Below are 70,734 nucleotides of genomic sequence, written 5' to 3'. Positions count from 1 at the left end.
CCTCTCCTGCATCCCGTGGCAGGATTAAGCTCCAATTCCCTCCCCTGCACTGAGTTTTCCATGGCCCCAGGCCAGATCTGCACGGAAGCCCCCAGCATCTCACCTTCTGTTTCTCCAAGATCTTCATGGCATAGTGATTCCCAGTTGTGAGGAACTGGGACTGTTCTTAATGTGGTCTGTGAATGCTGAGTGAGGAGTGTTGGGGGCGGGGGAGGATACGCTGAGGAGTGAGAGAGTTTCAGGAGCTGGCTGGGGAAGGAGGGGAGCCCAGACAGAGCTCTGACCCCCGCAATGGGGCTGTCGTGCCCCTGGGGCCCCAAGATGGACCTAACTGGGAGGGATCCTGTTGTCTGTGCCTGCAAGACCTGTCTTGGACTGTGTTCCTGTCCGCTAAATAGACCTGCTTTACTGGCTGGCTGAGAGTCCTGGTGAATCGCAGGAAGCCAGGGGTGTAGGGCCTTGTTTCCCCCACACTCCGCGACACCAGTCTCTTTGTGTTTCACCAGCATCACCCTCCCAAATGAACCTGTGCCCAGGGTCTTGATTCGATCAAACTGATCCAAACTGGCCGTGTTCGGGTGGGGGGGGGGGGGAAACAAACCTGATGTTGGGCCAGACTGGTCCTAGGGGCATCAGGAAGGAACCTGCATAATAAACCTCTAGTTTTGGACACTAAAGGACTGGCTGGCGGCGCGGGATTTGGGTAAGATCCAAACGTGGAATGCACTGAAGGGGGCTGTGTGATTTCTTTTTTTGCTTACTGATAGCCAGTGTGGGGGATCAGAAGCACAGTTTGTGACTGGTTGGGGAGTTTAAACTTCAGTGTTACCCACCAGTTTTGGGAAGATCTGCTCTTCCTTTTGCAGCCTGCCCTGACCTTGGCATTTCCAGTGATGGCTGACCCAGGCATACCGGGTCACACCTTGTACAAAAGTTTATTGCAACAGTGTGCAGGGTGTGACTACAGAGGTGTATTATTACAGTAGAGTGTAAGATGTGAATACGGGGTGTATTTTGCAATAGTGTGTAGGGTGTGAATACAGGGGTGTATTACAGTAGGGTGTGAACACAGGCTATATTATTACAGTAACATGCAGGAGTGTGAACACGTGTGTTTTATTACAGTAGTGTGCAGGGTGTGAATATAGGGCTGTATTATTACATTAGTGTGTAAGGTGTGAATAGAGGGATGTATTACAGTAATGAGCAGGGTGTGAATACAAGGGTGTATTTTACAATAGTGTGTCGGGTGTGAAAACAAAGGTGTATTATTACAGTAGTGTGCAGGGTGTGAATAAAGGGGTGTATTATTGCAGTAGTGTTTACAGTGTGACTACAGGTCATATTATTACAGTAACATGCAGGGTGTGAATACAGGGGTGTATTATTACAGTGACATGCAGGGTGTGAATACAGGGGTGTATTGTTACAGTAGTGTGTAGGGTGTGAATACAGGGGCGTATGCTGTCACAGTTTTCCCAGCTGTGAAAGGGGATAGTAGCTTTGCCTCACACAGGTATTGGGAGGGATTGTGATGTGCTGAAGTACTACAGGAATGGGGGTCAGACACATCCCATTGTGAGAAAGTGTGTGGGGGGGTAAATATAGACCAAACCAAGGTAAATACCAAGCCCCCTGAGAGAGAGCATGGTGTGTTGGGCCCTCCAGAAGGCCCAGACAGGCCAGCATGAGCGGCGCCTCCCCAGGACTGGTGCCTGGCAGAAGGATGGTTTCAGGCTGTGCGCTGAAGAGAACAGGGTTCAGTGCCTGCTGCTGCCACCACAGAATCTGTAGCTGACATTTTCCAAAGTGTTCGGCGCCCCTGGCTCTCGGAGGGGGCAGAGGCATCTCTATTGCTCCTAGCAGGAGGGGTGAGTTGAATGCTGCCTGAGACGGCTCAAGAGCATGGTACAAATCTCAGGGCAGGCTGTTAGGAAGCAGGGCACAACCCCAAACTGGCTGTGAGGGCTACAATGAGATTTCTCCAACCAGCCGTTAAGTGTAAACTCCTCAGGCGCTGTACCAGCCTTAACCTGGAGTCACAGCCAGTCTCCCTGGTACTCCCATCTATTTCAACACCCAGGGGAGCATCTCTTTGTGACAGATGGTCCCTTACACCAGGGATCACAGCAATCGTCAGGTTACTTCCAGTCCCAAAGGACCAGCCACTTACCCCAGGTCAGTTGTACCTCAGATTTCACACCCACGACAACGCTTGTAGCCAGTCCTATAATAAACTATATACAGATGTATTAACCAGGGAAAGGAAACCAGCGAGTTATTTACAAGGGTGAAGCAGGTAAACACACACACGCGCACACACACACATTCCAGTCAGAAGGGAATAGAAGCATCTCTAATCAGCAAGCTCTGTGTGCCCTTCGGGCTAAGCCAGGCTAAGCAGCTGGGGATCACTCACTCACGCTTAGAAACACCTGGTCCCCCCAGAGGCTACGCACCAGAGACAGGCCAAGTTCCTTTTGTTTGGGGTTTTCATCTCCCTTCTGCCATGTGCTCTGAACTGCTGGTCTTGGAGACAGTGCAATACCAGGTCAATGCGTGGGGTGAACAGAGCAGCTCCTGTTCCATCCCCTTGTTTCAAAAATCAATTTAACATACAATCCTCAGATAAAGAAACGATCAGATATTAAACTGATAAGAACAGACGCTGCACTTTGATCTTAGCTCCAAGGAGTGGAATCCACTTGCAGGACTCATCTTCACAATAGTCCATCTGGTAGGGATGGTCTTGCCTTTTGGGAAGGGTGTGACACCTTCTGCTGAAGCTTGGCCCTTCCCACTAGTTAATGTCTCTCTCCTGGCTGGTGATTTACGCAGAGACTCACAATGCCAGTGCACAAATATTACCTTGCGACATGGGATCCAGAGTGAGATGGATGTGAGATTAATGCTATGTGAGATTAATGCTGCAGCAGCTCACAAGCATTCAATAAAGTCTAAACACTAAACACCTTCTTATCACACTAATATCTGTCGTAACAACACTAGTACATGGGAGAATTCCAGCTAGGGGGTTGTCAGTGTTCAACTCAGCCCCGGGACTCTGGCATGAGCTGGCACCTGGTCTGTCCCCATCACACTGAGCACTTTGGGAAATCTGTCCGCTATGCTCTGTGCCTCAGTTTGCCCTTCAGTAAATGGGGACTAGCATGATCCTGTCCCGGGGGGCGCCTATGCAGAAGACGCTATTGCTGTGTGACAGGCTCAGGTACTTGGTGGCGCAGCTGGAGTTAATCTGGGCTGGGCTGCAGATCAGGAATTGTTTTTATCGAATGGGTTTGTGCCAGAGCTGAGTGCTCAGCGGGGCCAAGCGACTATGGGAGAAACAAACACGTTAATTAATTAAAGCCAATAAATCTTGGAAGCGCTTGCCTGCCTCCCCATCACCACGCTCGGCACCACCTGCCAGACAACAAACCAGGCTTTAATGAGCAAAGCAGCGCTACGCTCCCCATGGGACATCAGCCTTACACAGCTGTAAGCCCAGCCCGACTGCGGATGGGGAAGTGAGGAGATAGCAGCACCGTGACCCCAGGATTAAGTCTGATGGTGTCATTGCTGGGCACTGCTCGGTGTGTGTCATACAGACTGGGGTTCCTTTGTGTCAGCTCTGGCTCCACGACTCAGCACCAGGGGATGGTGGGGGCAGGGGGTGAGGAAATACCCCTCTTTAATGGCCCATTCTTGCACCCGTGCGGTTCCCAATGCTCAGTGGCCCAGGAGGAGCTGCCCCATTAGCTGCACCCTGTCCAGGGGGACGGTCACACCCAGGCTGGTGCATCGGCAGCGTTGCTGGGAGGTCTGGCCTGGCTCGAGGGGCCAGGCTGTCTATGGAGCTGAGGGCTGGCTATGCTGGCCAGGCTATCACCCCTCCCCCAGGCAGGCCAGGGAGCCTGTGGGTAAAACGTTGAATCCCAGGTGCCCCAACACAGCACCTGGTCTCAGAGTCTGGGACCTTCTGTCCAGCGAGTGGGATGCTCTGAAATCCAAACTATTGACTGGAGAGGCAGTGCGTAGAGTTGGGGGCTGGGAGCCAGGATGCCTGGGTTCTCTCCCCAGCTCTGGGTAGGGAAGTGAAGTTTAACGTATTAGTGCAGAGGGGGCCGGGGCACCAGGACTGGGTTCTGTTCCTAGCTTGGGACAAGTCACTTCACTTCTCTGCCCATATGTAACGTGGGGTAATTCCTGGCTGAAGCAGTAACACCAAGAATTGTATAGTGAGCGCACGACCCCTCCGCACAACTGGCAGGAGTTGTGGCTCCCCCTCTCCTCCCGTACCACCAGTGTCCTGGCCAGAGTCCTTCCCTCAAGCCCCCTGCAGTTTCCCCTGGATGTGGGGCTCTTCTTCACTTCCTGTCCTAAACCAGCTAGCTGGGTTGTTGTGCTCATTTAAACAGCTGCTGCACCCCACCCCAGAGGTGGCTGCATGTCAGTGGTGGGAAGGAGTTTACTGTGAAAGGCACAGGGCAGTGTTTGGTCAAACAGTGCTGGGAAAACTGTTAGTGCATGAGCGACGGGCCAGCTCCTTTGCCCTTGGGCCCTGATCTAACACCCAGCCACTGCTGCAGGGGAGGCTGCCAGAGCAGGGAAAGGATGAAATGAGCCAGTACTAATGGCAAGCCCCAGCCGGGAGTGGAGTTGGGCAGCTCCCTGAGCCTGTGCCGAGGAGGAGGCTGTGGGTGGCTCTGGGTCAGTGGGGATCCTGGGCCCGGCTGCCTGCAGAAGCATGTTTGTCAATTCCAGAACCACCCGAGTGCCGGATTGTGACTCATTAGGGCCCGACTCCCCCCCTCCCCTGCCGCTTGGGGCCTGCTTGGCCTCCCTCCTCCCAAGGAGAGGTGGCTTGGACCCCCACGCTGATGGGCCCTGCCAGCTGCAGCCTCAGCCCGACGAGCTGGGGAGAGCTTGGGGGGATAGTGACTGGGGAGGTTGGCGATGGGTGGGAGGGGACAGGGGGAGGAGGGGGCAGAGTGGCAGGCAGTGCCCTGCAGCAGAGGTGGGGGTGGCGGAACCAGGGGACGCTCGCTAGGACCCATTAAGTCAGATCAGTGGTGTGGCACCAATGCCCAGAGGCCCCATGCTCTGTGGCTACTCCCAGGAGGGAGACTGCCCAGATCCAGCACTTTGGCTTCAAGATGGAGACAAGCGCTGAGAGAGGGACACTGAACAACACAGGTGCTGGGCAGGGCCAGCGCCTGGGCTCACTCCCCCATCCAGCTATGGGGTGTGCATCAGAGGCAGCAGGCAGTTAACCTGCAGGACTCGCTGCTGCAGGGGATTCCAGAGGCAGAGTCCCCAAAAAGGACTGAGGCATCCCAGGAATGAGGCTATTCCTATTACTGTTTGATCCTTACTGGGTGGCCAGCTGTCACTGAGAGTCTCCTGTTTGGTTGGTGCTTTTCCTAAAGCCTCAGCTCCTGGAGTCATGTGAAGACATGAGACTTGACACTTTCCTTTAAAAAAACATAGCAGCGTCTAGCCCTGGTGCCTGCCTGGGAAAAAAGATGGAAAATGTGACCAAGTGCGACAGGCTGGAAACCAGGAGGCAATGAAGGAGCCCCGAAGCCATGCTTGTGATTTTGTGGGGTCAGACTCCTCATTAGGAACATTTCGGGCTGGTGGGACTGTCTATAGATCAGGCATTATTGCCATTTTTAGGGGTGTTATAGGAACACCTAGAGACCCCTAATTGAGTAGGAGTTCATGGACGGGTCAATTGCAACACAGCTCTGCCACGTCCAGCCTCATCTCTTGCTTGCTGTGTGATGGCATAGTGCGTCGTGAATGTGTGTGCAGGAGATCGTCGCTGACGTCCAAAGCCCCTGAGGCCGACCTATGTCACTGTGAGGGCTGTGGGAACCCCCAGGGATTCCAGAGGTGCCAGGGGACAGGCCAGTGGCCCTGAGGCCACGCTGCTGCAGGAGGTGCCACTGGGAATGTCGGCCCTCTGGCAGGGACTCCTCCTCGCTAATGGAGCCTGAGTAGGAGGGGCCGCATGCTAGGGACCAGGACGGTGCCGAGGCCATCTGTTTACCCTGGTCATGTCACTGGCCCCAAGGCTCCACTGAGGATCTGCAGGAGGGCAATGACTCTCTGTGCCTCGATGCCAGCGACATGAACCTGGCAATTTACACCTAACACTCAGCGAGCAGTGCCGGTCCATTGAGTGGGAGTGAGAGTGAGTAGGCCACCACACCGGGGAACGTCGGCGTGCCCGCAGTGATCCGTACTGGTGCTCCGGTGACCGGGCTCTCTGGACCGGTGGTTCGAACCGCCAAAGCAGTGCCATACACTGGGAGAGTGGGTAGGGTGCTCTGGGCAGCGGGGCTGCAGGGATGGGTGCTGCACCTCTGCGGGTCTGCACTGTTCCACTGGCGATCGCCGCTTCAAGCTGACCCATGTCGGAGGCGTGGTGAGCACTGGCAGGGCACTGCTTGTAGTGAGGAGCAGTGCCGCACGGATGGGGACCATTGGAAGGGTCCCAAGGCAGGTTTACGCCTAGAACGGGGCACCGCCGTAACTGGTGTGGGCAGCACCAGTAGGGACAAGACGTCCTTTGTGGCCTGCAGGGCCTCCGGTGCAGTTGGCACCACCAGATGCCGAATGCCCGTGCCAGGGTGGCGAGCGTGTCCTGGAGTGGTTTAGCCTGCTCAGTGGGAGCTGGGGCCCGACCTCCAGCTGGAGGTGAAAAGCCGCCCCTCACGGGTCTTTGCTCTCCTCCAGGCCTCTCCTTCCCTTTACAGGATGCAAGAGAACGTCCTCTCCTGGTCTTTCTTTGCCTTCTAGCTGGTACGGGGAGGGGGATCGACACCGGGCTGCAGACGGCACCGACGGCGTGCTCCGCACCGAGGCCATGGTGCTAGGAGTGGAGTCTGATCTGGACAGCTCTGGTGCCGCTGCAAGTGCTGACTCCATAAGGAGCGCCCGGAGATGAACGTCCCGCTCCTTTTTGGTCCGAGGTTTAAAACGTTCACAATGTAATACTTGTCGCTGACGGGGGGTTTCCCCCAAGCACTTGAGACAGCGCCTGTGGGGGTCGCTGACTGGCCTAGGCTTTCTGCAATGGTCGAAGGGTTTGGAGCCCGGGGACTGGGCCATGCCCTAGGGTGACCAGATGAGATGAAGGGGCGGAGCAGCTGAGTGCTGCCGGCGGAGCAAAATATTGGGACAAATTGCATCCCGACCAAAGATCGGTCAGGACACGGGACAACCACCCTAATATCAGGACGGTCCCGATTTTATCGGGACGTCTGGTCACCCTACCATACCCCCTCCCTAGGACGACAAATAGGGCGACCAGACGTCCCAAAAAAATCAAGACCATCCTGATATTTTTTGCTCCGCCGGCAGCACTTGGCTTTTTTTTTTCTCGCTCTGCCGTTGGACCCCCCCCCGTCCCCCCGCCAATGTGTCCTGATATTTTCTTCATCTCATCTGGTCACCCTAACTACAAACTAACACTAAACTACACTAATGAACTAAATTAACAACTTTTAACAACTATATACAGTAAAAAAGTTGACAGCAAGCTTATCGAGGCAAGGAGCTGTTCCAGCGCCCTCACTGGTGGTAAGAAGGAGCTGACAGTGGGGGAGCCGGCAGTGCCCCTTATACCGTACCATGCCGGTGTCACTGCAGGAGGTGCCAGAGGGGAAAACTGTATCCCCTACAGATACTGCCAAGAGGGAAACTTCCGGCACCAGTTCATGTGGCGAACACACACAGCTGCAATGAAATGGACATGAACAAGCACTCGAAGAAGAACCCAGGTGTCCAGCCTCCCAGTGCAGTGGCCACCCACTAGCCAGCACTGCCTCCCCTAGACCTACAGGTACCATTAACTAGGGCACAAACCTCCCCCGTCTTCCTGCTTCAGGGGGACATCTCATTGCCAGCCGGGGGGCCCTGGGAATCGGTGCCTGTGGGATGCCTATTGCACAGCCAACTGGGCACTGCCCCATACTGTGCCTGGCTCAGTGCCCGGCTCAGGGCAGTGCCGTGGGAGGGCAGTGGGCTCTTCACAATGGGCAGAGGGAGGGACGGGGAAATCTCAGCCCTACCGTCATACACCTAATGAACAGTAATGACAATGATCAAAAAGCAAGAGACTGGATCCGGAAGGGGCTCTGATGGTAGGGGATGACATGGGGGCCCGGCCTGGCATTGTTTCTGCTTCCCCTACCCCAGCAGGACCCGGTCCAGGTGCTGGACAGGGCGAGGGGTCGGGACAGAATGCCCTGGCAAGAGAGATTGAAAGGATCAAGGCTGTTTAGTTTAGGAGGGAGGGGAATAAGGGGGAAACATGACACAGGGATGCAAAGTAATGGCAGGGCCATCACAGGGTTAATCAAGACCTGACAACTTTCTCGATGCCAAGCTCTAGCCCAGCAACAGCTCCTGACTTCTTGGAGGAGTCAGTGGGGCCGTGCCCCATGTGGGTCCTGGGCAGGGATGGTGCCTGGGTCCCTGGTTCTAAATCACCCACTTGAGCTGGAGAATCCACTTGCTGGAGCTCCACAAACTCTGCCTGGGGCTCATCACTGGAGGGGGACACAGCACTAGTGCATTACCCAGGCCTCCAGCCCGGGAACCCTCTGGGCAGCCAGAGCCCTGCCTGGGCCCAGCTCATGACCGAACATCCCCCAGGGAATCACCATCAGGGGCTGGACCCAGGGCCTCAGGATCCACCCACGTGAGCCGCTGCTGCCAGGGCTAAAGCTCCTGAACGTGCCAAGGCCCCACGGGGGCCAAGACTTTTTTGATACTTTCTCTGGAGCGGCGACACCCAGACTCTTCCCCATGCCCCATGGAATCTGTGGGTTGGGCGACACGGAGCTCTTTTGCGGAGCCAGAGCCAGTCTGCCACAGGGTCCGGAGCGCTCTGGTCATGTCTGACCAGACAGCTGGAGATGCCAATTGAAATCCTGATCTTTTGGCCAAAGAGCAGCCTGCCCCACACGAGGCTGTTCCATGGCAGCGCTGGGGAGAGCCTGGGGTCCATCCAAAGTGAGAGACAAACAGGTCAAAATCTCCAAAGTTGTGGTGGGACGGAGGTGTCATCCCACCCCAGCATCCTGTGCAGGCCCTGTCCTGGGGACAGGGGGCAAGTTCCTCACTTCCAGCTCCTGTTCAGGGGCCTCCAGACCCCCTCCGCCCTGGCCACACTCCCAGCCTCAGGGTTCCCAGATGGGGCTCATCCGTGGCCACTAGTTCTACCCGCAGGGTCCCTGGGGACTTTGCCTTCTGCTCCATCATGATTCCCACAGCGAAGGTTCCCAGAAATGGGCTCCTCTCACGTGTCCATCAGTATCAGGTCTCACAAACGCCCAGCGCTCTGTCACCCGGCTGGGGCGTCAGCAGCACAGACTGAACCCACCAGCTCTGGCTCGAAGTGCGCGAGCGGCAGAGCCAGAGCTAAGGAGCCAGGCTCCCTGGTTCAAAGGGTGTAATAGGCTCCCAGGGCTCTGTATGTGGAGTGGCCACTGGAGGGAAACAGAGCACCGATCTGCAAGCGCAGGTGACAAAACTTCGGGGTGCTGAAATGGGGGGGGGCAGAGGGCCATGGCCCCATCACTTTTTACTGTTCGTTAAGTGTGACTGATGGAGGGGAGGGGGAAGAGAGGAGTGGAGACGAGAGAACGGGGGATGGGGCGTGTGATGGTGCCCCCCATAAGTCTTTATGGAATATGCTTATGAGTGTATCTATGACATAACTGGAATATGTTTTAGGCTACATGTGCCATGTAACGTAGCTATGTAAAGGTTATGAGCTACTGAATGTATTCTCCTGTTCGTATGCATGGCTCATTTTTGCATTCAAAGTTATGAATATTGGCTGGGTACTGGCTTGATTTCAACTAGCCTAGCAGAGCATTTGGGCAGCTTCCTGAGAAAAGTGCAAATGAAGTGCCCAGTCAAAAACCTCTTAAGCCAACAATGAACTTGAAGCTGCCAATCCACATCTGAGCCTTCTCAGCAATGTGGCTTCGCTGGTAAAAACTGAGTCATGCATGGCCATGTGGCTTGCCCATGTGACTCCAACACTCCATCTTGGAGCTGGACTTTGCATAGGCGTGAGGAAGGGGGTCTCCACCCACAAAAGAAAGTCTATTTAAACCCCTGGGAGACCCCCCTATTTTGTCTTCAGCTGGCTCAAGAGAGAGCCTCTCCACCCCTAGGGATACCTGAAAGAAACTGGAACAAAGGACGGTAACTACAGGGGGTGTGGGTGACTGCAGGACCCAGACTAGCAGGAGACTAGTTTGTAAAAAGCAGCTTACTGGAACTGGTGAGGTTTTATTTGTATTCAGGTTCTTAGACATAAACTTTCATATTCTATTTTATTTTACTTGGTAATTCACTTTGTTCTGTCTGTTACTACTTGGAACCCCTTAAATCCTACTTTCTGTATTTAATAAAATCACTTTTTACTTATTAATTAACCCAGAGTGTGTATTAATACCTGGGGGGACAAACAGCCGTGCACATCTCTCTATTGGTGTTACAGAGGGCGAACAATTTCTGAGTTTACCCTGCATACGCTTTATACAGGGGAAAACAGATTTATTTGGGGTTTGGACCCCGTTGAGAGTTGGGCATCTGAGTGTTAAAAACGTTCCTGTGAGCTGCTTGCAGTTAAGTCTGCAGCTTTGGGGCATGTGGTTCAGCCCCTGGGTTGGAGCAGACGGGAGTGTCTGGCTCAGCAAGACAGGGTGCTGGGGTCCCAAGCTGGCAGGGAAAGCAGGGGCAGAAGTAGTCTTGGCACATCAGTTGGCAGCTCCCAAGGGGGTTTCTGTGACCCAACCCATCACAGGGGGGTCTTGTGAGGAAGAGGCAGCATGATGGCAGGGGCTGGTGGAGAAGGGGCGGTGTGAGGGTGGGGCCTTTGGGAAAGAGGTGGAGCGAGGGCGGGGCCTTGGGAAAAGGGGTGAGGTGGGGGCAGGGGCTCGTGGAAAAGAGGCAGCATGAGGGCAGGGCCTCAGGGAAAGGGGTGGCGCGAGGGCAGGAGCTCAGGGGAAGGGGCAGCACCAGGGCAGAGACTCAGAGAGGAGTGGGGCCTCAGGGGTGCAGTATGGGGGGCGGGGGTCACAGTTCAGGTGCCTCTGCCCCCCCATCCTGCAAAAGAGCCAGGTGATGCTCAACGAAGATGAAAGCTATGCATTAAATTCTTTGATGCACAGGCCATAATTAACCTGTGGAACTCACCGCCACAAGGATTTGTGCTTAGTAGGGTTGGACCATGTGAACACCCAGTCATGGTACAGGGCATAAAGGACTCCTAGCCAAAGTCAGGCATCAGGACCAGACTCACAAACAAGCTCAGCTCCATTGAGACATCTAAAGGAAACAGGTGGATTCTCTAACATGCTCCAGCCCTGGTAGTTCCTCCTCAACATTGCCACTACAAGGTCTCCCAGGGAGTGGGTCTCTGCTTAGGATCTGGGACAGCTGGGCAGCCCTTGCTCTGAGACAGGGCTAGGTGGACGCGTGATCTGATCTGGATCGGCCAGCCCCATGCGCCTTTGACAAAGCAGAGAGGTTCACTGTGGCAGCTCTTGTTGTGGGGCTGGGCCATGGGCAGTGGTGCTAATGGATCATGTGCATGTGGGCCTAGGGATCCCAGGGAGCACACTGGGAGCTGAGCTCAGGTGACGCCATCCTCGGTGGAGATTCAATGTGCCTGGAGCCAACTGTGGCTGGTTACAGCGCTCCCGTAGTGGGCCCAGCCCCACAGGGCTGAGCACGGGCCGAGGGCCAATGAAGGGATCTCCAGCTCACACTGGAATTCTAGCGGGGCAGGTCTCTGGCCTGTGCTGTACAGCAGCTGAGACTAGACCGTCCCCGTGGTCCCTTCTGCCCTTGAGATCTGTGAATGACTGACCCTTGGTGGCCCTCTCTGCTCTCACTGGGGATGGGGAGGAGGTCACCCTCTCTCCCCCAGGGCAGGATGGGTAAGTCCAGGGCGTCAGTGGGAGGAAAGGTGTGGAGCAGGGCTGCCCTGGGGGGGCCTCCCGAGCGCTGGGGTCCCCACAGACCCTCAGTCTGGCAGAGAATTTTTAATAAATCAAAATCCTTCCTTTTAAATAATCCCCGGAAATGGCCGTGGCCTGGCAGCTCTGGCTCTGGGGCCAGGCCCATTTCCAAAGGGCCTGCTCCTGGCAAGGTGCAAAGCCACAAAGCGAAGGCGTCTGCACCTTGGCCAGGGCTCCATGGGCCCACGTCATAGCCCATCCCAGAGGAGAGGGGCCAGCGCCATCCCATCTCTCTGCGCAGGCCTTGGGGCGTCGCTTTCATTGCTGGCAAGCTCAGCTGAGGAGCAGTTTCCAGCAAGGGAGAGAGAACAGGTGGGAAGGGCAGTTAGCTAGTAGGTGGGTCAGTATCATCGTCTCCCTTTTGGTGGGATAACTCACATGACTGGAGTACTGTCATGGATGGATATAAACTGTTCAGGAAGGATAGGCAGGGCAGAAAAGGTGGGGGAGTTGCATTGTATGTAAGAGAGCAGTATGACTGCTCAGAGCTCTGGTATGAAACTGCAGAAAAACCTGAGAGTCTCTGCATTACGTTTAGAAGTGTGAGCAACAAGGGTTTTGTTCAATATCTTCATTAACGATCTGGAGGATGGTGTGGACTGCACCCTTAGCAAGTTTGCAGATGATACTAAACTGGGAGGAGTGGGTGATACGCTGGAGGGTAGGGATAGGATACAGAGGGACCTAGACAAATTAGAGGATTGGGCCAAAAGAAATATGATGAGGTTCAACAAGGACAAGTGCAGAGTCCTGCACTTAGGACGGAAGAATCCCATGCACTGTTACAGACTAGGGACCGAATGGCTGGGCAGCAGTTCTGCAGAAAAGGACCTAGGGGTTACGGTGGACGAAAAGCTGAATATGAGTCAACAGTGTGCCCTTGTTGCCAAGACGGCTAATGGCATTTTGGGTTGTATAAGTAGGGGCATTTCCAGCAGATCGAGGGATGTGATCATTCCCCTCTATTCAGCACTGGTGAGGCCTCATTTGGAGTACTGTGTCCAGTTTTGGGCCCCACACTACAAGAAGGATGTGGATAAATTGGAGAGAGTCCAGCGGAGGGCAACAAAAATGATTAGGGGGCTGGAGCACATGACTTAGGAGGAGAGGCTGAGGGAACTGGGATTGTTTAGTCTGCAGAAGAGAAGAATGAGGGGGGATTTGATAGCTGTTTTCAACTACCTGAAAGGGGGTTCCAAAGAGGATGGATCTAGACTGTTCTCAGTGGTAGAAGATGACAGAACAAGGAGTAATGGTCTCAAGTTGCAGTGGGGGAGGTTTAGGTTGGACATTAGGAAAAACTTTTTCACTAGTAGGGTGGTGAAGCACTGGAATGGGTTACCTAGGGAGGTGGTGGAATCTCCTTCCTTAGAGGTTTTTAAGGTCAGGCTTGACAAAGCCCTGGCTGGGATGATTTAGTTGGGTTTGGTCTTGCTTTGAGCAGGGGGTTGGACTAGATGCCCTCCTGAGGTCCCTTCCAACCCTGAGATTCTATGATTCTATGAGATGGGCAAACAGGCTCAGAGAGAGGCTGGGACTTACTCAAGTCTGCAGCAGGGCTGCAAATAGAACACAACAAAGAGTCTTGTGGCACCTTATAGACTAACAGACGTTTGGAAGCATGAGCTTTCGTGGGTGACATGACATGCATCCGACGAAGTGGGTATTCACCCACGAAAGCTCATGTTCCCAAACGTCTGTTAGTCTATAAGGTGCCACAAGACTCTTTGCTGCTTTTACAGATCCAGACTAACATGGCTACCCCTCTGATAAATAGAACACAGGAGTCCTGCTTCCCACGCCTCTGTTCCAACCCACTAGACCTCACTCCCCTCCCAGAGCTGGGGGTAGAACCCAGCCTCTGGCTCTAACCACTCCACCATACTACCCCTCCCTTTGGAAAAGGGATGCATGTTGTCATGCTTCCTGGAGCAGCTCACAACCATGAGTGCGGAGTCAGGGCAGACTGTCAGAAGCAGGGCAAATACCCCAAAGCTGGTGGTATGTTCTGTAATTAGATTTCCCCAAGCCAGACGGCAACAAATCGCCGTACCAGTCTTACCATGGAGTCACAGACCATCCCCATAGACTCTCCAGTCTATCTTGCTGCTCAGACAAACTGGACTTTGTGATAAGATGGTTACTTACATGAAAAATCACATCACATTTAGGTTGCTCCCAGTCCCAAGAGACTGGCTGCCCCTTACCCCACATCAGACTCTAGATCTTACAAGAAAACCAGCGCAGGCAGCCTATTCCATACTAAACTAAAGATTTATTGGCTAAGAAAAGGAAATGAGAGCTATAGAGATAGTAAAGCAGGTGATCTACATGCACACATGAGTCACAGGTTGTAATGCCAAATGGTGGCAGTGAGGTCATAAACTCCCAGTTTCCGAAAAGCCTTTTCAGGGTACCCAGATTGTCTCTGGGGATCTCTGCTTTGCATCTGCTACACTTCCCTGTCACAGTCCAAACAGTCCAGAGACGAGAGATCTTTCCTTGAATCCAGACTTCCAGCTTCTCACAGAAAACAAGCTGTCAGGGTCTCAATGCATGAGGGCTTTTCCTCTGATGACAGTGAGTGAGGAACACATTTAATAGAATCAGAGAATCTCAGGGTTGGAAGGGGCCTCAGGAGGTATCTAGTCCAACCCCCTGCTCAAAGCAGAACCAACACCAACTAAATCATCCCAGCCAGGGCTTTGTCAAGCCTGACCTTAAAAACCTCTAAGGAAGGAGATTCCACCACCTCCCTAGGTAACCCATTCCAGTGCTTCACCACCCTCCTAGTGAAAACGTTTTCCCTAGTATCCAACCTAAACCTCCCCCACTGCAACTTGAGACCATTACTCCTTGTTCTGTCATCTTCTACCACTGAGAACAGTCTAGATCCATCCTCTTTGGAACCCCCTTTCAGGTAGTTGAAAGCAGCTATCAAATCCCCCCTCATTCTTCTCTTCTGCAGACTAAACAATCCCAGTTCCCTCAGCCTCTCCTCATAAGTCATGTGCCCAGCCCCCTAATCATTTTTGTTGCCCTCCGCTGGACTCTCTCCAATTTATCCACATCCTTCTTGTAGTGTGGGGCCCAAACATGGACACAGTCCTCCAGATGAGGCCTCACCAATGTCAAATAGAGGGTGATGATCACGTCCCTCGATCTGCTGGCAATGCCCCTACTAATACAGCACAATATGCCATTAGCCTTCTTGGCAACAAGGGCACACTGTTGACTCATATCCAGCTTCTCATCCACTGTAACCCCTAGGTCCTTTTCTCAAGAACTGCTTCCTAGCCATTCGGACCCTAGTCTGTAACAGTGCATGGGATTCTTCCATCCTAATGCAGGACTCTGCACTTGTCCTTGTTGAACCTTATCAGGTTTCTTTTGGCCCAATCCTCTGGAGGCTTTGACCTCTGATCATCACACACAATGACCACTTGGTTTGAAATTAGCACTTTTCTGTTAACATTTTTTATTAGCATTGCACAAGACTTCTTTCTCGTTTGATGGCTCCTTTGCTGGGTTATTTAGTTACAGGGGAATACACAATATAAATGTTTGCTACTCCACTACAATGGGATACAGAGACATGAAAACAATGCAAGAAACATCCAACTAGTTTTCATGAAGTTTGAACAACAGCTACACTCTTATACATTTAACAATCACTCTGATCTACACTGATACACAAGGAAATTGGCCTGGGGCTCTGGCATGAGCTGGCACCTGCTCTGCCAGCGTCACACATCGGTATGCAAATACATAAAGCCCTTAGGCCCTATGCCTATGGCAATATGGGAGCCCGCTCCGGGACCTGGAAGATGCACTCATTTGCAATGCGTCAGGGAAGGGGTGGGTGAAGGGAGGCTGGGACCCCGGGCTGCAGCTGTCAGTGGGCAGGGAGTTTGCTCAGCAGGAAATCCCTGTGCACCTCACGATAGGCATTGCGGAGCAGGACGTAGGGGAAGCAGGTCTCCAGCATGTCGACTGTAAGGAAGGACGACTCCTCCACAATCTGAAAGAGACACACAGAAGAGCAGCATCAGGGCCCGTCCCCACCGCATGTCCCATGGAGCGGTGACTTTCCTGAAGTCAGAGAGCAAGGCAATGGCAGAGCAGGGTGGGCAGGCTGGGAGGTGGGCGTGGGATCATAACTGGCAGCTGCCCCTGCCCCCACAGCACACCTAGCCATCGCTCGTGGCTGGGGGATGGGGACAGGGCATTGAGCCAGGGGCAGAACATCTCCCCAGCAGGGAGAGGCTGGGTGAGAGCGGTGCCTCCGACACCAGCACTGGGTGGGAGGGGAGAGGGGGCCAGTGGGTTTCCTTCTGTATCTAGCGCATGTGGGTCAGGGGAGACGGGCCCAGCACTCTCCATTCACCAGACAAAGGAGCTAGGGACAGGGGTGTAAGAACAATTTGTATTGGTTCCCCAGCACCTCTCGGGCCAGCACCCCAGGCCAGGGATGAGCCCAGGGCCTGCACCCGCTCTGCTGTCCCTGCTCCCCAGACAATGCTGCATGGGGCGGCCCATCCCCCCCAGCCAGCCCGGGGGCGGGGGGTTAAGAGTGGACGTGGCCTGCAGCATCCCCTAATGCGGCTGTGGAATTTGCCTCTCACCCCGCGGCAGCTAGGCACAGAGCCCATGCACTGGGCTCAGCAGCGCTCCCCCCAGAAAGGCACAATGAGCCCATGCAGCCTCATTCACACTCTCTAGATTGAAATATTTGCATTTAAATTGCTTTGCTGCCAACACCCCTGCTCCCCGAATACCAATCCCAGGCAGCGGACGAGGGTGCCCTCGCCTTCCCCAGACACAGCCGTCTCCTCCCATCAGGGCAGGAATCAATATCCTTCCAGTGCTACTGGAGACAGATAGCTGCCCAGCCTACACGGATCTGGTGCCAATAGGGAGCTCCAGGGGTGGCAGCTGCCTTCTTAGAGACCCCCCCTCTCACCGGGCCCCCTGCCCCACACACGACAGGGGAATGACAGATGCATTAAACAGGCAGGGAGGGGTCTCTCCCCAATGGAGAGCAGCTAGGGCGTGGGGGACAGGGGAGGCTGGGTGTGTGCTGTGATCTCAGCCCACTGAAGCAGAGGCTGGACCTGGTGATCAAAACTGGCAGGGACTGAAGTCCGGCCCCCCTGACAGCAGCTCAGCAGCCACCCTGTGGATAAATCCAAGTAAGGGCCAGTGGTACCCACAGTTCAAACCCATCTCCCGGGGCCAGTGGCAGGGACACGCACCACAGCCCTGGCAGTAGCTGTGTGAGCCGTTTGCTGGGCTCTGCCCTGGACGCAGCCTGCCTACCACCTCCTCCCCAAATGCCCAGGGAAGCCCTGGCCCGGCAGGGTGACTGGAACGCACTGACAGAGGGGCGTGGGTACAGCGCCCACTAGTGCTGGCCCCAGGGACTACAGCAGCTTTCCTTGGACAGAGGCTTGTGTGTGGTGCTGGGGGTTCGACCCCCACTGAGTGCTGGAGCGCTCGCCTACACAGGGGGCTGGGGGAGCAAAGAGACGGGGCTCTGTCCCTCTGTGGGGCCATGCTCTCGCCCCAGAGACAGCGGCTCGGTCCCCAGGAGGGGACAGCAATGGCCCATCCCTGGGGCTGGGTGTGAGAACCGTCCTGAAGCAGCTCACCCTGCTCTGCCTCCAGCAGCGCCGGAGCCGCTGGAAAGCCCAGGCTGCAGGGAGACAGCCTGAAACCTACCCCAAGGCTGGCAGGGCCTGGGAAGGGAGCCTGTCTCTGCTCTGCTGACTGCTTTTATCCCCTGCCCAGGGAATGAGAGCAGGGGAGGAGGCAGGTGCGGCTGGAAGCTCTGTGGGAGCCCAGCCTCACCTCCAGTCTGGGAGCAGCTCAGCACCAGACCACCCAAATCCTAGCCAGGCTCCAAAGCACCAGGCCCCGAGTGCATGGCGGGGGTCTCTTAGCCCGAGTGTCTGCCGGGGAGGCTCTGTCCATCGCCCCCAGCACCTGCCCCAGCGCGCAGGAACATAAGAACATAAGAAAGGCCGTACCGGGTCAGACCAAAGGTCCATCTAGCCCAGTATCTGTCTACCGACAGTGGCCAATGCCAGGTGCCCCAGAGGGAGTGAACCTAACAGGCAATGATCAAGTGATCTTCCTCCTGCCATCCATCTCCATCCTCTGACGAACAGAGGCTAGGGACACCATTCTTACCCATCCTGGCTAATAGCCATTTATGGACTTAGCCACCATGAATTTATCCAGTCCCCTTTTAAACATTGTTATAGTCCTAGCCTTCACAACCTCCTCAGGCAAGGAGTTCCACAAGTTGACTGTGCGCTGCGTGAAGAACTTCCTTTTTTTTGTTTTAAACCTGCTGCCTATTAATTTCATTTGGTGACCCCTAGTTCTTGTATTATGGGAATAAGTAAATAACTTTTCCTTATCCACTTTCTCAACATCACTCATGATTTTAAATACCTCTATCATGTCCCCCCTTAGTCTTCTCTTTTCCAAGCTGAAGAGTCCTAGCCTCTTTAATCTTTCCTCATATGGGACCCTCTCCAAACCCCTAATCATATTAGTTGCTCTTTCCTGAACCTTTTCTAGTGCTAGAATATCTTTTTTGAGGTGAGGAGACCAGGTGCATCAGCAGGGAGATGGATTCCCGGTTCTTGGAGCGAAGCTTGTCAGTCTCTTGTCCCAGCTGCAGGAGGCTCACGGACGCCAGCTGTGAGGAAGGAGAGAGAGATGAGCTCTCGGGCTCAGCCTACGGTGCCTCAGCAGGGTCTCCAGTTAATGAAGGAAGCAAACCCACAGAGGCCCCTGGCCTGCTCTGTTGGTTTTTGGGCCTTGCCTGCACCAGGATCAATGGGACCAAAGAGACGACTGGGCTGGGAGCCCGTCTCTGACACCAGCCTCAGCTGGGCGGGAGGAGCAAGGTGAAAATGCTCCTGGGGCACCTGGCCTGCTGCCAACTGTGCATTGGCCAGATCTGCAAAAGGGTTCAGCTCCCATTGTTTGGCGGGAGGGGGTTCTCTACTGTTCCTAATGGGAGGGATTAATTCTCAGCAGAGGGGGATTCTCCATTGCTGGGGGGGGCGGGACTTATCACTGTTTGCAGTGAGGAGAGGTGGTTCTCCATTATTCACAGCAGGGGAGAAGGAATTTCCATTGTTCTCAGTGCAGGGGGGAGGGGAATTCTCCATTGTTCTCAATGAGGGAGGAGATTTTCCATTGTTCTCTGTGCAGGGAACTGGATTCTCCATTGTTCTCAGTGTGGGGGAGGGGGATTCTCCATTGCTTGCAGCAGGGGGAGGGGGAATTCTCCATTGTTCTCAGGGGGAGCTAGGGTGACCAGACAGCAAATGTGAAAAATCAGTACAAGGTGGGGGGTAATAGAAGCCTATATAAGAAAAAGACCCCAAAATCAGGACTGACCCTATAGAACCGGGACATCTGGTCACACTATGGGGAGCTGCTGGGTGCTCAGCACTTTTGACAGTCCCTCCCCACCTCTCCAATCCCATTAGCTGAATCTCAGAACGGGGTCAAGCAGGGCCCAAAGAGCGGGGCAGCCAGAGGCTCCCAGACTCGGGGGATGATGACACACACCTGGCTTTGCTTTCCCTAGTGCTGGGCCCAGACTCACATCTCCACCTCCACCCGCCTCACCAGTCCATGTGCAGGATACAACGGCCCCCCGATCCCAGCCAGCTGTGGGCTGGGGGGCAAGCCACGGCCCGGCCTCCTCGGCCCCTCTCTGCCACTCACACACTGCCACAATTGCTTCTTCCAGAGACCTGGGCCCTCTCCCAGCTCAGCCCCCTGCGACAGCCTGGGAGCTGCGAGGTTAGTGCTGCCGTGTGCTGGGCACGGAAGGAAACACAGGTGCATCGGGCTTGCCACACTTGATCGGAGCAGGGTCCCTCTAGCGCAGGATCCCACCTCTGGCAGGGGCACCTGCTGCTTCAGAGCAAGGTGTAGCAGCCCCCCTAGTGAGCAGTGGTGGAATAACCTTCCTGACCCCGCTCAGCCAGTGAATGGTTTGCCCTGAAGCAGGAGGAGATTACAGTCTGAGCCCATGTCTACACTACCGGCACCACGACGGTGCTGTAGCCAAGCTGTAGTGGCATATTGTCAACACTTCCTACAGCAAGAGAAGGGGTTTTTCCATTGCACTAGGAGCCCCCTCAGCCCCTCGAGGGATGGTAGCTGGCTTGATTGAAACATTCTTCCCTCGACCTGGCTGCATCTCCATTGCGGGGGTCGGTCACACACCCCTGAGCGCTGCAGCTACAACAACCTAACTTTTAAGTGTAGGACAGGCCTAAACAGACAGACTGACAGACCCATCTCCCCGAGCAAGCACCCCTCTGCTCCATGCTGGGGTAGCTGAGAACAGCGCCCCCTAGTGAGTCGCCAGCACCACTGGCCCCAAGCCATGGGGCATGATGAGACCCCCATCCCTGAAACATTCCCAGCTGCAGTGGGCTGTGCACTGCCCAGGGGGACAGTGCTGATGATCTAACAGGCTCTGTGATTCTTCATGCCCCCTGTGAAGGGCAACCCGGGCTTGGCACCTGTCCTTGGCATTATTTATCTCTGCAGATGCCCAGACGCATCCTATGCCCTGCATCTGTCTCCAGATCTCTGTGCTGGCCGATGAGGGCAGCAGGGCGTGGTGTGCAGCAGCAGGCAGCGAATGGGCATGCAGAGGACAGATGGTTTGCTTTCAGCTGCACTGGCAAACAAGCCTCCTGCAGCTGAGAGCCCAGCGCTGCCTGTTCCCTGGCATGCTCTCATTCCTCCTGTAGAATTTGCACATTGATGCTGGGGTCTGGCCCCCGCCACACGAGAATATGCCAACGTATCTGATCTCACACGCACCAAGGTCACTTAGGAGCAGCTTCATTGCAGTAAATGGAGATACACCAGTGCAAGCGAGATCAGGAGCAGGCCTGAGTAACCAGCCCCCCGAGCCATGCCAGTCACTCAGTGGCTCGGGCCCACCAGACCCTTAGACTGGGGTAGAGGCTTGGGGATACAGCACTGCACTAGGACCCAGGAGACTAGGCCTGTAGTCCTGGCTTCCTGCTGGGTTATAGGGTGACCAGACATCCTGTTTTTAAAGGGACAGTCCCGTATTTAAGCCCCCTTGCAGGTATCCTGACTTTTTCTTAAAAATGGGAAAATTGTCCTGTATTTTTTGGTCTCCCCCCCCACACCCCTTCCCCACATCAGCATTGGCAGGTCCTGCTGCTGGCCGGATCCCTGCTCGCCAGCCACCTGCTCACCAGCGTTGAGTGGGGGGGTCCACTGGCCAACAATGGGTGTGTGTGCGTGTGCAAGGCTGGTGGTGGGGCAAAGCTGCAGCACGCAGGGCTGGCTGCTCCCCCTGCTGGTCTGTCAGCTCAGCCCCCGCTGTGCGCCGGCTGTCAGCCAGCGGGGCCCTGTCCCCCGTCTTGTTTCTGGCCAGCACTGACTGTGCACTGTGAGCTGCCGTGGCTGGTGAGTGCGGGCAGGCGCCAGCCGGTCACGTGTCACCTCTGCTGCCCCTTTACATGTTCCCCCTTTCGCTGTCCTCTCCCTGCTTTGCCCCTTCACCCCCCCTCCACCTCCGCCCAGCCCTGCTGTTCCTGCATAATCCGCCCCCACGGGGCCCGTCTCACGTCCAGCACTGTGCAGAGAACCAGCCCCTGGTCAGAGTGCACAGCTCACCAGCAGCCTGACCGGCAGGCTCCTTCCTTCCCACACTGCCTCTGGCTGGGCTGGCACCCTGGGAAAGCCCAAGATCTCCGGCCCAGGGCGCCGACCAGGAGAAGCCGAGCTCTGCATGTGCCACAGCCCCGCACAGGGCTGGCACGGGGAAGCCTCTCTGCCCCTCAGCTAAGCACGCGCGCACACACACACACACACACACACACACACACACACACACACACACACACACACACACCCACCCACCCCGTGTCTGGAAGCAGCTCCCATCTCTTCCCTCCCGCAGGGCCGAAAGGCTTCTGCTGGCCACATTCTGCTGCGAACCCTGGCAGAAATCGGTGGGGGGGGCATGTGACCCTGCATCCCCCTGCCCCAAGTTGTGCCTTGGTAAGATGCCCTTCCTATGCGAGAGAGGTGCATGGGATATGTGTGTGTGTGTGTGTGTGTGTGTGTGTGTGACCTCTCCCTGTGTGAACCCTAAAGCCTGAAAGATAAGAAGGTAAATAAAAAGAATCCAACTCCGCAGTATTTCTTAACAGTCAACTTGATGTTAATTTGTACGTTTGTGCTGCATAGTTCTGATTGATTGCAGCTGAACTCGCTTGAATACGAGTAATTTTACCAGGTGTCCCATATCCAGCATAGGGAAATATGGTCACCCTACTGGGTGACTTTGGGAAAAACTCTCTGCCTTGGATTCCCACCTGTAAAATGGGACTGTGCTACTGCCCTCCTTTGTAAGGCACTGCAGAGAGCTGGGAAAGACTGAGACTCAGGTATTATTAGCTGGCAACAGTAGTAGTCTGTTACCCTCTAGGTGGACTGGGGAAACACTAGGGGAAATGCAGTTTCAGTTCCCTGTTCTGCCAGACTTCCTGCATGACTCTGGTACTTGAGATATGTCCACACTGCAGTTAAACACCCACAACTGGCCTGTGTCAGCTGACGTGGGCTATGAGGCTGTTTAACTGCGATGTCAAGCTGGGTGGGTCGAGCCTGTGCTCAAGCATGAGCCTGAATATCTACACCACCGTTCAACAGCTCCAGATCCTGAACTCGAGTCAGCTGACACAGGCCAGGCCTGCAGGCATTTAATAACAGAGTGGACATATCCTTAGTCTCTCTGTGCCTCAGTGCTAGCCCTGCCCTGCCCCCATGGGGGGTGTGGGGATAAATACATTAAAGGTTGGGAGATGCCCAGATGTTACAGCAATGACTAAGCTAGCCCAATGCACAATTTTCAAGTCTGTTACACTGTGATGCTTCTTCAGTAGGAAGTGAACTGAGAACTAACAACTCGTTACACATTGTGGGCCATCGGGAGATGCCAGCTTTTGGTTACTACCATCCTAGGCCAGAGCAAACCAGCAGCTGATCCCTGAGCTCTCGACAGGGTTTTGGCTGCAGGTGAAAGTCCACAGAAAGGACGCCACTGGCTTGTTTTGTGATCTCTGACGTTTCTAATCAACAACGAATCAGGTTCACTCCCTAGCTGGCTGTTTTCCCACAGGCCAAAAATAAGTCTGACGCTCAAGCCCTTTCCAATCCCCCAATTCCTCCGTCACTCACGGCGAGCTGGGGAGAATGGCACAGGATTGATTTCCCTTGTGTCTGGCCTTGGGACTCCAGAATTGCATGGAGCAAGGGCTCAAAGGCATGGAAAGCCTGAACCACTCAGAGAGAAAAGACCCGGGAGGCACTGGGAACCGGGCAGTGGCTTGTCCCTCGCTAAATTCCCCCAGCTTAACAGATGGGCAGGCAAAGCCCTGCCAAGATTGAGCTGTGCAGATAGGAGTAAATTGCAATCTTATCCAATATGCCATCGTATTGCTCTCCAAAGGCTCTCGCTTGTTTCTCTTTCCTCGAAAGGAATTTAAATGTCTCTGAAGAGCTCAAACAAGAACTTCCCGGGGAAGGAATTATTGTTTATTGACAGACTCAGCAGCAGCAGCTCCCTGCTACTTTCCCCTGGGCCATGATTAATTAGCTTCTGTGATAGTACAGCAGCGCCTAGAGACCCAAAGGGCAGGGCTGGACAGGTAAACACCGGGAGACAGCCCCTCCCCAAAGACCTTACAGGGAAGAAAACAGACAAAGGGGCAGAGGCAGGTGAAGTGACTTGTCCAAGGTCACACATGAGGTCAGTAGCAGAGCCAGGATTAGACTACAGCTCTTCCCAAATCCTGCCCTGGGGCCTTACTCCCCAGCCTATGCCAGAGCCTCCCGCCAGCCTTTACCCCGTTCAGGGGGGAACTGGCTGCCCAGCCAGCCCAGCTGGACTCATTTGGATTTTAAATGAAGCCACCAACCACTTTGCACTGCCCAGAAGAGTCCCTTCCCCCGCCAGAGCGACTGGACTGCTCCATGCGCTGGGCCATAAACCTCACTCCGGCTCAACCAGGAATTAGCTCCGGGCAGTGCCATGGCCTGGGCTAGGCAGCAGCTCAGACTACATAGTCACAAGCTCCCTTCTGACCGAACACTGACTCTGTGACGCAGAAGCTGAGCCGCCTGGACCTGCCAGATTGGTGCTGATGTCATTGAGAGTTTAACTGCAGCGAGATTGGGCCCTCCTGTGTCTTGGGAGCTGAGAGAGTCACAGGCTCAAACATACTTCAAACTCCTTGGTTCATTGACAGGCTGTCACAAGGAGACTCGTAGACTTTAAGGCCAAAAGGGACCTTCGTGATCATCTAGTCTGACCTCCTGCACATTGCAGGCCACAGAATCTCACCCCCCGACTCCTGGAATAGGCCCCTAACCTCTGGCTGAGTTACTGATGTCCTCAAATCAGGATGTAACGACTTCAGGTTACAGAGAATCCACCATTTACACTAGTTTACACCTGCAAGTGACCCGTACCTCATGCTGCAGAGGAAGACGAAACCCCCCCACGGCCTCTGCCAATCTGACTCGAGGGGAAATTCCTTCCTGGCTCAAGATATGGTGATGCTCATGGCACCTGAGCATGTGGGCAAGACCCAGAGCCCGCCCCATCTAGAGTCCCATCACTGGCCATTGGAGATATTTGCTGCTAGCTGTCACAGACTGGCAGTCCCATCATCCCGTATCCGCCAGAAATGTATCTGATGAGAGATAACAGCATCAAGCTCTGGGCTGGCATCAAACACCAGGACCCAGCCATCCCACTCAGCTGTACCCTTCTCTGCTCAGCCTCCACCGGGCTCCTCTGAAGCCAATCAAGGGCTAGGGGTGCCAGGACCCAGCCGCGTGCCTGCAGGGCATTTTGCAGGTGTGAAAGTGAGGGTACAAAAGGGGTAGGCAGACCTCATCTGTGCTGAAGGTACTCTCCCCTCCCCTCCCCCCAGCACAAACCCCTCCACCCCCAGCTCTGATTTTGAGGGACGCTGAGCAGCTAAAACACCAGCTAAAACCAATACGAGCAGTGGATGCTCAGCACCTTCAGGGGCCTTGAGTTGGAACCCACAAACAGTGCCCCCCCCCAAAGTCATTCTTCTGAATGTGCCTGGCAGCTCTAACCCGCCCCGGCTGCAGGCCACTGAGATGGGACCCACCCTGGGCTGGCCATGAGAGCTCGATTTCATGTCCTCAGCTCTCACTGACCTTCAGCCCCTGTCTGCCTCTAGCATCCCAAAGCACTTTGCACACGTCAATGAACACCCACAGCCGGGTCAGATCACCCCCCTTTTACAGAAGGGAAAAAACAGGGGCCAAGAGAAGGGACTTACCCAACTCCCGCAGTAGGATCAGGAATAGAACCCAGGAGTCCTGACTGCCAGGCCCCCAGCTCTAACCAATAGTCCACACTGTGTTCCTCAAAATAGAAGCCCAGAGTCCTGCCTCCCAGACTGCTGCTCTACCCTGGGCCCACACTCCCTTCAGCGCTCAGAGTAGATCCCAGGAGTCCTGACCCCAAGTCACCTTTGGTTAATGACAAAACCCCATGGAGCCCTCAGGCACATGCACACCCCGTGTGGACGGGTTGGAACAGTTCTCAGTTAAAATCTCAGCTAGCAGAACTCACTGATAAGATTCACGTTCTCACCAGCAATGGCCAGATTTCCAGAGCAGCTGAGCTCCACAGCTCCCACTGGCTGCCTGGGGTGGCGGCGAGGGGGAGGGGGCTCTAGTGTGCTCAGTGATTCTCCTAATGCGCAGGTACAGCGGGGATGGGTTCCCCATTGCTCGCTGCTGGGTGCCAGGCGGGAGAAGGGAACCAGCTAGCATGTCACCGAGCAGGGAGGAGGCTTGACTGGAACACAGGTGACTGTGTCCATCCACATCCCATTGGATGCTCCCTGCCGCAGGGACAGCCACTTACTGGGGCTGCTGCCCTTCCCCCAATGCCAGCTGCCTCCAGTGCCACATACCTGGGAGCGGGAGGCCCCTCGGAGCCCCGAATCCAAGGTCTGTGTGAGATGAATCAGGCAGGTCCCGCCAGCCTTCCCCTCTCACATCCCTGTGCTGTGATTGCTGCGGGGTGACTTCACGCTTGCTAAGCACCTGGTGGTGCCTAGGAGGGGGCCAATGATGACCCACCTTGTGGGACCCAGGCGGTATTTGCTGTGGTCACTGTGGGTGAGGCTCTCTGGCTGGTGCTAGGCGGGAGCTCAGACTGGGTGATCAGAATGATCCCTTCTGGCCTTAACAGCTGGAAATTACCAGCTGTCAGGCAGGACATTGGAGTAGATGAATCTCTGGTCATTCCCATGTACCTGGGCTGGACCATTTGGAGGATAAACAAACTGTTTCAGGCATGGCCCACCTAGCAGCGACAGGCAGCTCTGAATTCACTGAGCACATCATAACCCACATCCTGCGAGCTCCAGTTCGGCTGGAGAGAACCATTCAGTTCACCCTCGGGCGCAGTACTCTCAGCATGCCCTCAGGGGCAGTACTCCCAGCATGCCCTCAGGGGCAGTACTCCCAGCATGCCCTCGGGCACAGTACTCCCAGCATGCCCTCGGGTGCAGTACTCCCAGAAGGCCCTCAGGCGCAGTACTCCCAGCATGCCCTCGGGCGCAGTACTCCCAGCATGCCCTCGGGGGCAGTACTCCCGGCATGCCCTCAGGCGCAGTACTCCCGGCATGCCCTCGGGCGCAGTACTCCCAGCATGCCCTCAGGGGCAGTACTCCCAGCATGCCCTCAGGGGCAGTACTCCCGGCATGCCCTCGGGCGCAGTACTCCCAGCATGCCCTCAGGGGCAGTACTCCCGGCAATCCCTCGGGCGCAGTACTCCCAGCATGCCCTCGGGCACAGTACTCCCGGCATGCCCTCAGGGGCAGTACTCCCAGCATGCCCTCAGGGACAGTACTCCCGGCATGCCCTCGGGCGCAGTACTCCTGGCATGCCCTCGGGCGCAGTACTCCCGGCATGCCTTCGGGCGCAGTACTCCAGTATGCCCTCGGGCACAGTACTCCCAGCATGCCCTCAAGGGCAGTACTCCCAGCATGCCCTCGGGCGCAGTACTCCCAGCATGCCCTCAGGGGCAGTACTCCTGGCATGCCCTCGGGCGCAGTACTCCCGGCATGCCCTCGGGCGCAGTACTCCACTATGCCCTCGGGCGCAGTAATCCCGGCATGCCCTCGGGTGCAGTACTCCCAGCATGCCCTCAGGCGCAGTACTCCCAGCATGCCCTCAGGGCAGTACTCCCAGCATGCCCTCGGGTGCAGTACTCCCAGCATGCCCTCGGGCGCAGTACTCCCAGCATGCCCTCAGGGGCAGTACTCCCAGCATGCCCTCGGGCGCAGTACTCCCGGCATGCCCTCAGGGGCAGTACTCCCAGCATGCCCTCGGGCACAGTACTCCCAGCATGCTCTAGGAAGCAGTACTCCCGGCATGCCCTCAGGGGCAGTACTCCCAGCATGCCCTCGGGCGCAGTACTCCCAGCATGCCCTCAGGGGCAGTACTCCCAGCATGCCCTCGGGCGCAGTACTCCCGGCATGCCCTCGGGGGCAGTACTCCCGGCATGCCCTCGGGCGCAGTACTCCCAGCATGCCCTCGGGCGCAGTACTCCCAGCATGCCCTCGGGCGCAGTACTCCAGTATGCCCGCGGGTGCAGTACTCCAGCATGCCCTCGGGCACAGTACTCCCGGCATGCCCTCGGGCGCAGTACTCCCAGCATGCCTCGGGGGCAGTACTCCCAGCATGCCCTCGGGCGCAGTACTCCCGGCATGCCCTCAGGGGCAGTACTCCCAGCATGCCCTCGGGCGCAGTACTCCCAGCATGCCCTCAGGGGCAGTACTCCCAGCATGCCCTCGGGCGCAGTACTCCCGGCATGCCCTCGGGCGCAGTACTCCCAGCATGCCCTCGGGCGCAGTACTCCCAGCATGCCCTCAGGCGCAGTACTCCCGGCATGCCCTCGGGCGCAGTACTCCCGGCATGCCCTCGGGCGCAGTACTCCCAGCATGCCCTCAGGGGCAGTACTCCCAGCATGCCCTTGGGCGCAGTACTCCCAGCATGCCCTCAGGGGCAGTACTCCCAGCATGCCCTCGGGCGCAGTATTCCCGGCATGCCCTCCGGCGCAGTACTCCCTGCATGCCCTCGGGCGCAGTACTCCCAGCATGCCGTCGGGCGCAGTACTCCCAGCATGCCCTCAGGGCCAGTACTCCCAGCATGCAGTAGGGCGCACTAAACAAAGCATGCCCTCGGGTGCAGTACTCCCCGCATGCCCTCGGGCGCAGTACTCCCAGCATGCCGTCGGGCGCAGTACTCCCAGCATGCCCTCGGGCGCAGTACTCCCGGCATGCCCTCGGGCGCAGTACTCCCAGCATGCCCTCGGGCGCAGTACCTCCAGCATGCCCTCAGGGGCAGTACTCCCGGAATGCCCTCGGGCGCAGTACTCCCAGCATGCCCTCGGGCGCAGTACTCCCAGCATGCCCTCCGGGGCAGTACTCCCAGCATGCCCTCGGGCGCAGTACTCCCAGCATGCCGTCGGGCGCAGTACTCCCAGCATGCCCTCGGGCGCAGTACTCCCGGCATGCCCTCGGGCGCAGTACTCCCAGCATGCCCTCGGGCGCAGTACCTCCAGCATGCCCTCCGGGGCAGTACTCCCGGAATGCCCTCGGGCGCAGTACTCCCAGCATGCCCTCGGGCGCAGTACTCCCAGCATGCCCTCAGGGGCAGTACTCCCAGCATGCCCTTGGGCGCAGTACTCCCAGCATACCCTCAGGGGCAGTACTCCCAGCATGCCCTCGGGCGCAGTACTCCCAGCATGCCCTCAGGCGCAGTACTCCCGGCATGCCCTCGGGCGCAGTACTCCCGGCATGCCCTCAGGCGCAGTACTCCCAGCATGCCGTCGGGCGCAGTACTCCCAGCATGCCCTCAGGGGCAGTACTCCCAGCATGCCGTCGGGCGCAGTACTCCCAGCATGCCGTCGGGCGCAGTACTCCCAGCATGCCCTCGGGCGCAGTACTCCCAGCATGCCCTCAGGGGCAGTACTCCCAGCATGCCCTCGGGCGCAGTAATCCCCGCATGCCCACCGGGGCAGTACTCCCAGCATGCCCTCGGGCGCAGTACTGCCGGCATGCCCTCGGGCGCAGTACTCCCAGCATTCCCTCAGGGGCAGTACTCCCGGCATGCCCTCGGGCGCAGTACTCCACATGCCCTCGGGCGCAGTACTCCCAGCATGCCCTTGGGTGCAGTACTCCCAGCATGCCCTCAGGGGCAGTACTCCCAGCATGCCCTCGGGCACAGTATTCCCGGCATGCCCTCAGGCGCAGTACTCCCGGCATGCCCTCGGGCGCAGTACTCCCAGCATGCCGTCGGGCGCAGTACTCCCAGCATGCCCTCAGGGGCAGTACTCCCAGCATGCCGTCGGGCGCAGTACTCCCAGCATGCCCTCGGGTGCAGTACTCCTGGCATGCCCTCGGGCGCAGTACTCCCAGCATGCCGTCGGGCGCAGTACTCCCAGCATGCCGTCGGGCGCAGTACTCCCAGCATGCCCTCGGGCGCAGTACTCCCGGCATGCCCTCGGGCGCAGTACTCCCAGCATGCCCTCGGGCGCAGTACTCCCAGCATGCCCTCAGGGGCAGTACTCCCGGCATGCCCTCAGGGGCAGTACTCCCAGCATGCCCTCAGGGGCAGTACTCCCAGCATGCCCTCGGGCGCAGTACTCCTGGCATGCCGTCGGGCGCAGTACTCCCGGCATGCCCTCGGGCGCAGTACTCCTGGCATGCCCTCGGGCTCAGTACTCCCGGCATGCCCTCGGGCGCAGTACTCCCAGCATGCCCTCAGGGGCAGTACTCCCAGCATGCCGTCGGGCGCAGTACTCCCAGCATGCCCTCGGGCGCAGTACTCCCAGCATGCCCTCAGAGGCAGTACTCCCGGCATGCTCTAGTAAGCAGTACTCCCAGCATGCCCTCGGGCGCAGTACTCCTGGCATGCCCTCGGGCTCAGTACTCCCGGCATGCCCTCAGGCGCAGTACTCCCAGCATGCCCTCAGGGGCAGTACTCCCAGCATGCCCTCGGGCACAGTACTCCCAGCATGCCCTCGGGCGCAGTACTCCCGGCATGCTCTAGGAAGCAGTACTCCCAGCATGCCCTCGGGCGCAGTACTCCCAGCATGCCCTCGGGCGCAGTACTCCCAGCATGCCCTCAGGCGCAGTACACCTGGCGCACAAGCCCGCTGCGTGGAATGAGACCCGCCCGCAGCCTCTCACCAGCAGGAACTCCTTGAGGTGTGTCTCGATGTTCTTGCTGTGGATGATGAAGAGTGCGGCAGACACGTGGATAATGGCTTTGGCCAGGCAGTGGATATTGTTGCTGTAACCTGCAGGGAGAAGGAGACAGGGGGCTTGGTACTCACAGTGCACTGAACTGCGGCTGGGCAGAGAGGCTGTGCTTGTCTCCTTACAGCACCCCCAGTCCCCTGCGTGATCAACAGCGCGCCGGGTGCTGCACTGCTACAAAGACACCACCCCTGCCTCTAAGGGCCCGATCCTGGGAGCACTTATACATGTGCATCTCAACCTCACTGAAGACACTGGGGTGACTCCAGCGCTTACGGTCTGAGGAGGTATTGGCAGCAGAGCTAGGGAAGTATTAATGCCATTGACATGGCACTCGGGAGACCGCCTCCGGAATACCGGGTGCGGCTGTGGCCACCCTCGCTGATGGGAACGAGGCGCAGAGAAGGGCTGCTAGGATGGCCAGGGATGGTGAGCTGATCTTACAGGGGAGACTGGCTCAGCCTATCAAGCGAGGCGGAGGGAGGGGGCTACTCTCTGCAAACCCTTTGGGGGGAAATGCCAGAGGGGGGAAGAGCTGTTGACGCCAAAGGACAAGGCTGGCACAGGAACCCCTGGGGTCGGGGATAAACTGGCCAGGGATAAACGGAGGCTGGAAATGAGAAGCAGGTTTCTAACCATCAGAGGAAGGAGGTTCAGGTTGGAAGATGGAGCTTGAGATGTTTAGGAAGGGGATGCTCTGACGGGGCTGCTGGCAATCGCAGGGGTTGGGACGCGAGGGTCCTTCCAGCCCTGTGTTCCTGGGGCAGGATCAGGGCCTAATGCTGCGAACTCCCCTGCTTGTCACTGATACGACCTGCGCAAGCAGCCCTGTCCCAGCAGGGAGACTTGGGCCTTTTCCTTTGTTCGTTTCTGTACTTTTCTTGACAAATGACTTATAGAAATAATTAAACATGTCAGCTGGGGAAGGTTCCCTTGACATGTGAGCCAGGCCTGTGTTCAACAGCTCCGGGACCCCACCCAGCCTTTCCACTAATGCTGGTTGAGGCTGAGTGTGGAACAACACGTGAAACAAGGGCCCGTTTCCTGGGAGTGTGTGTTTTGTAACAAGAACTTCCACAAACTGCCCTGCAGCCTGAGCGTTCCCCCACAGCCCCGGGGCCATTCACCCAGGACAGCAGTGTGGTGGCCAGGGACGCCCCCTGCAGGGCAGGATGGGGATCTAGTCATGGAGCAGTGACAACAAACGCTCAGACTGGGCCATTTATTGGCATGTGTGGCGGGTGAACAGATTCCGGCGTTTGGAAAACAGCCCGTCCCGGCCTCTTACCGTCCATCTCGATGCTGTACACGGAGAAGGGGTCGGAGGCGAGGAGCGGCAGAGATACAGCCACGAAGACCAGCAGCAGACAGGCTGACTTGTACTCCTCCTCAGGGGACGAACTGTCTATCAGGCAGAGAGGGAGAAGATGCACAACCAGAGATTTCAGTAATAAGCTCGGTTTACGCTCCCCATTCTTCTCTCCGGCTTGGCTACTCGACAGACTTACAAATATATATATAGAAAATCACCCAGCGGCTGTGACAGGCCAGTAAATTATCTGATAGATGGAGCCAGGTCCCTGCTGCTCCGGAGCTTTGAGTTTTGCTGAACAGAACTGACACTGCTCAGATTCGCTTGAAGCTGCATGTGCACCATGGAAAAAACTACCCAAGTGATGGGGGAAGGGAGAGCTCCCTTGGGTGTCCCAGGCTGGTGGGCGACGTGCAGACAGCCGGGGGACCAGAGCCACGGGGATCCTGGCTGTGTCCCTGGAACATCCCTGGATCAGCTGCGGCACCTGTGACAATGGTACGTGTGTTATTAAGGTGTATGTGTCATCCCTGCCCAAATCTTTATTGGCTTCGCTCACTGCATGGAGGCAGCTACTGCAGAGCTACCGACGGGTTCTGCCTCCGGCGCCAGATGCTTCAGGGTAAGGCAATTCCCCCTTATTATGGGCTTCCGCTAATAACAAGCCCTTAATGAAGAGAACCCAAAGGTCACTCTCACCATTCCCATTTTACAGAGGGGAAACTGAGGCACAGAGCGGGGCAGTGACTTGCTCAAGGTCACCTTAGCACTTGTATCGTCAAAGCACTTGGCTAACTAAGTCCTGCTCCTCACTGGGAAGTGTCCTGTTTTGGGTCTGTCGGGGGTGATATTGTACCAATATAGTCACACTGGCACCAGCCCTAGGGGGGAATCGCTGCACTGGCATAAAGCCCCTTTAAACTGGAGTAACTGCATTCATGCTGGGTGGGGATGTACTGCTTTGACTAGACTGGGAGAGGTAAATGCTACCACTTTCTAGTGTAGACAGGGCCTACCCCCTCCAGAGCCCCTCCCTTGTGGAAGCTGAGTATTGTTCCAGACACAAACGTCTCTAGCGCACGTGTGTGTGAGCTGGGACAGAAGCATGCGTCACGATTCACAATCACGTGTTCAAACACGACTGAATGTGCGAGTGCAGCCAGAACCCAGGGCGGTGTCAGCACTGGGAGACTGGGCTAGAGGGACCCTGCTGTGACCTGGCCTGGCAGCTCCCAGCCTGGCTCTTACCTGTCTTCAGGTTGGAAAGTGCAGTCACCAGGGCTGGGTCAATGTCACATGGGATCCCGGCAGCCGTGGCCAGCTCAAAGATGCTCAAGGTGACCTGGGGGAAAGGCCAGGAGAAGGGAGGGTGTCAGCAAGGCAGGAGAGCTCCCAGGCTCCCTCACTTCCGCTCCATGTAATGAAACAGCTGCATGTTTATGGGGAAAACGTGGCAGCTGCTGTGAGTGCCTGGTCAGCAGGCCGCGGACAGCTATCAGCCAGGGAAAGAAAAGCCTCTTCTGCCACAGCCTCCTGCAACAGGCCAGCAGGGGCCACAGACAGACCTGTTGTTCCCCCGGGAGCGTCTCCCTTCCATGCAGAGGAGCTGGGGGCCCAGAGCCCACTGGGATGTTGACACTGGAACGTGTGAGGCACCAGAGGGTGAAGCAAATGGAGCCTGGTGGGAATCAGAAACCCTGTTGCAGGAGGCTGTGGGGCAGCAGTCGGGACGTGCTCCCTGGAAACATGCAGAGCACAGTGGACAGGAGCAGCAAGCTGGGACCAGCTGCTGAGAGCACTGCTCTCTGGGGTGTCCCGCAGCACAGTGGGGAATTACTGGACCCAAACTGTGGCAGAAGTGGCTTTATACTAGCCCCTGCTACAAGCCCCTAGTTTAGACACGATTTACACCAGTGCAGCTGGCTGGACGGCCGAGTCACAAAGGGCTGAACCTCAAGTATGGACCTAGGGTTTCAAACAGGAGTGTAGCTCCCCCATCGCCCTGCCTGTGCCACCACACTGCTAATTTTAGTGCCCTAGCTCGTGGAAAGCTAGCGCATGTAGATATCCCTGAGCTGAGAATTATGCTTTGCAGCGGCCGTGCAGAGACCCCGAGGAGTGGATTAAAGCTAAGGTACTTGAGACAGGCGCCTGCCCCGGTCTGACCGTGCCGTGCCCTGTGTCCAGCCTGGAGCCTGCACCCGGCCTGACCGTGCCGTGCCCTGTGTCCAGCCTGGAGCCTGCGCCCGGTCTGACCGCGCCGTGCCCTGTGTCCAGCCTGGAGCCTGCATCTGGCCTGACCACGCCGTGCCCTGTGTCCAGCCTGGAGCCTGCGCCCGGCCTGACCGCGCTGTGCCCTGTGTCCAGCCTGGAGCCTGCGCCCGGCCTGACCGCGCCGTGCCCTGTGTCCAGCCTGGAGCCTGCGCCCGGCCTGACCACGCCGTGCCCTGTGTCCAGCCTGGAGCCTGCGCCCGGCCTGACCACGCCGTGCCCTGTGTCCAGCCTGGAGCCTGCGCCCGGTCTGACCGCGCCGTGCCCTGTGTCCAGCCTGAAGCCTGTGCCTGGCCTGACCACGCCGTGCCCTGTGTCCAGCCGGGAACCTGCACCCGGCCTGACCACGCCGTGCCCTGTGTCCAGCCGGGAACCTGCGCCCGGTCTGACCGCGCCGTGCCTAGCTAGTAATGGTTGCATTTACACAGACTCTCCCATTGGAAGAAGCTGCTGTGAAACGGCCCTGGGTTCTCCACAGGAAGGCGCATCTCATCACAGGTGAGTGCCACTGGGGAGGAGGGGTGCATCAGCGAGCAGGTCGTTCCCCCACCTCCAAGTCCAGCGGCAGAGAAGTCCCATCCTCGTCACAGCATCAGTGTGACACAGACCGAGCCAGGCAGGTATGTCACCCCCATGTCCAACCATCTGCTCAATATCTCCCCAAGGGGGGTTGTGTGTGGTCTCTGCCAAAAGCTAGGAACCAGCAGAGGGCCGTGGCTATGGCCAGATGTTTGTACAGGAAACAGTTTGCGAGAGATGCAAAATGTAGACTCTTAGGTTGCAAAACTGCTGCAGTGAAACCTGCCACCTGAGGTGAGGGGGTGTCACGGGGTTAACACCATCCACGCTGAGAGGACTGGACACCCGTGCAGACAGCCCTTGGCTCACTGGTTCCGCAAGGTGAAGACATCAGCATTTACAAAACCCAACCAACCCAGGAGAATGTTCTGGGCAGAGAGACAATCGGAAGAGCCTGTAACTGTACGAGAGCAGCCAAAATGGCACGAGGTGTTATCCACTGCCCAGGAGAAACTGCCAGCGGGCGGGTAAGGTGGAGCCCAGCTCCCTGGACTGGACGAGCGCCGCAAGGGAGAGAGAGACCGTATTAGGGCGTCGCTCGTTAACACACACTGGCTGTGGAGTGCAGGCCATGGTTTCTTTTAGCTGTAACCTTGTTTCCAAATCCTTGGACTTGCTTTTAGCTGAATCTGTCTCAAGCTGTTAAATAAACTTCCATTTGCTTTTACTAGACCCCCGTCTAAGTGCCTTGTGCTACCCAGAGTATTAAACTGAGGTGAGACCTGCGCCCTGGGCCCTGTTTCCACGGAGACAGCGGCCCAGTGTGCGCTGCGGGTGTCTGGAGGACAAGGGACTGGGCACCCAAGTGTAACAAGGTGGGGTGTCAGCTGCCAGCCGCGGAGGGAAAGAGCAAGGGGTTGCCAGCAGCTGGTGGCTGGGGACCATTTCTGCTCGTGGGCGCAGACAGGGCTTTCTCCGCTGAGCAGGTTAGTGATTCCCCTCGGACACCTCGGGTAACCCCCAAGTGTCACAATTAGCTGGCCCCCAAGCCCCAGAGAGACCCCTTTATTCCCCAGGAGGGCAAGGGCTGAGGCTGGGGGATAAGAGCCTTAGCACTGAGCATCTTAAGCCCAAGTTGTGTTTGCCGCTGGATGGCACCACCCTCCCCGGCACTCTGACCCAACAGTGCCCTGAACGCCCCCCACGGGCAGCTCCAAGCTCTTGGGATTGTGCTTGGGGAGCAGAGTGATCGAATCCACAGCCCCAAGCGGGGAGCCAGGCTGGCCGCTGGCTGCTCCAACGGCCACCAAGCTCTGTGACTCTAGAGAGAGGATTTGGGGCTGGAAAGACAGTGACGTTAGGAGCTTAGGGGCTGTCCCCGGGTCTGGACAGAGCACCAGGATATAGCTCCCTATAGGGACTGCCAGAGCGGATCAGACCTGGGCCTCCAGCAGGGGCACCAGCTGCTTCAGGGGAAAGTACGGGGAACCCCTGGGGGAGACCAGGGCATAACCTGCTCATAGGGCACGGATGGGCAAACTTTTTGGCCCAAGGGCCACATCTGGGAATAGAAGTTGTATGGCGGGCCATGAATGCTCACAAAATTGGGATTGGGGTGTGGGAGGGGTGAGGACTGTGGTTGGGGGTGCAGGCTCTGGGATGGGGCCAGAAATGAAGAGTTCAGGGTGCGGGAGGGGGGTCCGGGCTGGGGCGGGAGAGTCGAGGAGCTGTGGTGGGTCAGGGCTCCAGCTGGGGGTGCGGGCTCTGGGGTGGCGCTAGGGATCAGGAGTTTGGGATGTAGGAGGGTGTTCCGGGCTGGGACCGAGGGCTTCAGAGGGCAGGAGGGGGATCAGGGCTGGGGCAGGGGGGTTGTGTGCGGGACAGGATGCAGGCTGCAGCTGGGGGTGAGGCTCTGGTGTGGGGCTGGGGATGAGGGGTTTAGGGTTCAGGAGGATGCTCCAGGCTGGAATTGAAGAGTTCTGAGAGGGGGCGGAGAATCAGGGCTGGGGCTGGGGTTTGGGGCTTGGGGAGAGGCTCAGGGGTGCAGGCTCCGGGTGGTGCTTACCTCAAGTGGCTCCCAGAATCAGAGGCAAGTCCCTTCTCTGGCTCTTATGCAGAAGCACAGCCAGGCAGCTCTGCATGCTCCCTCGTCTGCAGGCACCACCCCTGCAGCTCCCATTGGCTGCAGTTCCCAGCCAATGGGAGCTGTGGGGGCGGCACTTGGGGGGAGGCAACGTGCAGAGCGGAGCCCCATGGTTGCCCCTACATGTAGGAGCTGGAGCGGGGCCATGCCGCTGCTTCTGGGAGCCATGTGGAGCGCCCCCCGACCCTGCTCCACGGCTGGAGCACCAGAGCAGGGCAAGCCCCAGACTCCACTCCCCAGCGGGAGCTCGAGGGCCGGATTAAAACGGCTGGCGGGCTAGATCTGGCCCACAGGCCGTAGTTTGCCCATCCCTGTGATAAGGGCAATGCCTTCAAGACCCTGTTAGTGGTTGTTTTATGCAGGGAGGCTGATAGCCCTTGCACACCTACATGGCCGCTCTGTGCAGTGGGGCATGTTCTCACTATCCATACAAATACGTGCTCCTTGCTGGAACCCTGCTGAATTCTTGGGTTCATTGACACCCTGTGGCAGGGAGTTCCACAGGCTAAATGTGCAGTACATATAAGACTATTGCCTGGCTCAGTTTAAACGTGTTTCAGTTTTGTCCAGTGCCACCTCGTTCTGATGTTGACGCCCATGCATGGCTCTTGTAACCGTGGCTCTTGTATTCCTCTTTCCAAGCAGCAACCCTCTCTTCTAATGGCTTCTACAGCATCCTTTGCACTGAGAGGTCTCCTGCCTGGGCCACTGGCACACAGGATCCTGCCCTGGCTGCAGCCCTGCTCTGAGCAGCTCCTGGTTGGTCAGCACTCTGAGCTCTCTGTGGGTAGGCAGGGCTGCCCAAGGCAACGGGGCACAACCCAGGGATCTACTCAGCACTGGCACAGGAGCTCTGCGCCCCATGGCAGGAGCTTTCTCTCAGTGCTGGGTCTAAAGACCGCTTGCACTGTGGCCACCACTCTCCCCTGGGACAGTCTCGGAGCACTACCTTGGCACTTTGCCAGCTCCTGCCACAAGCAGCGTTCCCATTCCTTCCCTCCAGTCTGGAGGGCGAGCAGCTGATTGGCTGCTGGGCAGCTCCAGCTGGTGGCTTTGTAATGGACCAGCTCCGCTGGGGCTGTTTGACTGCCCAGTCCTCAGTGCTTGACTGTCTGGGGGCTGCTGCAATTACTGCACCTACAAAGTTACCCTCAGTGAGTTCATAAGATGTTACAATACCCACAGAAATAGGTCCAGGTGTTTATAACAATGAACATGGCAACAGAACACAAACAAACCAGTGCTCGGTGTAAATCAAGGACTGTGGGGGGATCGGACTTGGTGAACAAGCAAATGTGGGAGCAAAGTTTGCCATGCCAAGCCTGGCCTTACGGAAATGGATTTCGCTGGTGGACAAAATAATGAGGATAAAACATATCACCAACTTGTACTCCTTTTGGGGGCTCTTAAAAAGAGACTTTGAAAAAAAAAGAATAATCTTCCCCCAGCTGCCTGCAGCTCTGCAACTCAGCTAAGGCTCTTCCTTGGGGGAAGGCTGGCCCTGCTTCTTTCTACCTGTGAGTGCTGAAAGTCATCCCATTATCCTGGCATCCAGCCCTCAGCCCGCAAGCGGGGATAGCTAATTACCAGCACCGCAAAGGCATGTAAGTTCCTGCATTGTATTCCCTTCCCTTCTTGGGTTATTTTCTGCCTCACAGTGTCTCTCCTATCCTAGCTCACTCTCTTGGCTTTTCTTTGAATCTGAAGTCAACTCTACTGCATTCATCCAAACTTGCCTTGCCTAAGGAGCAAGGTTCCAACCCGATGACAGTCCTGACCAGATTGTAACTAACCAGGCTCCAAGCAGTAGGTGTCATGGTCGACTTGCCAGCCAAGCCACCCACTTGTAACTAACCAGCAGTCCAGGGTTCCAAAAATATCAGCAAAAGCTGCATTTCATCCATCTTTTCTATCCCGTTTCTCCTCCACCTTGGGTCTGCCTGTTAGAACAGGCCACACTAAGTTCCCCTCACATCCAGCCTGCAAGTAAAATTAACCTTTCCCTGTTTATTGAAGAAAGATTGTTCTGAAAATAAGAGACTGATATTTTGACCCCAGAAGGTGAGAGACTGGCAGATCTGACTACGTTCGTTTGGCATAATCACTCAACCACAGTTTCAATGGAAACGCAGGCTTTGATTTCTTGTTCTTTCATGTGTTTAATCAATAAGGCTCCAATGTGAATGCATGCTCCTGGGTATGCCAACGCCCGCTGAAGCCAGCTCGTGCTGTTTAATGCTGGACAGCGACGGGGTTTAAAACCCCTTTCACTCTTCGGGCCTTTGAGCTCAATATCCGTACAACAGTCGGGGATTAGTGAGGGACAAGGAGCCCTAAGAGCACGGTGCAGCCTCACAACGTCCCCTAGAGACAGGCTGCAAGGGCCAAGCCTTAGGCCCTGTCACAAGCTGCCAGGCTCTTTAAGGGGAGACAAGGCCCAGCCGCCACCTGGACTGATTAGCTGCCTCCCAGCAGGGGCCTGGTCCATATAAAGAGCTCAGCTCAGGGAGCGACCCAAAGGAGCAGGCAGCTGCTCTGTACAGAAAGACTCACCTTAGCTCCTAGCTGGAGAGCCTGGGAGTGTGGAGCTGCAGAGAGCAGGCCATGGGAGCTGGCCAGGGCTCCAGGGAGAGCAGCTCTGGGAGTCTGTGCACTGTGTGGGTGTGTCTGGGAGTGAGCCACTCTTCTCACTGCTTCCTGGTGCCTCCTCTGGCTGGCATAGCAGCCTTTCCTGCTGCTCCATTCCCTTACTCAAAAGAAACACCGAGAACAACAAACCACAGCCTTCTCTTTACCTTGAGCCTCCGGGTATCTACATTCAGGGGCGGCTCTAGACACCAGCGCGCCAAGCAGGCGCTTGGGGCGGCCGTTTCCCGGGGGGGCGGCATTTGGCTCCGGTGGAGCTCCCGCCGGCATGCCTGCGGCAGGTCCACCGGAGCCCGGGACGAGCGGACCTGCCGCAGGCATGACTGCGGCGGATCCCGTCTTCCCGCGGCTCCGGTTGAGCTCCCGCAGGCATGACTGCGGCAGGTCCGCTAGTCCCGGGCTCCGGTGGACCTGCCGCAGGCATGCCGGCAGGAGCTCAACCGGAGCCGCGGGAAGAGGGGACCCGCCGCAGGACCGGGGAAGGGCGGCGCAGCGCTCTGCGCTGCTTGGGGCAGCCCGATTTCTAGAGCCGCCCCTGTCTACATTAACTGTATATAAGTGCCTGGAGCGTGACCCTTAGCTAACCAGCAAACTGAGTATAGATCCGGCCAGCTATGCCACTGTGACGCTCCCCAGCAGCACCCAGACCCTTCACTACCACTTGCTCTTAGCGTGAGAGTCTTGTCTGTGCCTGCTGTGGATCAGCTCCGTGACTCCACCAGCCTCTGACAGCACAAGCCCGGCCTCCCAGGCCTGCCCCAGCCTCACTCTGTCTGTACAGGTCAGCGATAGGCATATACCAGCCCTGAGTCCTCTGAGCATCCCTCTGGAGGGCTCAGCCCTGATCCAGAACAATCACAGAACCCTCCGAGTCTGCTCCCCAAGGAACAGTGCACACCAGCTCAGTGGTCTGAACTCAGGATCACCACTCCGCTTAACACACCGCACCTAGCTACAGCCACAGTGAAAATGAGAACGAGTTTATTATCAGAGACTCCAATGGCAGTAGGTATGAGGACTGGAAACACAGGATTACACATAAAACTTTCTAGACCCTCAACTTAACCCACAAGACAGGCTGTCTCCTGCAGCCAAGTTTACCTCCAGGCCTTTTTAACCATCATGGCTGGGACCCCCCTTCATCAGATCGACCCTGCTGGCAGCTTCTTGTCACCAGAGTGTATCTGCATGCCCAGAAATACCAGAGCAGAACTTGGATCTTCTCCTGAAAACAGGCCCCCATCCCCCACTGTCTACCTCTTCCTGTTCCTTTGCTTCTGAAATCTCTGCGAGCTCTTCATTAGTATTTGACTCACTTCTGGTGTGACACACACAATACACCAGGCCAGGGCGATAGGGTCTCCCACCTCCTGTCTGGAGGAGTTTGTCTCCAAGCATGACTGACCGGCTTTTAACAATAATGCTTAGAGCACATCATTTTCAGCATATACGCAGAACTCCTCACATATTTTCTGCACGTACGTCTCGTAATGATTGATGTGTGTGACAGGCTCTAAGCAGACACCTTACATGGCTTTCGTTTGGTGACCTCAGGGCAACCTTGTCCCTCTATGTCCCCCTCTGCCAGCTGGCACCAAGAGGTCCTTGGGTCACAGGGGCGGAGGGCAGGGTGGTATCTTCTCCAGGAAGGGGAGAGTTGTGGACACACTGAGATAATGGTTATTTATCACTTACGTTACAACAGTACCTAGAGGCTCAATCAAGACCAGAGCACCAGGTGCTGCACAGATGAATGTGAATCGCTGCCCCGAGGACTTTGTGGGTTAAGGAGGGGCCTAGCAGCAGTAACAGCACACTGTCAGCTCTGCACTCTAGCTGTGGCCAGGCAGCAATGTGAAGGCAGCTCTCCACCAGTCTAACAAGCACCAGCTTTCAGTTTCCTATCTGCATCATTGCAGAGCGGGGCACCGGGAGGGATTCAAAGCAGGATGAGCTGCTGGCTTTATGGATCTGCTCAGGGAATGGAGGGTGGAGGGGGCTGTGGGGAATCAGGCTAAGGAGGGGGTCTCTCTGAGCCTGTGATATGATAGTAGGTAGTGAGAAGTCGGGGCTAAGCTGTGCAGGGGGGAGGGGGGAAGGATTTGCCAGGGTGAGGGAAGAGGAGTGGCCAAGGGAGGGGTGCCGTGGCCTGGGCGATGACCCAGGCAGATGGCTTTAGCAGCAGCATTGCAAATGGACGAGGGAGTGTAGGGGAACTGCAGGCATCCAGGCCAGAAGGGGCATGTGGTAGCTGCGGCATTAGGCAAGAGTTCTGGCCGGGTGGGCAGAGAAGGAAGGTCACAGCTTGGCAATGCTGCAGCGAGACATGAGATGACACAGGAAACGCTGGTCACACATGGGGGAGGGTGAATGGCATAATCTGAACCTGGCCCACGGCAGCTCTATCTGATAGCATGAGCCTTCTCACCTTGTGTGAGAAAACAGCTGGCAGGGAGATGCCTGAAGCTAGTTCTGTCCATGCAACACGTGAGTTACCTGCAGCACCAGCGCAATGGACACCAGAACATCCCAACATCAGCTCTACCTAGGCAACTATCCAGCTCATCATCCTCGTGCGGAGCACCTGCTTAATAGCCTCTCCTCCCGCCCCCCGTGAGGCGGGAACTCCTAGCCCCGTTCCACACAGAGGCACAGGATGAATTAAGTGCCCTGCATAAGGTCACGTACACAGAGTCTATGGCTAAACTGGGAATGAGCCCCAGATCTCTCAAATCTTAGTCCAAAGCCTTAACCACACAGCTACCCTCCCCCATCCCCTAGGAAACGGTCATTTCACTGCAACACAATCCCCAGACAAATCCCTTGACAGGTTAAAAACAGAAACTAACAAAGAGGAAAGCGCAGTTGAGCATCCAGGAAAAAGGAGAGGCTGCCTGGAATCTGAACAGCTAAGTGCTGGCTGTGAGCGCCTGTGGAAGAGCCCCGGAGACCGCGGTCGGGTTCTGTGGGCTGTGAGCTCCTATGGAAGGGCCCTGGAGACTGGGGTCGGGTTCTATGGGCTGTGAGCGCCTGTGGAAGGGCCCCGGGGAACACAGTCGGGTTCTATGGGCTGTGAGCTCCTATGGAAGAGCCCCGGAGACCGTGGTCAGGTTCTATGGGCTGTGAGCCCCTATGGAAGGGCCCTGGAGACTGGGGTCGGGTTCTGTGGGCTGTGAGCGCCTGTGGAAGGGCCCCGGGGAACACAGTCGGGTTCTATGGGCTGTGAGCTCCTATGGAAGAGCCCCGGAGACCGTGGTCAGGTTCTATGGGCTATGAGCCCCTATGGAAGGGCCCTGGAGACTGGGGTCGGGTTCTATGGGCTGTGAGCGCCTGTGGAAGGGCCCCGGAGACTGGGGTCGGGTCTATTGGGATTTCATGTTGTGATGGAGCGATTCTGGCGGGACCCAACTGAGAGTGCCAAATCAGGACCAATTGCTCAAACAGGGCAGTTACAGCCCTAGGCTGGGGCTTTTTCACCTCTAAGGCAAACCAAACCAGCCAGACAAAAAGGACTTTGGTCTCACCCCACTGGCTAACCACAAGTCACACAAGCAATTTCCTTAGACACTCCAGTCTCCCAGCATCACCACCAGTGCACTCGTCCTGGGGATGAATGGTTATGAAAACCAACACCCCAATAAAAGAAAAAGGTTCCCTCGATCCCAAAGGACCAAGCCCCAGACCCAGGTCAATATACACATCAGATCTTACCCACAAATCACGCTGTTGCCAATCCTTTAGAATCTAAAATCTAAAGGTTTATTTACAAAGGGAAAAAGGTAGAGATGAGAGGTAGAATTGGTTAAATGGAATCAATTACATACAGTAATGGCAAAGTTCTTAGTTCAGGCTTGCAGCAGTGCTGGAGTAAACTGCAGGTTCAGATTAAGTCTCTGGAACATCCCCCGCTGGGATGGGTCAACAGTCCTTCGTGCAGAGCTTCAGTTTGTAGCAAAGTCCTTCCAGAGGTCAGAAGCAGGATTGAAGACAAGATGGAGATGATGCATCAGCCTTATATAGACTTTTCCAGGTGTAAGAATCCCTTTGTCCTCACGGTGGAAACTTACAGCAAAAATGGAGTTTGCAGTCACATGGACAAGTTTCTGCATACTTTGCTGAGTCACAAGGCGTGTCTGCCTTCTCTCCATGGGTCAATTGTGTAGCTGATGGCCTTTAATGGGCCATCAAGCCAGCTATGCAGGGCTGACATCAGCTTGTCTGGGACACTTCCCAGAGGCAGAGCATAATACAAAATACAGACAGTACAGAGCCAATACTTATAACTTCAACTACAAAATGATACACATGCACACAGACAGCATAATCATAACCAGCAACCCAGAACCTGGTCTTAGACACCTTATATGACCCCCTTTACTTAGGATTTGGTGCCACCACAGGACCTTGGTTGCAACCCATGTTCTATATGGTTCCCATTTATATCAATAACGTCACACATGTGTGCTCATTGAAAGGGCTCTTCAGAGCCTGTAGGATTTCCTAGATAACAAGGTTCTGTCTCAAGGATTTCAGCTCCATTTCTCTCAAATCCTACATGGTGGATCATTGTCTATTACACCCTACAGGAAAAGCAGCACTTGGGGAGCGAGAGCCCATGCCGACACTAACAATGAGTAGGACTAGTGACCATCTACATCTCAAGGTCACAAAGGTCACGTGGATGGAAACTAAATGGGCAGAGCTAATGTTAGGGCTCTGTGTTCATTACCCCAGATCCCAGCTGTGTGCCCCAGCGCAGGACCAGTCCTTTGGAACACTCTGCATCTGGTCAAACACTTCTTAGCAACATTAATTAGACCACAGTAATGGGACATGACACACCAAATAAGAGACATCCCTTAAAAAACAGGACAGGTGGCCTCCCTAATTAGAACTAATGTTGGGCATTAAAGGTGACCCCGGAACAGGCAGAGTGCAGCCCTCTGGCCACATGTGGCTGGGAGAGGATTCTAGTCCTTAAAAGATCCCACTGATCCCCCATGTGCTCTGTCCTCGCTGTGGGAAGGAGGCAGGCTCCAGCCTATCCCAGAGGCCTCACCAAGAACACAGGGATCTAGGGCCATGGAGGGCTGGTGAGTCTCACCTGCTGGGAACTCTGGGAATCTTTACCTGGAGGACGGCTGCCCTTTATTTGCAATAAGCATGATAAACGGTTGAGAGGAGCAATTGACATGCCCCCCAAGGTAGAAGGAGATGCCGATCCAGCCCGGATCCAGGAGAGGTGGCACCCCTACCCAGCCCAAGGTACTTAGCCCAGCCAGGCTAACCCCCCAAGGGTGCAGCCCCTGACCCACTATGACAGCTTAGTCAGAGGGGCAGCTGCCCTCAGACTGAGATGCATAGCGGGATTCACGTCTGCTCTGCAGGGCATGACGCTGCCCAGCTCTGGCTCCCAGCACTAGGCCATTCATGATCCACCACAGCTATCACAGTCGCTGGCTGACGGAACCTTTCCAAGCCCCCGTGACGTATGGGAGTGTGCCGGAGCAGGAGCAGGAGCTGTCAGTCGTCTCCAGTCCACCAGGGCTTCGAGCCTCTGAATCCCAGCTGTCTGAGGGAAGCAGCGCGAATGGCAGGGCAATAAGTGGAAGTGGGACTCCAACTGCCTAGCGAGGAGGCTGGGACTGGATCCAAAGAGAGGGGGCAAAGCGGAAATGCCCCCCAGAGGTGACAGCCAAGGTAATGCCGGTGCCAGTTGCATCGCTCTTCTGTGCAAGCCTCCCTCTGGTAACCGGCTCGGCTCTAAGGCATCCGGAAACCTGCTGTCACCCTCATGGCAGCTGCTGAGCTGACAGGCTGTCACCGGGTAGGACACGCCAGCGACACTGGAGAGAGGAAAGGCTTGGCCCAATCAGTGCAGCTCACCAGCCAGCACCTGTCCCAGACACAGGGGCCCGGCTACACTAGGGAAATGGTGCTTTGCTGACACTGGCTGAGTGAGCTGCATTCCGTCCCTCCGTGCAGCAATGCAACTGGGCACTAGGCTGCCCCAGATTTGCCCACGGCCCATTGTGACCCACAGATTCCCTTCCCAGTAAGAAGGGGAGAGCCTAGCATGATCTGGCCCTAGGTCCAGCCCTTGGAGGTTCCTCCCCCACCTCCATCTCTGTCAGAGGCAGCCACACGGGCTCTTTCTCCATCTGCATCATGGACCTGAGAGCCCTGCCAGGAGCTGGTACCAGAGTGTGGTGGGTAAATCCAGGGCAGTGTGGGGAGCAGGGCTGGAAGTGGGATGGGATGGAGCGGTGCAGCAGTGGTAGGATCCAGAGCTGGTGGGACATGAGTGACTCCCAGTGATCCCACAGCCCTTACTGTTGGGGGGACTGGGTCCCAGGGTCTCAGTCCAGCTTCTAGTGTCCATGGTGGTGGCCTGTTCCCACTATCTGGCCTCCTGGCTGGGATCTCAGCCTCCCTGCTGGCTATGAGCAAACCCTAATCCTTAGGGAGGAGGAGACTGATGGGGCTGGATGGGCTGCGCCCGCTGGGGAGAAGCGGGGGACGGGGAGGAGGTCCAGGCTCTTCAAGGACAGGGCCCTGAATTCACATCACTCAGATGGGCTTGTTCTTTAGACAGGTTAAGGGAGAGATGCAGACAGCCCAGAGACAGAGACAGACTTGACACTGAGAGAGGCAGATGGACAGCCATGACACACACACACACAGATGGACGGACAGCTCCCTTCATGTCTCAGGAGCCGAGCTCATGGTATGGAGCAAGATAATGAGCTTGCACCAATCGCTCCTTCCTTTCAGCTGCACCTACAGGAATCTGGGGCCTAGTGCTTGTGCCAGGAGGAGGGAGGCAGGACTCCTGGGTTCCATTCCTGGCTCTGCCACTGTCCGACTGGCGACCTTTGGTGAGTCACTTCCCCTCCCTCTGCGCTGCAACTTCTCCCACTGCAACCCCTCCCTGTGGGGGTCATTCGCGTCCCCAAGCACCAGGCCCCTGAAGCCCAGGCTTGTCTGCACTCTGCTGCTGAGCAGCAGGTCGTCCTCGGCTAGCTCAGCTGGAGCTTCACAGCACCAAATGTGCCACGACCCCAGCGCGTACATCAGAGAGCTGATCCCCCACGTGTTCTCCAGCACAGCCCCTGCCTGGCAGCTGAGCCAGCTGCAAATTCCAGCATGACACAGACCCCTCGGCAGCTTGGCTTCCTTTGCCCCTGTGTCAAGCCCCAAGTCACACCTGGGTGGGCTGGGTTTTCCTGACCTCAACGTCCAGCTCTCAGCCTCAGTCCCGGCCACGTTATCGCCCCGCGATCTGGTAAGGCTCATTTGGCAGCGCTGAGCTGTGATTACTGTCCTTCCACGCCTGCTGGAGGTGAGTAACCCCATTACCATTCTCCTCACCCCTCCATTCTGCCGGGAACCTCCGGTTCTGCTTCCCTGTAATTGCTTTGTGGCTCTGGAGGCATTCGCTCCCTCACTACCGGTGCAAAATGAGTTGCACTCACTCCTTATCTGTGCTGCATTGCTGATAATAAAGCCATTAACTCGACAATGAAAAATCACCCTGCTTACATCCCCGCTCTCCCTTCCCCACCCACTGGTTTCACCGGGTGTGCAAATACAGGATCACTTTGTCCACCATGCTAATGCAGCCACCTCTGGGGGTTGAACACAGCAGCAACACAACAGGAGAGGACCCCTGGGACACAAGGGAATATTGGTGAATATTGGTGATGTTGCTGAAATCAACACCCACCCCAGGACCAAACCCAAACTAAATACCAACCTAGTTACACATCCATGGGTCCGAAATGGAGAATCAGAACATCCCCGGCCCGGCCTGACATCCTAGCCCAGCGTCTCCCCGAGGAAACCCAGTTCCCTCCCATTTCCAGCTTGACTTTGTTTGAAGATCTGGCCCCACAGCGCCACCGCACAGTTCCGACCTGCCCGAAAACCCCAGGTGAGCCCAAAGGGGCCAGCATGGCAGCTTGCCGGACCCATCCCACCCTCTCCGAACACACTCCCACCCGTAACACGGTGCCCATCCCAGCTGTACAGAGGGGGGCTCCCCCCCTGCTCTGCCCCAGCAAACACAGCTCCAGACAGCCCTGTTTTTAAACTGCCATAGCACAAGGCAGCACCTAGCCAGACATCTAATGTGCTGTCTGCTACTGCCCCCTGGGGCTCATGCAGGGTATGACCACCCTGACCCAATTACCCAGGTACTGATATTCTCCCAGCTCTGCCTGGGCTCTTCCCTGCAGATAACCCCACACTGTCCAGAGACCCAACCCTCCCTAGGTGTTTCTCAGGCCTGTCCCCTGGCTGGTCCCCATCAATGGCCCTGGGAAGCACAAGCAGCAAAACAGGACAGCACCTAGATGCATCCATCCCTCCTGTCTGTGTTGGCCAAACTCCTGGGGATCCGCGGCGGTGGCGTCCATCCCCTCCAGCGTGGATCAGGACACACGGCTGTGTCTCCCAGCCCCGCACACCTGGGTCTTGCTCCCAGCAATGCTCCCTGCCCATTCCCCACCACTGCTTGGACCCCAGCCGAGCGGGCGTTTGCATGCAGTGTGCTGGCAGATTCATGGCCTCTCCCTCTCCAGGTCCCTCAGTCCGGGCTGGACCCTCTGGTTGCTAGAGGCACCATCTGGGCCTCCCTGCTCTTTCTAGCCAGGTGGCTGCTGACACCGCGCTAGTTCTACTGCAGCAGCCAGTTCCTTCCTCACAGGTTCTCCATGCTCTGGGGAACAGCAGAGGGCCTGGCTCTGGCTGAGGGGAGGAGGGATGGCTGGGGACAGAGCTGCCAATCCCAGGTGCTCCTGCATGTTCATCCCCTGTGACAGTGCCACAAGCCCAGCTCTCAAAGCACTGGGCCAGCCCAGTCCTGCCTGCACAAGGACAGTGGGGTCAATGGAGGACAGGACCCAATCGGCAGCCCCAGGCAGCTCTTTCCTTAGCTGTATGGTTCTTGGCTCCCCTCCATCTCTCACTGATCATCACCGGCTCCAGCCGCATTAGCCCAGCCCCATGGGCCATCTGCCAGGTGCAAGCGGCATCCAGGCCTGGAGTGACTCATTCCCAGCCCTGCTGAGCACCTCCACATCTGACAGGCCTCAGCATGACAGACTAGCTCAGCCTGCAGATGGCAGGTGTGTGCTGCCATCACAAGATCCTGTGGCCAGCGCCTGAATCTAACCAGGGTGACAGTCACCCCTGCACAGGGTGTGGTGCAGGTCAGCAGGCCACATGGCCAGATCCAATGCCCTTCTCAGAGCTGCGAAACCCATCTTGCTAAATGGAGCTGGAGAGGGGTTCCCAGCCCTCTGTCCATGGCTCTGAAAAATGGGCAAGTGCTGGCATGTGCCTCTCTGGCAGCGTGGCCACGTTCATACCCAGCCAGTCCAATGCCTGGCCACCACACCCCATTTCTTGACTGTCTATGGACTGCTGTACAGTAAATACCCCATGGCACCTCTGCATTCACACCCTGCATCATTAACATACACCCTGCCCGGCATTCACACCCTGCGTCGTTAACACACACCCTGCCCAGCATTCACACCCTGCGTCGTTAACACACACCCTGTTCTGCTCTGCATTCACACCGTGTGATTTAACACACACCCTGCTCTGCATTCACACCCTGCAATAACAGACTCCCTGCCCAGCTCCGCATTCACACCTTGTGTCATTAACACAGGCACAGCCCAGCTTTGCATTCACAGCCTGCATCAAGACACCCATCCTGCTCTGCTCTGTATTCACACCCTACATCATTAACACACACCCTGCCTGTATTCACACCCTGCATCATTAACACACACACTGCTCTGCTCTTAATTCCCACCATGCGTCATTAACACACACCCTACTGTCCATTCACACTTTGTGTCATTAACACATGCCTGCTCTGCTCTGCCACTACCCTCAGGCCGACCTTTCAAATATCGGTACTAAGGATGGGTCCCATCTAACAGGCATGTCCCCTGGGTTTCCACGAGGACCCCGCAAAACCAGCTCCTTTGGGCTGAAAATGGGGCCCAGCCAGGAAAGCACAATTTGAACTGAGACAACCCTGTGAGCTGCGCCCCTGGGAGGGACCCGCCACACCAGAACATGCCTGACCGCCAAAGCCAGCGGGAGCCCACCGTGCTCACACATCATGCCACCCTCCCAGGGACCAGCGGGGCAACAAGAGCAATATGGAACAGTCAGTGCCAACTGCATCTGCACATCCCAGTTCTGCCCACCTAGGAGCCACCCGCGCCGTGCCCAGGGCAAACTGTGGCTCACAGTTTATCGAGTCTCACAATGTGCTCCAACCCCAAGGACACAGCGTGTGTTCAGGCCTCTCCACACGACAGAACATCCCCAGACCCTGCCACCCTGGCAGCGCAGCGTCCCTGTTCAGAGCTGGCCGGGCTGGGGGCACGGCACAGGGCTGAGCACAACACGCCACACGCCTCGGCAAAGCTTGGTGCAGCTCTGCCTATCCTGAGAGAGGCCCCCAGGTGACCTGCACGTCAGGCTGCCTGGGCACCCGCTCTCCAGAGGAGACTCCACTTCCACCCACGGCTGGAAGCCAACGAACCCGCCAGAGCCCCTGACACAAGATTGTCCGGCCAGGGCAGCCCTGGGGACTGTGGGCTGCTGAACCGCAACCCACTGATGTCAGGGGAGTTTTGCCACCGAGGCCCATGGGGCCGAGATGACACATTCCCAGAGTGCTGCTCTGGCCAGTCACCCTCTGGTAGCGGAGCCCCCTGGGGCTTATGCCCACAGAACAGCCTCCCAGCAAGGCCCCCCCAGTCCTGGCACTGGAGTGGGAGTTGGGGGTGTCTCAATTTTTTACCCTGGGTCTCTGCACCATTCGAAGCCTGGGATCCCTCAGGGCAGGGCAGAGGATTCGCAGCAAGCTCTGAGTGCTCCTCCCCTCTGCAGCAGCCGTGACCACTGGCCCAGGCCCAGGCAGCCACTAGCCCCTGGCACTCCCCGCCTGGAGACTGCAGGGAGTGATCTGGGGAGGCTGCTGCTGGCTAGGACGATGCTGAGAGCCCTGTGGGCAGTGCAGCACACTGGGCCCAGGCCCTGCAAGGCGACGGCTCGGACAGATCCAGACCCCCCTCTGTGGCGGGCAGGCATCCAGCATCGCCATCTCTGCAGCATGGGCAGGGGCTGAACTCAGGCCCAGAGTTTCCATCACGCTCATGGATAAATATTAACTCAGGTGCCGAGGAGAGAACTCTGGTTCATGCAGCAACACCCCTCACCCATCCTCGACTGGGTCTGCAGACCCCCAGTGGCTGCTCCTGAGAACCTGAGCCAGGCAGCCACATGGGGACTAGATAGGAGGGTCAATGAGAGCTGTGCTGCGGGCTGGAGGGGAGATGGGACTTTTGTCTCCTGGGGGAAGGATCATCTCCCATGTGGCTGGACAAACCCCCCAGCCCAGGATTAGGGCTGTGGGGCCTGGCACACACTGCCGCACTCTGGATCCCTAGCTGGGGTAAAGGCCCCTGGCAGGAGGAGAGACGCCCGGGCCAGTCACCCCGGGGCCCGGATGTGGACAGCAACGGGAGGCTGCCTGCACAGCAGCCCAGCCTGTTCTCTGATCTGCCTGCCTAGCCGCAGAGCCCACCCACAGCAGAGACAAGCACCAGGGTCGCCCCCACCTTTATGTCCGTGTCTGGGGTGACAAAGTCCTTGAAGCACTCGATGGGGCCCATCAGGAACGGGCAGCGGTTGGAGAAGACCTGCAGCGAGGAAAGAGCCAGCCCTTGAGATGGCAATGGACACAGATCCCCCCCCCCATTTACTCTGCAGTGACGCTTCTTGTACCTAAGCTAAAGATCCCTGTAGTGCCCCAAAATACTATGGGGTTTGCTCATCAAGTGGGCAATTGTAATGTGAATGTGTGATAGGGATGTGTTAAACTTGGGGAATATTGGTGGGGGGGTGGAGCAGCTGAAAGTTAGGCTCAATCCAGCCTATTGAGACCAGGAGCACATAAGGGTACCAGCTTGAAAGTGCTGCTTAACCCAGCCCATCGAGTACAGGAACACATGAGGGGATCAGCTGGAGAGTGCTGATTGACCTGGTCCTCTCAGACTTGCTCTGCTAGTGTGTGCGTGCACATGTTCATCTAGTTCTAGGGCTGGAGGAACCTAGGTCCTGCAGGAGAGCTCCATTGGGAGGGGACTTGCAGAAGGAAGGAGTAGAGCTCCATGTGAACACACAAGTGACTTTCACAGCACGTTAATTGAATTACAGAAGCCCCTCCCCCAGAAGAGTAACCCTCATAAATGAGCCACCCCCACAGTAACGGGCACTGCTGGGCACAGCCTGCAAAAAGCCCTTTTCCTTCCTCAGGAAAGTTGGATCCCAGATATGTTGGTTAATGCTGCTGGGAGATTGCTGTAGGTGAGAAACGGCCGTAATAATTGATTTTAGACTCTAAGAAGCATGTTATGATTTTCATTTTATATGTAACCAGTTCTGTTTCCATGATCTTGACTCACTACCTCTTAAATCTTAATCTTTGGTAATGAATTTAAGATTATTCCACTGTGGGAATAGAATGTGAGATGCTGAGATTGTTTAGGCTTCTGGGCTGGGAATTGTGTGTGAAGGGCTGGCCTTGGGCTCGTTCTCATTGGCCAGCTAATTGTGAATAGGATGATATGATAATTACCCTATGGGTTACAGCCGCGGCTGTGTGAGTTTAATTAATTAATTAGTAATTGTTTGATTGCTTACCATACTGTATATAAGAGCATGCTGGGAATGAATAAACGCATATGCATACACACACACGCTTTCTTTCTCTGCTTGGGATCACATTGAATGTTGAACTCTATTCCTGCTCTTCTGCGATGCAACAATTCCACTATACATATGTCTCAGTGCTGCGAGGTTATAAAGATCTGATCCTGAGCTGTACCAATCAAGCTGTTTAGATTCTGTTCCCTGGTAATTTCTGTGAGTGTCCTGTGACAGTAACCTGATGCTACTGGGGGACACTTTCAGAGGGGCTTGGGGGCTGCAGTGCCACTACTGTTACCGTGCAAGGCAGAGCAAGGGCTGGCAGAGCCCTGTGGAGATTGGTAGGCTGGCTAACAGACCGGTGGTGTTATGCTTGACTAGATATCAGCTCCCTGAGAACATCTTCCTCTCGCCGATGGGTAACAAAGTGACTCAGAGCCTGGGCACCCCAAGAAAGCTGCACATATACCCCTGTAACCTGCTTTCCCTCCTCCAGGTGCCTCTTTATCTTAGCCAACCCTCAAATATGTTCAAACCCTGTTCAAATATGTTAAGGACTGTTATAAAGAGGACCCCGATCAACTGTTCTCCATGTGCACCAGACGTAGGAGAAGTAGGAATCAGCTTAATCTGCAGCAAGGGAGATTTAGGTTAGATATTAGGAAAAACTCTCTCACTATAAAGATAGTTAAGTTCTGGAACAGGCTTCAAAGGGAGGTTGAGGAATCTCATCCTTAGAGGCTTTAAAGAATCCATTGGACAAAGAGCTGTCAGGGACGGTCTAAGTATAGTGCTGGATGGGATGATAGTTCTAGGACCCTTCCAGCCCTACATTTCTAGGCCTCTCTGCATTGTGGAGTTGAACTGGTGAGCCCCTCAGTGAACTGCCCCATCATCCTTCACCCAGCTCTAGTCCAATGTGAATTATTAACAAAATGAGCTGGTCCACGATATGGAAACACCACAAGACCAGTGAGCACAGCAGTACATACCCTGTCAGAGATACCCAATGACAGTCGTTCCCTTGTAGTGCAGTGGGGGAAGCTAGGGAATCCAATGGTTCCTCTCCGCTAAAGTCTTGCAGTACACAAACAGGGACTTGGCTTAGAAAAGCAGAGATGCCTTCCTCACACACTATTACAGGCACCGAGCCTAAGGCTATAAGTAAACAGACGCTGTTCATAGATAGCCTTCTGACCCAGAAACAGGCTAGACAGGAGGGAGGATAACTCGCCAGAACACAGTCCATCCCACTTACAACCCAGAATTCATCAGCAACACTGAATGCCCAGAAAAACAAAGATGAGAATATGATTAAGAACCAGACCCCAGGTCACTAACTACAGGGATTAGATCTAGCTTTGTGGGGACTGCAGAAGAGTGGTAAGAGACCCTAGAGAGGTGCTGAGCTGAGGTCTTCGTCCAGCTCCATGGAGAAAGGGTAAGGGAGGAAGCCCCCGCATCGTGGTTACAGTGGACATTGAGGAAGCCCCAAGTTCTCTGAAAGACAAAATCAGGCCTCTGAGCAATTGAAACAGATACTTCAAACAGTTTAGTAGAAAATATGTACACAGTATATACAAAATCTGCAGCTGGGTTATTTACAGACGACCTTGTTTGTGAGATACATGGCCAGCACCTGAAAAAGAAATGTGAAGAGTCATCAGTATTTGTCCAGTGCCCCTTAATACACATAAACAGAGTGCAGAATACTAGGGAATAACTATACGAGAACATGGACTGGGAATAAGCTGCTGGATACGGTACAGAAAACAATCACCAAAACAGGAAACACTACAAGATTAGGGGAACCCATATTACTTAATAGAGTCACTTTTGAATTAGCAGAATGTGTCAATTCAACAGGGGTCTCTATTGGTTTCCTTCCAATATTCAACTGTTACAGGAACATTGTCTCCCCATTGAGAACTATAAGCAATAACACCCCAGACTCCCTCTGCCTTTCGCCAGCCTCTGCAAACTGCTGCCTGGTGAATCCTCACAAGCCCTGCACCCAAGGGGACAGTAAACTGGAGAATGAGGTGGTGATGGAGACTAGAAACCTGACCATTCAGTGACTTTTTGATAGGAGGTGAAGGATCATAGTAGCTAACTTTGGAGGATGAGTTATATCTGCTGAGCCCCTTCTCTGAAGGGCAGAGCATCCTTATCTCCCAATAATATCAGTGGGAGTTTGAGAACACTCGGCAACTCATAGGCTTGGGCAAGACAAATACAAAGGCCTTGGGTGACTAAAGTTAAGCACTAAAATCTGCAGGTAGAAGCCTAAATACTCATTATAGCCACCTGCAGAGGTGCTGATTAGGGCACTTAAATCTCTATCAGCTTTATGGTGTTTCAAATAGATATTTGAAAAACAAGGGGACTGATGTTTAAAGGCATATTTGGCCTTTGGTTGCCATCAGACAACTTTATGCCAGGTGAGTGGGTTTTCCAAACCCGGATACCTGAACTCAGACTCCTAACAACCACGGGTAGGTGCATCAATAGGGGTGGGGTTAGTTGTAAAGTCACCCTTTTGCTGCCCTATGTTGCAGTGGAGCAGGGCAAAGTAGCCATAAAGCTGCCCTAAGAGGCAGCTAGAAATTCCCCAGCATGTGCAAATCCCTAACACCCAGAGAACCAGCACAGAGAGTTCACAGTCAGTGTAGCTGGCTGCATGTCACCAACTCCTAGCTTCCCACCCAAGTATATGGGGGGTGACCTGGGAACAGAAGCTGGCACACACAGTGTGCATTGTGCTACAGCTATCTCCAGTGCAGCAATGGCTGTTACAAGACAACATAATTTAGAACAACCCAGAGCCTAGAGCTCAGCTGTATTTGTGGATCTGGGCCAGTACTTGGCTGTTACTATAGTAATGACCCCTGAGCAAGCAGTATAATGTACATGCTTCTCACCGAGCTTGTCCAGAGGCTGCATGTCCATCAGAATGACTAGATGTCCTGATGTGTAATAAAAACGCTTGAGTAATAAAAATCAACCCAGGCTACTTTACAGGGCCTGATCCTTCTCTCACTTACAGCATCTGAGCAGTAGGACAACGGCGAATACTGCCCAGTAGTATAGTTGCCTCTGTCGTGTTCCAATTTTGGGTAGCGGGAGCGAGGAGTATAAGGGCCCTACTGTCAATCAAAACTTAACCCCATCCCTTGACCCAATAAGCCCTGCCCACCGGTCATCAGAAGCCCCACCCCATGGGGGTATTACTTCTGGGGGCAAGGCAGACACATGACCGGAAGCAAGGTGTGTCATGTGACCCCTCTAAGAACTCCTTCCACTATACCAATCAGGATAGGTTTTGCCCCGATAGGAACGCCCTGAGAGAAGATTTAACCAGCCAGGGGGAGTTCCGGGGTTTGTGTGACCCCTCTAAGAACTCCTCTCACTGCCTTCTACCAATCGGGAGGGGCTTCAGCCACTAGAGACCACCCTGAGAGGAGATTAGACCAATTGAGGGGAATTCTGGGGCTGGGTGACCATCCAGAAGTGGTTCGTGTGACCCCTCTAGGAACTCCTCCCACCACCCTCTACCAGTCGCGATGGGTTTCGGCTGCAGAGGACTGCCCCGAAAGGAGATTTGACCAAAACAGAGCAGGTTCTGGGATGGGGTGACCACCCAGAAGAGGGTTGTGTGACCCCTCTAAGAACTCCTCCCAATGCCCTCTGCTAATCAGAGTGCAGCACCATCACCCCACAAGTCCCAAAGCTGGACAGAGGAGGCAATCTCTTACCAAGAAGACATGTTTCAGAAATTGTGGAAAGGCTGAGAGGAAACGTGGACTCCTTTACCACCCCGCTGAGAACTTCAGACTTTGTTTTAGCCCTGCGGACCTTTGGACTTGTGTGGAGAAAGTGCTACAGCAGCAACAGTTCTGAAGAGGATGAGGGAACAGCCGAGGGGATTCCTTTGGCCCAGCCATTGATGGATACACCAGAACCTGAACCCAAAGCCCAACCATTCATGAGACACACCAATGAGCATGGTGGCCTCTCGTTGTCCACCACCCTGGAGGAGGAAGACGATCATTGCTTGGGGGAGTTACCGGCAGACAAGCTGAACGGAAAAGACGTTGCTCAGGTAAATGAATGATTAAGAAGTGACAGTTGATGATGAGGTGTAATGAGGTTAGGAATCTGGGGTTGTGTAAATCTAAAAAACAAGCAGTGAGAACTTACACTTGTTTCTTGTCTGAGACAGCTCGATGATGTCTTTGTAGAGGCCCTGGAGGCCCTGGACAACGTTGCATCAAGCAGCAAAGATGAACTGGCCTGCCTTATTTTTGCTGGACACCGCAAAAATTGTTGAAGAGGACTTCAAGGATGAAGGTTATAAGGAGTTTAGGAGAAGGTTTGGCATGGAACTTGCTGAGCCAGTGCCACATTGTGAGCGTAAAAATTTATGTGGACTATTGTATGCATTGCTATTTATGCTGTTCTTAATAACTGTCTTAGGGTATGTCCATACTACCCGCCGGATTTGGTGAGTAGCAATCGACTTCTCGGAGTTCGATATATCGCGTCTCATCTAGACGTGATATATCGAACTCCGAACGCACTCCCGTCGACTCCGGAACTCCACCACCATGAACAGCGGTGGCGGAGTCGACAGGGAAGCCGCGGCCTTTGATCCCGCCGTCAGGACGGGTAAGTAGTTTGAACTAAGGTAGTTCGACTTCAGCTACGCGAATAGTTGCGTACCTTAGTTCAACCCCTAACCCCCTAGTGTAGACCAGGCCTTAGGGAAAAGCTTTTTGATGATTGTGAGGGCTATGTCATAGATGCCCCAGCCCAATGGCACCATGACTGTGTGATTTGGACTTTAACTTTATATGTAAATTTGTACATATAAATATGTAAATTAAAAAACATCTATTGAAAAGGGCTTTGTGACTATATGCATTTCTGTTAGAAGGTCTCTGGCCCTTAAGTGAGCTAAAAGTTTTAATGGAGCCTCTTGGTTTGTTTTCAAGAAGCTGTATGTCTTTTAAATTAAAAAAAAATGGTTTGTGAGAATCTAACTTTTGTGTTTTTTGTGTAAAAAAGACCCATTTACAGGAAAAAGCTGAAATGTATGTTGTGGGAGGAGAAAAATCCTAAAAATGTGTTTACAGTGTAACCATTCTGCCATCAGAGTTGGCAGCAACAAGAGCTGCGTTCACTTGCTAGGAACTCCATTCCAATAACACAATGCAAAACTGGCTCAAGCCCTCAGCCAATGGGGCACTGAGGCTCCCCTACTACAAGCTAAAATCACCACTTACTGTGTTTAGTAGGGAGGACTCAGTGCTGGTTCACCATTAGTCCAAAGTGAATTCAGCTTTGCAGTCTGTAATCAGACTTCATGGAATCAAAATTAGCACTAACATTTCACAGTGGAGACAGGAAGAAGAGATAGAATTAGTGTCTAGGGCCCACCAGGTACAAATACCTGTCCCCAGCCTCTCTCAATTTGCTGAGTTTTGGAACCCATGTCCCTTGCCTAGCGAGTGCTACTTAGTTGATGGCGAGTCCCTCCGTCATAAAAGGCCAAGTACAGTTCCACTGTCCTTGAGTCACATAATCAGGATAACAACACTTTATTCTTCCTGCCTCAATAACAGAGAAACTGGGGATTCCACAGCAGCCAAAGTGACCATTTGGGCTACTGTGGGCTCATGCTAGGCGGGTGGGTGTGCCTGTGCAAACGAGATCAACCCCAATGTTCTTTTGCACAACTCACCACTAAATGTCAGGGTAGATCTCATCCTGACTCTGCTTACAACAGTAAAACAAACAGAGATGGTTCAGACATGTGTTTGAGTACAATAGAATTGACTCATCCTGTTGAACTGAATGGTTTTAACCACACCCCCACTGAATAGTGAAGGTAACTGTGATTACTTATCCTTGTTGCCATAGGGATAAATTTGATTGGTGTGCACCGACAGTAAGGGAAGTGGGTGGGTGAGTTCTGATTAATATGAAATGAAATAAAACCTCAGGAATTCGCAGATGCTATTGGACAGTTTAAATATAACCCCTGGAGTTGATAGAGTGCTATTGGACAGTATAAAGGATCCAGGAGTTGGCAGAACTCTATTGGACAGTTTAAATATGACCCGGGAGTTGTTTGAATGCTATGGGTCACTCTTTCTAGCAATTCAAAGCCATTAAAAGTTTACATTAATATATTTACAACAACCAACCCCCCCCCACACACACACAAGGGTCTAAACCAAAACTGAAATGTTTCAAGGGGTCACAAACCTGCACCATGCTTTAGAACAAGCATTTGCTCTAAAGACAAACAAACATTTAAAAGCTCTGGGGGGCTTATTATGGCTGTGATACAACCATTTTATTTCAACCCCCACCCCAAACTTTATGCATGAAAGAAACATGTTTAAAAAAACAAGCCCCAAAGAGATGTACTGATATCTGCCAAAAGTCCCCACTTGGGAATGGGACAGTTACATTAAGGATTGGGGATCTACTGTTTAATACTGTAAGAAGGCCCTACAGAAAAATGGATTTTAACTAAAATAAAAAATGGAGCCAAAAGCAGCTCAGTTGTGCAGCCAGCTTAATTCCCCCACCCCAGCTCACAAAAGGGAATGTTAGGAAGGGGCCTAAAGTCCTTAAGTCTCTAGTATTTCAGAGCTGTAACGATCAAATCAACCTGCTAGCTACTATTTTGAAGTCCTTTTGAAACAAAGGGTTAGGATGGGATGAAAACCTCAAGCATTTTGGAGACTTTTTTTCAACAGAAACTCTTGAATGGCTGCTAGGCTGCAAGAGGAGGTATGCTCCCTGTTTTAAACTCTGAAAATATATATTATATATTATCACTCATTGGCCATGCTGTCTTAGTAAATAATGGTGTCATAGGTCTCACCCCCACTTGGAGCTGTTGGGTTCCAATATGGGGACCTGCATGGACTTTCCTAAACTAAAATCCTAGTTTAGATCTGGTAAAAGCTGCCACCACCCAATAAGGTACGTGTATTGGGACACAGTCCTTCCCCAAACTTCCCCTGGGGAACACAGATTCAATCTCCCTGAATCTCTACACACAGGGAAGCAGCCCACTTCCCCCCTCCCTCTCTCCTAGCCACTCTGGAGAGATTCACACCGATTCAATTCTGTGAATCAACCTCAGGAGGAACTCACTCTTTCCCCCTCCCCTTCCCTTGAATCTCCACAAGAGAAGGAATTAACCAAGTTCAAACAAAAGAATTTATTAAAGACTAAAAAGAAAGTAACTGTCTCTGTAACCAAGATGGAACAATACACAGGGTCTAAACTTATCAATCTCTGGAGAGAATTTCCCCTCCTTTCTTTCTCAGTAAAAGCAATAACAGTACAGAATTAAAGAAATTCTATAGCAAAACACAGAATTGCAAATACAGAAATAAAAGTATAAGAATACTAGTTCCTTGCTAATACTCACTAGCTTGAATAGAAGAATTTATTGCAGAAACCTGGGAGGACTTGATTAAGATGTCTGGACTCCCTCAACTCCCAAGAGAGACTCTCCAAAAAAACAAAGAACAGGAAAAAAACACTTCCCTCCACAGGGATTTGAAAGTATCTTGTCCCTGATTGGTCCTCTGGTCAGGTGTCCACAGGTACTGCTTGTTAACCCTTTACAGGTCGAAAACAAAACCTTAACCCTTAACTAACTGTTTATGACAAATGGTGCCTATGTTTATTGCAGTGTGATCTGTTTAGCATGGAACTAGTAACTTTAAATTGCATTTCATCACCAGGCCATGGTAAAAACCATTTTAACTGTAGTTTTGCTTAATAACTTCAGGTACTACACAGGTTGTATAGGGATTTGGGGCTAATACTAACTAACAGTTTTTGCTTGTTCTTTAATCCAAAGGCCCAAACACACATTGAGGGGGACAGAACAAGCATGTGCCTGTAACACTTTATCCTGTAGTAGAAGGTAACTTTCTGCAATTGGCTTTTAAATGTGTGTGGGTTTATTGAAAACTATTTTGTTGCAAACTGTATTTTAAACTCTCTCTCTGTAAAACATAGATGGGATTCTTTTTTTTAAACTATATGGCTGCAAACTGATGGTAATGGTGTGTTTCAAACTAACAGTTTAAACTAACAGTTTAAAAGACATTTTTTAGTGTGCAAAATGTGTTTTAAACTGGATTTTAAAAGTTGATTTTAAAAGCAGTTTGGTTTTTATTTTGCAAAATGAGGTGTATTTAAAAAAGTTTGTGGGTTTGTTGTTTGTTGTTTTAAAATGGTAGAAACAAACTCAAAACTCCTGTTTGTTATACAGCCTGAAGTGGATTATTTTGTTTTAAAGCTATGACTTTTTAAGTAGAAAAATACCCTAATGAATATTTTATTTTTAAGTTTACAAGACAGTTTCATGTGATTAATAATAATAATAATAATAATAATAGCAGCATCTGCTCCACAAACCTACCCAATACCAGCAGTGTGACAGACCCTGACAAACTCTTTCAGTACCTGTTTTCCCCCAACTATAAGGTTTCATCCTGCAAGATTATCGACGGTGAAACAGCATGAGTGTCTTGGAAAGACCCAAAAGACCAGTACTCTTTCTCTGGAAATACCAGCGTTTTCATAGCCTGTTTCACCACTACTTATGCCCACATAGAACTAAACAACCTGCTAGACAGGTTGCAAGAGTGGTGCCTGTACCATGACACTGACTTGGTGAAATTTGTGAAAAGGGAGGGTGACTGGAATCCTCCTCTGCGGGATTATTTAGGCAAGATCCGCCAGATCAACACATCACCGAGTTTGTGTCGGCAGGCCCGAAACATACGGGTATAAGCTGCCGGAAAGAAAGGCCTGCATGAAAGTCAAAGGTATTACCCTGAACGTAGCAAATTGTGAAAAGATCAACTTGGACAGTTTGAAAGATCTAGTTCTGGACTATTGCACGGGCCTGTGAGAAAACACGTCCAAAAAGATAGAGGTGCAGCAGCCCTCTATCATAAGGAACAAAAATCAGTGGCAAATAAAGACAAAAACCCTTAAGAGAAGTCATATCCACCAAGAAGGTCCTAGGAGAAGGGTTTTAAACCCTGCCCTATGGCTTTAAAAATGGATCCGAGGTGGAAACACCCCTTTTCTGCAATTCTTGCGGGGCCTAGCAACTGTGGGAAAAGTTACTTTATAAAAAATGTGTTGGAGAATGCCAAACGAACATTGTCTGTTATGCCTGAGAGTATTGGATAACATGGCTATAAAAATCATTGCAAGATACACATGTCTGGGCTTGTTGAAACATGTTTTAAGCAAGCCTAGATATGCCCCAAAATTTAAATTTAGTTTTTACAAAATTCATCACCATCCGGTCATTTTGCACTAAGTCAAAAGATTAAACCCTTGCTACGATGATGTAAGAAAAACACGCAGTGATAGCTGCAGGCGACAGACTGGGGGTCTTGTAATTGTCTATTGTGGAACACATTGTGTGTGGCATTTTTGTTTAAAAATTTCATAATGCTTTTAGGAAACAACACGCTATTCGGGGGGGGGGGTGCCCGTATGAGTAAAAAAACTCTCCACGGTTACACTTCGCCAGATACAAGGTGAGCCAGTGTTCACCAGGTTGGTTATGTGGATGCATATTGACCACCAAACCTAAGGGTCTCTGAGACAGCTTGCTGCCAGGGAGCCAATCATAAGGGAATTCTTTTTTGTGTAAGGGGTCATTGATGAGACACGTGAGAGCTGCACAGTGTCCATGTTCACATATAGTCAAGCAGAACATTTCTCCTCTGATTTATCTCTATGACGTTGTCAAAAACCCCATACACGATCATATTGATGGTGACGGTTAGAGCCGTCCCAAAATGTATTTCTGCTCTCAGGTTCCCGGTTTTAAACAGGGAACAGTGATTGGCGCATTCCTGGTCGGGAGACAGGTCAAAGGCAAACTCCTCACGGTTGATTAACAGAGAACGATCTTTCACGTGTTTACCAGCTGTCTGTACCAGATTCATGTATTCTCTCACGCAGTGTTCTGCCTTGAAGTCTGGTTGCAGAGGCTTGGTTACGGAATATTCCACCCACGCCAGCCCCGTACATCCAGGAAGGGCATATCCCACTTGGGCTTTGTAATAGTTCCTGTAGATGGTGGGGTCGCTGTAGTTTTTTAGGATCGCCATAATGTTTTGCTTTTTAGAAACCTCGCTCTTTAAAGGGAAACAGGTGCACCTTGATGATCACCTTGCCAACGCAAAATAAGACGTGTCTGTTCTGATCTGTCTTTATTTCAATGGTAATGGTATCGATGTGGTGTTTTCTGACAGGAACGTAATGAGGTTTATCGTAGGTGATGGTGACAAACTTGTTGTTCCTTCCTTGGACAGGGACACAGCGTAACAGGGGAACAGAAAAGTCCCCCACAAATTCGTGTTCTACAATATCTGTGAACAGACACAAGAAATTAAAAGCCCTGTGATATCTGCTGAGAAGGGGAATTTTTGGATGCTGTGCTTCGGGCCCAAACCTAGAATGTTAGCTAGCTCCCCGCTGATAGAAAACATATAAGTAAAATCGGCGGACTTAAGACTAACTTTTCTACCCCTAGGGTCGTAGTTCATGACCACCTCAGGCGGTGTGGGATGACGAGCCACAGTACTGTTCATATGATCCAATAATTCGGGTATGGACGAGTAATAACCTTGTCGTAGGATAAAACTCCATGCCATATCTCCAAAGGTGATTTCAAAAGGGGTGTCTTCGTTGATAGTGTTCTGGCTGTGCGGGTATCGTATTTCCACAAACCTACCTCCCAGGCACTCCGGAGATCCTAGGGCTTAATTAGCAGTATTGTAAAGTTCAAGCTGGTGTTCTGAGGAAAAACTGCAGAGCTGGCATTGCTGGGCAAAGTAATGTAAAACCTGCTGTCGCTCATTTTTCTCTCTGTGTCTTTGCAGGAGCAATCTTTTTGTTTGTTTGTTTGTTTTGTTCATGTCTAAATGTCACAGAGTTGAGAAGCTTCCACCCAGCTCTTAAACTTATCGATCCCCCGAACCATTTCACCAGTAGCTGCTTTTTTCTCCCTTTTCCTTTATCCGCTAGAACTTTTTCAATCCTGTAAATCCTGTCTTGTTTGGGGTTTACTTTTTGTAATTCTTCAGGGTAAAAAGATCCAGTAACTGTCTCACCCTCATAATCTTTTAATCAGTATACAGGTCTCTGGCCCCTGGTTAAGGCTTACTCCACTATAAATAGCTCATCAGTAAACGTCTGTTCATAACCTTTTTGAAAGGCTCCTGTTTCTTTTAAAACGTATTTGAACCAGTTTGTGTAAAGTGAAAGCATCCGATCTGAAAGCCAAGCTGTTACCTGTCTTCTATTTCAAGTTTTATTATGCTTTTTGGCCACTCGAAAAAGAGGATTCCCCCACCAAAGCTCCCAACTTCCCTGGGGATGTAATATATTTTCATTAACAGAGCTGTCTGCGGAGACAGGACTGTTCTTGGTACCGTCTTTTACTAACACAAATATGGAGGGGGATACAGTCATAGGGACACATTTAAATAAGTTTAATTAATTGCCTGGTTTAACACAACCTTTGACAGCCACCTGTAAAAATGGACGCCATGACCCCTACAACGAAGGACTCTGAGCTGGTTCATTCTTCTATTTTGTTCTTTTCTGGATTTTCCTCTTGAGAGCTGCATCTCAGACAGGAGCAAAAACAGCTGATGCACGACAGGGCTACCGATGTGTAAGTTCTCAAAGGCCTCTTGAAAGGCATCGTCGAGCTGTTGAGAGATTTTCAGACAAAAAACAGTGTAAGCAACCCCCTGCTTGTTCTTAGATTTATGAAATACCAAGTCGATTCCTAACCCCATTATACCCCCATGATCGACCATCGCTTCTTAATCATTCATTTACCTGAGCAACGTCTTTCCCGTTCACCTTGTCCACCAGTGACTCCCCCAAGTCATGATCATCTTCCAACTTTGGGGGGGGTCGTCACACTCATCGGGATTCTTCACAAGGGTTTGGGGTTTGGTCCCGAGGTATCTATTAATGGTCGAGTCAAAGGGCCCTCCTCGGAACTGTAACTGCTATAGCGCTTTATCCATACAAGCCCAAAGGTCCTCGGGGCTAAAACAAAGTCTGAAGTTCTCTGGGGGGTGGTAAAGGAGTCCATGTCTCCTCTCAGCCTTTCCACAATTCATAAAACACATCTTCTTGGTAAGAGATGGCCTCCTCTGCCCAGCGCTGGGACTTATGAGGTGATGTGCTGCACTCTGACTGGCAGAGGGCATTGGAAGGAGTTCTTAGAGGGGTCACACGACCCTCTTCTGGGAGGTTCACCCCTTCCGAGAACCTACCCTGTTTTGGTCAACTCTCCTCTTGGGGCAGTCCTCTGCAGCTGAAACCCATCGCAATTGGTAAAGGGTGGTGAGAAGAGTTCCTAGAGGGGTCACATGAAGCACTTCTGGATGTGTCACCCCACCCCAGAATTCCCCCCAGTTGGTCAAATCTCCTCTTGGAGTGATCCCCAGTGGCTGAAACCCACCCTGATCGGTAGATGGTGGCAGGAGGAGTTCTTAGAGGGGTCACACAAAAGACAGGTCACCTGCCCTGGAACTCCCCCTGATTGGTCAAGTCTTCTCTCGGGGCATTCCTATTGGGGCGAAACCCATCCTGATTGGTAGAGGAAAGTGGGAGGAGTTCTTAGAGGGGTCACATGACACATCTTGCTGCCGGGGTCAAGGGGTGGGGTTAACATTTGATTGATGGTAGGGCCCTTATACCACTGGAGCGCCTTCTTCTGTTTGTCTTCGTTCTGCTTCATTCGTCAAGCACTCCACTAGAATAGATGTCACTTAGGATTTCTGTTGCCACCAGCTGGACAGTGGGACTTGGGTCTTTCTCTAGGACCTGGAGAGCTGAAATTACAAAGGGCATCACGTTAGTGAACAGACTGTCAAATCACAGCTAAGCATGATCACAGAACCTTGAAGTACCTGAGCAGAATGATCCCATGGAAAAATGTGAAACTGGGCTCAGTCCTTCTATTGGGGTGGAAAATACATGAGAGATGAATAGGCCGCACTTTTCATATAGTCACCTGTGCCTGAACTAGCTCGAGACTTATTACTTCTGAATACCACACTACAGCAGCTCTCCAATACAAACAAAGCTTTAGGGTCCCCCATTGGGTCCCTTCCATGCTCCCAACTGTGGGGAGACCCTGACTCTACCAGAAAGTCATCCACTCCGCTGCAAATGGAAGAAGGTCCATTGTTTCAATAGCTTCCACTTTTCAGTTATTTTCCAGCTCTATTCAGGAGCCACTGCCTGAGCTCAACTAAACCTGGAATTTAACACAGGCCAGGTCCAAGCTGGTTTGCACATGATAGAGGGCACCTACTGGAAGGAAAATTGCTGGTGGGAAATTAGAGTAGCAGAAAGTGGCTACTTCTCACTTGAGGAGTCCACAGAGAGCCAATAAAGCCCAAAGTGTGGATAGCACTGGCTGGGGAGGGGGCATTGCCAGGACAACCAGGAGATGCACTGACTCATATCACACCTTCTGCAGCTTCCTCCTTCAGGGGAAATTAAGGTTGACTTTCTACGGGGCAAGAGTGAATTTGTCCTTTGATGTGTGGCTGATGCACTTTGCACCAGTGGTATCGGTTACTGCTGCTTGTGAGCTAAATTCCTTTTTAACAACTCACTAATGAGCAGGACTTCAGCTGTATTTATTACTTACACATCAGCAGATGTTTCAGGTCCAGCCATTTCATACGCTGAATGTCTGTGTGTTCCAGGATGATGCCTAAATACACAATGTCAAATAAACAACAACAACAACACCACCACCTTCCCTAGTTGAGTGCAAAGTGATATTAGCAGCCCCTAGACAGGTCTTTGGGGTCTCCTACTGTGGGCCTAAGGGTGAGCTGTGGGCAAGAGGATGCTAGAGCAGTCTCACACTGAAGAGAATGAGAGAGACATTTTTTAAAAAGAATGTTTACATAAAACCCATTTGCTTGAAACAGTCTGTGCTCCTCTTGCCACTGCAGTCAGTTATTGGAGACATACTAAGATAGTGTCTTGGTCTAGTGGTCTGAGCAAAGGACTGAGGCCAGGAATAAGTGAGTTCTAAGCAGGGATCTCACAAGGTGACTGATAGGTGAGCCACAATGCCTGCCTGTCTCACATGGGTGTGCTAGGGAGAAGAGGGCACTGGGTCAAAGAGGAGGACCCTAATGCTTCCTTGACAAGGTGCTGTGGCCAGGAAGGTGAAACAGCAGGCGCTATGGGGAGGTGGGCTGCTTGCCTCCCAGTGATGAAGTCACAGTGAGGAGCACTGAACAGCACTGGGTAGGTCTGCACTTTGAGCTAGGGGTATCACTCCCAGTTCAATGGGACGGGCCCACACTAGCTCTGACAGTGCTGACATTAGAATGTAGCTAAGGCAGCACAAGCAGTGGGAGGAGCAGCCACTGTGAGAATGGACTTTGGGGTTTGGATGGGATCATACTTGGGGTGGTTAAACCTCCTGCTGCTCCTGCCATCGCAGCTACTCTCTATTTTTAGCACACAGGTGTGTCTCATCAAGCTGGAAATTATACCCCCAGCTCAAAGTGTCACCATGCCCTACGTGAGGGTGTCCCAGCCGCTGCTGCGAAATGACTGCACCGTGCTTCCCCTGCAACAATCCTGAAGCCCTTTATAGCAACTAATGAATTCCTCTGACCACCATCCTGGAGAGGTAGGGACATTAACATCTCCATCTATGGCTGGGAAGCTGAGGCACAGAGAGATTAATGGCAGCTCAGTGCTGCACAGTGGGAATTTTTTCTGACTCCCTCAATGGGAATATCAAAAGGGACACTGGGTATCATCTCTCACCAGCTAAGTTGGCGGCAACTGCCCGGATCTCTTCCCAGCTGTTACTGAAGTATGTGATGGTGGTGCTGTACAAGTTCTCCAGCAGCTCTGCATTCTCTTTGGCCTAGAGGAAATCAGGGACACATGAGCTCTCTCTGGCTAGAAGTGCCCTTTGACTGCCAGCACATGCTTTTATGAACCACAGGTAAATAAGGGAAAGAACAGGTGGCTGGGTAGAAGTGGGAATCTGGGGCAGATTTACATTTCCCATCACTCTCCCTCATATATCCCACCCTTACAGTTATTTACATTATCCATCAAACGTCCCCCCTCTACACCACCACAAGCCACAACAGTCAATAATCTCATACGGTTCAACAGCTCACTCACAAGGTGTCTGCAAATGTCCACCTGGAGCTCTTCAGGCTTCAGCTCATCTGTGCCACCAAGGTGCTTATTGATCACATGTTGGAGTCTCTTCAGTCCCAAAAATGGGAAACAGAGGTGAAATGTAGCTCTGCATTCCTGAAAAAGAGCGTCACACCATTGAATTGTTCCCTACCGAGTGCTATGTTCAATCAAAGGGAAATCATCTGTGTGACTGCTCATCTATTCCAGGACAAAAAGGGATTCATCTGGATGTAATTGGCAGAAACATGCAGGAATAGAGGGGAGAGGTTCCACTGAAACCTGGAGGTAGCATCAACGTCTTTTGGGAACAGATATACCAATGAAAGCTGCTTCACCAGGCACAGCTGTGGTCTCTCCTCTGTTCTGGGGAGGCAGGGGCCTGGGGTGCAGAGACAGACAGGAACAGAGACCTGTAGGGGTCAGACCCATGACCTATCCTGGATTCTGGTGAAGCAGCCATGGACCAACCTGGCTGGAACTGACTCAGCAGGAGGGCAATGAACTGAGGGGAGAATTTGGGCCTCCATAACAGGCAGGAATAGCAGAGCTCCCCTGACATTGGGAGGAAGATTCCTTTGGCTTAGTAAATAAGTTACTGTTGGTCTTACCATTGAAACCTTGGGGCTTGGGTCTTGCAGATGCAGCAGAAGTGTGACCCAGCTCTTTCGAACCTGCTCGGCAAAATAGGCCTTCCATTTTTTCTTTGTTAACTGAGCCAAGATGCCAAATAGGACAAAGGCCATTGAGCGAAGAGCATCGTCCTCCTACAGCCAAGAAAGCCCCACAAGTTGGTAAGTAAGGAACAATCCCATCACGCACCTCATACAGCCGTCTCTTCTACGCTAAAGTAGAGTGATTCCAACTACAGCTAGTCGGAAAAACTTTAATTAACCAATTCTTTGTTCGAATTTGCTGATTCATGAAAATATTTTAGAGACAGTTCAATTTTGATGAAATTCCTCCAGAAGCCAGGCAGCGGTCCTTAGAAACCTGCCTGGTGTCTTGCCAGTGCACCCATCCAGCTCCTTGGCAGCCAATCTAGCAGGCTGACTGGGATCATAGGCTTTCACGCCCCCAGCTTCGGGGGGAGGAATAGCTCAGTGGCTTGAGCATTGGCCTGCTAAACTCAGGGTTGTGAGTTCAATCCCTGAGGGGGCCATTTGGGGAACTGGGGTAAAAATCTGGAGATTGGTCCTGCTTTGAGCAGGGGGTTGAACTGTTGCATCGCAGGCGTATATGAACAAAGTTCTTCAGTCAGTTTGATTGGCAGCAAAGGTCATTTATTTCTCTCCAGCATACATCTTTATACTCTTGCAGCAGGCAAGCAAGCAGTTGCTAATTGGTTAACAAAATTTACACAGCCGCAGCTGTAACCCCATAGGGTAATTATCATCCTAACACCTGTTTGACTTATCATCCTATTTACTGCCTACCAGCAGATAAAAACTAGCCTCGACCTTGAAGTCTAAACACTTCAGCTCTCACATACTTATCTGCCGAGTTCCCACATCTCCCGCCTTTTCTCAAAATAAAAAAAAAAAAAAGAAAAAAGGCATAAGCAAAACATTCCCAACTCATAACATCATAACACTACAATCTATCACAAACCAAAATTAAAACTTTATAAAGCCAACCTATATAACCATGCAATTCTTAACATAACCCCAACAACACCAAACAAAAACAAAGCACAACAAATAAATGGTGTAAATTCTACAGGATTCCCCCCTTCTCTATAGCACACCAACTTGTGGCAAACTTCTATTACCAAATCATCCCTCAGATGTCAGGCGATCAAACTGACACTGAGGGAGGGGGGGTCCTAGAAAAAACACAACATAAACCACATAAAACGCAAAAGACAATTCTGGCCAGAAAAACAAACAAATAAACACCACCAAACAAAACATAAGACACAGAACATAAATTTAACTCCATAAATAAATGCATGGTACATAAAATGCTATACAGCTAACACCAATTTTCTTAATATCTAAAAAACAAAACAAAACTACCCCTACTGGGCAAGCAATCATCACATACAATATACAGATACCCTTAATACCATCAGGCAAAAAAAGAAAAATTACATCATCAATTAAATCATTTACAGTAATACAATTGCATCCTAACTTACTTCTGAATTCAAAGCTATTCACAGCTTAAGGGTTCTTACTATTAGCTTCTACTTTTAAACACAAAAAAAATCACCACTTATATGCCCGTAGCCTAATACAATTACAATTACATAGCACAATATACATTCTTCAGCTAATGCAACAAAATTATTCATAGCCAAACAATTACAAACTAATTTCTTTGCCTACATGTATTTACAAAAATTTCAAAACACCAAAAACTTTTCTCTCAGCATTTTTACAAAATTCAGCTATTATTCCCTTTAGCAACCACAGAGTTAACTTTTTACTCTGCCTAACATTACTCGCTTGTAGTTAATTACCTTTTCTATCAACTACACCCTCAAAGTTATCAACCAGTTTTCCAAGCTTGTTGTCTGTTGCCCGCCTGGGCCCGATCCTTTTTTCCTCTTCAAGTTCTCTATCTATTGCGTGCCTGCCTGGGCCCGATCCAAAGCACTTTACATAAAGGTATTTTGGGTCACATAAATTCAAAGCCATTCTCCCAAATTACCTAAATTTATGCCTAAATAACACCATAAACTCCCCCCCCCCTTTGAGAATACTCAACAAAGCTTTTGGCTGAGTTTTCTCAAACTTTAAAAACAAAAAACAATTAGGCTCTAAAAAACAGGGGTAGTAATGGGGGGGTAATACCATTTACAATCCAATTAGGGAGGGCAATACATGCTAAAAAAAAAAATTCCACAACACAGGGCGCAGCCTGTAAAATAAATCCCAAAATCCAATCAATACCACATTTTTTAGCAGGAGTCCCAAATTTCTTCCTGCCAGTGTGCAATTCTTTGCTTCTTTACCAGGGTCAGTTCTCAATGTCTTTTTAGTCAGGAATTTCTAGACATTGGCAATATCAATGATGTGAATGTTTTTTCTTCTGTTCCACCACCATCGTGGTTCAAGTTCTACGGGGGAAATTATCAGGACACCATCCTATACATTCAGGCAAAGCAAAAATTATTTCAATCAATTAAATCAATCAGGGAGGATCAAACAAACGGGATCCTGGCACAGCTAACAAGCAGTTGTTCTCCAGGGGCTCAGGGTGTGTACATCTTGTTGCTTTCTCAGTCATTCCATCCACCATTGCAGCAGTCATCTCTAATACTGACACTGTTGCAGTTTCTTCAGTCCTACTGTTTGCAGCCTCAAATCCTGAATGAGCAGTGGTAATATCTTGGACTAGTTCAGGAAATAG

At 53.3% G+C, this 70,734-nt stretch overlaps 1 protein-coding gene, 1 long non-coding RNA gene, 1 other non-coding gene and 1 pseudogene across 3 annotated transcripts; all 4 read right to left on the bottom strand.

Annotated features, from left to right (window-relative positions):
• The window catches only part of LOC120393567, a 16,399-nt pseudogene extending 16,272 nt beyond the window's left edge, over positions 1-127 (bottom strand).
• A 2,389-nt stretch (positions 128-2,516) lies between these two features.
• LOC120393594 lies at positions 2,517-2,699 on the bottom strand. Its single transcript, XR_005592083.1, has one exon. It is a non-coding gene; the product is annotated as a U2 spliceosomal RNA (small nuclear RNA).
• A 13,249-nt stretch (positions 2,700-15,948) lies between these two features.
• LOC120393566 (nck-associated protein 1-like) lies at positions 15,949-51,059 on the bottom strand. The gene is made up of 6 exons (XM_039518199.1): positions 51,006-51,059; positions 33,024-33,117; positions 31,752-31,868; positions 30,395-30,504; positions 18,673-18,762; positions 15,949-16,074 (listed from the first exon to the last, which is right to left on the bottom strand). The coding sequence occupies exons 1-6, from the start codon at positions 51,057-51,059 to the stop codon at positions 15,949-15,951; spliced, it is 591 nt and encodes a 196-aa protein (XP_039374133.1).
• Positions 51,060-61,547: 10,488 nt separating this feature from the next.
• On the bottom strand, positions 61,548-64,280 carry LOC120393589. Its single transcript, XR_005592080.1, has 2 exons — positions 64,012-64,280; positions 61,548-63,878 (listed from the first exon to the last, which is right to left on the bottom strand). It is a non-coding gene; the product is annotated as an uncharacterized LOC120393589 (long non-coding RNA).
• Between the last annotated feature and the right edge of the window lie 6,454 nt (positions 64,281-70,734).

Source organism: Mauremys reevesii, unplaced genomic scaffold (genome assembly GCF_016161935.1).
Source record: "Mauremys reevesii isolate NIE-2019 unplaced genomic scaffold, ASM1616193v1 Contig24, whole genome shotgun sequence".
In the NCBI taxonomy this organism is placed as follows: domain Eukaryota; kingdom Metazoa; phylum Chordata; order Testudines; family Geoemydidae; genus Mauremys; species Mauremys reevesii.
This window is presented reverse-complemented; position numbering and strand designations above follow the sequence as displayed.

Coding starts and splice junctions, on each gene's coding strand:
- LOC120393566 (XM_039518199.1), bottom strand. CDS start 51,059: ATGGGCCCCATCGAGTGCTTCAAGGACTTTGTCACCCCAGACACGGAC. Junction 33,118..51,005: donor CCCCAGACACGGACATAAAG/GTGGGGGCGACC, acceptor CCTTTCCCCCAG/GTCACCTTGAGCATCTTTGA. Junction 18,763..30,394: donor ACCTCAAGGAGTTCCTGCTG/GTGAGAGGCTGC, acceptor CCTTCCTCACAG/CTGGCGTCCGTGAGCCTCCT.